Source organism: Carcharodon carcharias, chromosome 6 (assembly GCF_017639515.1).
Source record: "Carcharodon carcharias isolate sCarCar2 chromosome 6, sCarCar2.pri, whole genome shotgun sequence".
Classification (NCBI taxonomy): Eukaryota; Metazoa; Chordata; class Chondrichthyes; order Lamniformes; family Lamnidae; genus Carcharodon; species Carcharodon carcharias.
Genome location: NC_054472.1, coordinates 173,065,620 through 173,131,060, shown reverse-complemented (window position 1 = coordinate 173,131,060; position 65,441 = coordinate 173,065,620). Strand labels below are relative to the sequence as shown.

The window sequence follows — 65,441 nt, the reverse complement described above, 5'->3', positions numbered from 1 at the left end:
TTGCATACGTGCACTGTAACCCTAATTTAAACTTTATTACTTTCCCTCTTATGCTGAACCCACCGATTACCTATTCAGGTACTATCTGTCTGTCCAAATACTCTGTGCACCTTTGTGTTCTTCTGCAATATTACCTCCTGGTTCCCACACCCCTGCCAGGTTAGTTTAAACCTTCCCCAATACACTAGCAAATCGCTCCACAAAAAAATTGGTCCTGGCTCTGTTCAGGTGCAACCCATCTGTCATACACAGGTCCCATCTCCCCCAGAGTTGACCCCAATGTCCCAAGAATCTAAAGCCTTCCCTCCCCCACCATCCTTCCCGCCACACATTCATCTGTTCTATCCTATATTATTTCTGTATTCACAAGCGCATGGTACTGGGAATATTCTGGAGATTACTACTTTTGAGGTCTTGATTGCTAATTTCCTACCTTGTTCCCTAAATTCTGACAACAGGGCCACATTCCTATTTCTACCTATCTGGACTAACACTACTGGCTCTTCACCATCCCCATGCAGGGTGCTCTGCAGTCAGTGACATCCTTGACCAGGGAGGCAATACACTATCCTGGATTCACAACTGCAGTCACAGAAATGTCTGTCTGTTCCCCTAACTATCACTATTGCTTTTCCACTCTTCTTTGTGCCTCCCTGTACATCTGAGCCAGCCGTGGTGCCGTGGACTTAGCTCTGGCTGCATTTCTCAGATGAATTGAATACTGGTTGGAGATTGATTTGCACTCAGGGGACTCTAGAACTACTGTCTATTTCTCCTTGATTGCCTGGTGGTCACCCTTTCCCTCTCCCTGCATACTCTTAAGCAGTGATAACCACATCTATAAATGTGCTATCCACAAAGTTCCCAACCTTGTGGACGTGTCGCAGTGGCTCCAGCTGCTGCTCAACCTCTGAAACCCAAAGCTTGAGCTGCTGCAGCTGATGAACTTCCTGCACATATGGTTATCCAGGACACAGGAAATGATTTGGACTTCTTACATGGAACAGGATGTGCACTTCAGGTGTTCCTCTCAGATTAGATAATAAAACTGACTACTTAAAAAAAATTAAGACTCGCCTCGCTTCTTCTGTTGTCATTTAAATATAGGGAAATTGAAATACTTTACTTAACCCTTATCAAGAAACTGAAATTTAATTTCCCAACTCCTTAGACTAACTCCCGAACTTCAGAGAATGGGAAACAAAGCTGTAATACTCACTAACCAATCAATGAATGGCCTTTTGGTGATGTCAGTTTGATTTTTTTTCTCGCACTTCAGTGATCCTGACCTGCTTCACACTCCTCCTGGTCTGCTTCACAGTGATCCTGACCAGTTTCACACCCCTCCCTGCTGTTTCACAGTAATCCCAACCAGTTTTACACTTTCTCTAGTCTGTTTCAGTGATCCTAACCTGCTTCACATTCATCCTGACCTGCTACACCCTCCTTCCAGTTTGCCTCACAGTGATCCTAACCCACTTGACACTCCTCCCAGTCTGCTTCACAGTGATCTCAACCTGTTTCATACTTCTCCTTGCTGTTTCATAGTGATCCTGACCTGTTTCACACTTCTCCTCGCTGTTTCACAGTGATCCTGACCCACTTCACAGTGATCCCAAACTGTTTCACACTCCTCCTGGTCTGTTTCATGATCCTGACCTGCTTCACACTCGCCCTGATCTGTTTCACACTTCTCCTGGTCTGTTTCAGTGATTCTGATCTGCTTCACATTCATCCTGACCTGCTACACACTCCTTCCAGTCTGCTTCATGGTGATCCAAAACCGCTTCATACTCCTGGTCTGCTTCACAGTGATCCCAACCTGCTTGACACCCTTCCTGGTCTGCTTCAGTGATCTTGACCTCCCTTTGCCTTTCCTTTGATGCATTAAAGTGGCATAATGGCCCGGATTTCACAATCAGTAGTGAACGAACAGCACTTCAATTTCTGTGTTTTTGCAACTTCCTAATTCCTGCATTTAACTGTACATGTGCAGTCACTGGAAGTTGCTGTCCGATTTACTCTGTAATGACAACGTTGATACTCTCATCACTGCAAAACCCGGGTCACTAACGTGCATCCACAATAAAAAAAGTGGATGAAGATAAGAAATTGACCTGTCAGGAAGAAAAATCTATGGAGTACTACCATGGACAGGATGGCCAGATTCTCTTGGCCAAGAACCTAGATTCATCAAGATTATAATCATCACAAATATAATTATTCTGATACATATTAATTAATATGTATCAAAGATACATAGAAGTCTACTAGTTCTCCTTGTTATGTAAGAACTCATTATGTAGCACACCCACAGGTATGTACTTCTATAGGAGCAGCATATTAAGGATGGTGTAAAATGAAGTAAGCTTGTGAGGCTGTATTGAGTTTCTCCTGCTCATTACTAAGTACCCGAGAACAGAAAAATGCGATTGTGAATGTAGCTGAACCGGAAATGAAGATCCAAGTAGAACAGATAACCTTATTGCTAACAAGGGGTTCAATGTTTTAACTTACAGTTGGCCAATGTCTGTGTCCCCAGGAAAGGAAGATTGAGTCAATCACACAGTTCATAAACACAAAGCTATGCAATTTCAAACTTTACTAACCACTAGTATTCAGATGAGATGTTCAATAAAATGGCTGTCAAAAGTTATTCATTTGTCAGTCATCTTGGCGTTTAACCCCAAAATGATTTCACCAATGTAATAATCTCAGACTTGGTTCACTGCTAGAATTAATTAAAAAAAGCATCCACTAATGCTCATTTATAGTGATATACTGATTTGCCCATCTAATTTTGGCTACTCATTTTAATTAACTTTGTCAGTTAACAATTTGCTATTCAGACAGCTAGATAACTCTAGATAATAAAAATGAATATATGTAGTCTAAGTGATTTTATAATCAATAAGAATTCTTATAATTCTCTAAATTTCTAATTTCTTTGATTTAACAAGAGATAATGCACGCAGCTTTTGGATATCATAATGGAAGATTGAACAGAAACTTAACTTTAATCAAAATGAATTGACTTACTCCATAAAACATACAAATATATTTACCACTCATTCAACAGGGTGCCATGTCATTTCAGTCAGCAAGAGGCAAAAACTTGCCAGCGAGGGTAGATGAACTCTGTTCATCTCTAGTAAGTCCCTGGTCTTTATCTCTGGTACGTTCATGACACTCTGAACATTTAGACAATTGCTGCAGAGGCTTGAAACATAGATGATGGACAGACAGATCCATTCTGTTTCCAACTATGTAGTTTCCACATCATAAGAACGTAAGAACATAAGAACTAGGAGCAGGAGTAGGCAATTCAGCCCCTTGAGCCTGCCCCGCCATTCATTACGATCATGGCTGAATTCATTTCGGCCTCAACTCCAATTTTCCACCCTCTCCCCATAGCCTTTCAACTCATTACTAATTAAAAATCTGTCTATCTCCTCCTTAAATTTATTCAGCGTCCCATCATCCACTGCACTCTGAGGTAGTGAATTCCACAGACTCACGACCCTTTGAGAAAAGTAATTCCTCCTCATCTCTGATTTAAATCTACCACCCCTTAGCCTAAAACAATGGCCTCTCATTCTAGAATGCTCCAGAAGGGGAAACATCTGCTCCACATCTACTTTGTCTATCCCCCTTAGCATTTTATATACCTCAATTAGATCTCCTCTCATCCTTCTACTCTAGCAAGTATAGGCTTAAACTGCTCAATCTCTCCTCATAAGACAAGCCCTGCATCTCTGGAATCAATCTAGTGAATCTCCTCTGAACTGCCTCCAATGCAACAACATCCTTCCTCAAGTAAAGGGACCAAAACTGTGCACAGTCCTCCAGGTGCGGTCTCACCAATGCCTTGTACAGTTGCAACAACACTTCCCTATTTTTATACTCTATTCCTTTAGCAATAAATGCCAAAATTCCACTTGCCTTCCTTATTACCTGCTGTACCTGCATACTAGCTTTCAGTGATTCATGCATGAGGACACCCAGATCTCTCTGCACTGAAGCATTCTGAAGTTTCTCTCCATTTAAATAAGTCGCCTTTCTATTCTTCCGACCAAAATGGATAACCTCACACTTATCCAAGTTAAACTCCATCTGCCAAATTTTGGCCCATTCACCTAACCTGTCCATTTTCATTTGTAAATTTCTTATTTCTTCATTGCAACTTACTTTCCCACCTATTTTGGTGTCATCTGCAAATTTAGCTATAGTACCTTCTATCCCTGAATGGAAGTCATTAATATAGATTGTAAATAGTTGGGGCCCAAGGACCGAATCTTGTGGCACCCCACTAGTTACAGCTTGCCATCCAGAAAAAGACCCATTTATCCCGACTCTCTGCTTTCTGTTGGTCAGCCAATCCTCTATCCAAGCTAATATATTACCTCTAATTCCATGTGATCTTATCTTGTGTATTAATCTATTGTGCAGCACCTGATCAAAGGCCTTCTGGAAGTTTGGATACACTACATCTACAGGATCCCCATTATCCACTTTGCTTGTCACATCTTCAAAGAACTCTATCAAATTAGTCAGACACGATTTACTCTTCATAAAACCATGCTGACTCTGATGGATTGTATTTTGACTTTCCAAGTGCCCCATTACTACTTCCTTAATAATGGATTCCAACAATTTCCCAACAATAGACATTAAACTAACTAGTCCATAGTTTCCTACTTTCTGCCACCCCCCCACCCCCCACCCCCCTTTTTGAATAAGGGTGTTATATTAGCATTTTTCCAATCCACTGGAACCTTTCCAGAATCCAGGGAATTTAGGAATATTATAGCCAATGCATCCACTATCCCTGCTGCCACTTCCTTTAAGACCCTGGGATGTGGGCCATCAGGTCCTATGGATTTGTCACCCTTTAATCCCAATAGTTTGCTCAGTACTTTTTCTCTAGTGATGGTGATTGTTCTAAGTTCCTCCTCTATATCCTCTGCACTATCTGTTACTATTGGGGTGGTACTAGTGTCCTCCACTGTGAAAACTGAGGCTAAATATTGATTAAGCATCACTGTCATTTCTGCGTTCCCCAATATTAACTCCCCAGTCTCGTCTGCCAAAGGACCAACATTCACTTTAGCTACTCTCTCCTTTTATAGACTTGTGGAAGCTTTTGCCATCAGTTTTTACATTTTGCGCTAGTTTTCTTTCATAATTTACCTTTGCTCTTATTTTTTTAGTAACTCTTTGATCTTTAAAAGTTTCCCAATCTTCCAGCCTGCCACTGACCTTAGCAATTTGGTATGCCTTAGTTTTTGCCTTTAAGTTATCTTTAACTTCCTTGCTTAGCCATGGATGCTTTCCCAACCCCCCTTACCATTTTTCTTCTTCATTGGGATATATTTTACTTGGGAGGAATTGAATATCTCCTTAAATATCTGCCACTGTTCATCAACTGTGCTACCTTGTAGTGTTCCTACCCTGTCCACTAGGGCCAAAACTGCCCTCATACCAATGTAGTTACCTTTGTTTAACTCCAGAACACTAGCATGGGACTCAAGTTTCTCGCTCTCAAACTGAACTTGAAATTCTATCATGCTATGCTCACTCTTCTCTACAGGATCCTTTAATATGAGTTCATTAATTAATCCCATCTCATTACACAAAACCAAATCCAGAATAGCCTGCTCCCTGGTTGGTTCCACAACATATTGCTCGAATAAACAATCTTTAATACACTCTATGAACTCTTCCTCATGGCTACTCTTGCCAATTTGATTAGTCCAGTCTATATGCATATTAAAATCACCCATGATTATTGCCATGCCTTTCTTACATGCTCCCAGTATTTCCTGGTTTATACTGTGCCCTGCTGCTAAACTACTGTTTGGGGACCTATAGGTTACCTCCACCAGGGACTTCTTTCCCTTGCTATTTCTTATTTCTACCCAAACTGACTCTACGTCTTGCTCTCCAGTGCCTATATCATTCCTCACTATAGCACTGATCTCTTCCTTTACTAACAAAGCTACACCACCTCCTTTTCTTTACTGCCTATCCTTCCAAAACAGAGTACCCTTGAATGTTCAACTCCTAAACCTGTTCTCCCTGTAACGTCTCAGCAATTACCACCAATTCATACTTTATCTTTATTTGCGCTGTTAAGTCATTAGTTTTATTCTGAATGCTACGTGCATTCAGATACAAAGCCTTTAAGTTTGCCCTATTGTCAATTTTCCCTTCTCTTATATGATTCTTTGGTGCAATATGGCATTTTCACACACTGTCCCTTCCTTTCACTTTTTGATAGCAATCAGCCTCATCACTAAACTGCACTCTTACCCTCTCCTTAAACTTTGATTTTTCATATTTCCATGCAACTGAACCCTCCCCCCCACAATTTAGTTTAAAGTCCTATTTATGACCCCAATTATGCAATTTGCCAGGACACTGGTCCCAGCATGATTCAAGTGGAGCCCGTCCGAACAGAATAGCTCCTTCTTTCCCCAGTACTGGTACCAATGTCCCATGAATTTGAACCCACTTCTCCCACACCAAACTTTGTGCCACGTATTTACCTCTTTAATCTTATTGACCCTGTGCCAACTAGCTCGTGGCTCAGGTAGTAATCCGGAGATTATTGCCTTTTTGGTTCTGCTTTTTAATTTAGCCCCTAGCTGCTCGTATTCCCTCAGCTGCTCGTATTCCCTCAGCAGAACCTCTTTCCTTCTTCTACCTATATTGTTGGTACTTACATGCACCACAACAATTAGATCTTTTCCCTCTAATTCCAAGTTCCTCTGCAGCCCAAATGAGATATCCTTAACCCTGGCACCAAGTTGGCAACACAGCCTTCGGGACTCTCGATCCTGGCTATAGAGAACAGTATCTATTCCCTTAACTATACTATCCCCGATTACAACTATATTTCTCTTTTCTCCTACCACTTGAATGGCTCCCTGTACCATGGTACTATGGTCAGTTTGCTCATCCTTCCTACAGTCCCCGCTCTCATCCACACAGGGAGCAAGAATCTTGAACCTGTTGGATAAAGGCAAGGGCTAAGGCTCCTGCAGTGCTACTTCCTGGATCCCTCTACCTGCCTCACTCATAGTCACACCCTCCTGTCCCTGACCATTGGCCGAATCTAAGGTAGTTAATCTAAGGGGTGTGACTGTCTCCTGAAACAGTGTCCAGGTAACTCTTCCCCTCCCTGATGTGTCGCAGTGTCCGAAGCTCAGACTCCAGCTCATCAACTCTGAGCCGGAGTTCCTTGAGCAACCAACATTTGCTACAGAATTGGTCACTAGGAACCACAATGGGGTCCACTACCTTCCACATCATACAGCTACAACACATCACCTGGCCCTGCATCTCTATTTTATTTAATTAGTTTTTAAAATTTGTTTTTAAATTCCTACTGGTCTTTAGTTTATCAATCTGTAAAATATTTCTCCTATTTACCTTTAATCTGATAACATTAATCATAACATTGATTCAAATGTACCTTGGCCAAAATGCATACTGGCTTCTGTTAACTACTTTCCAGTGGGTGTGGGTGTTTGGTTTAAGTAACCGTATAGAATTCTGTTTGGGGATGTAACAACATTAATTTTCTCCAGTGAAAGATTTGAATGACCCAATGGCCTTTTGACCATAGGTAAACATGGATCCTTTGAGGATAATATATTTCTTTTGTAGGTTCCAATCAAGAAGAAATAAAAGCTTGCAAACATAAAAGTCATTCTTAACAGCTGTGCTATACAAAGAAAACTCAGCTTGATATAGGGCAGTGCTTTAATTTGCAATTCAGTCAAATAATAGTGGCTGAATTTAGCAGTAATTGGATATATGAGGCCTGGGCAAGATGAAAAACATTATTAAATCAAGTATGTTCAAGATGCACCATTGTTAATTAAGCCAGGTTCAAAAAAAACCGTGCTTAGAAGCCTCTTTAAATTTTGACAAATATGAGAAGCTACCCATTGCGGCAGGCATGAGTAAATTGCAACAGGTTCAGTAAAACACATCACTCAAAAAAACAATTCAGTTAAGTACAATACTTTACTTTGGACAAATTTCAAAACCTGTATACATAACAAAGCAGCTTTTTCAAGTTCACATTGTGACACCATTAACAAACACAGATAAAGAACATCAATAAGTATTTACTGACCTGCTGGCCTTATTTTCTCAGTGGCAGCAATATCAGGAAATTACAATTTTGTTCCTTTTATGATATTTAAGTTACCATGAAGTCATTTGCATGAACATCTTGAATTACTTTTATAGTGTTGGGTTAAAGTTAAAATTTTAAGATTGAAAATGCACTTACAAAAAGCTTTTTGTAAGTTTGTACTCAAGTCTTATAGGATACATTAACTGACAATTGCCGAAACATGCACATTATCACTTGAATTAGACAACACGTATATACATGATAGATCATAAATACTGAATTCTATTGAACATGTACAAATATTTCAATTTTTAAGCATATGTTCCCACATCATGGCATAAGTGTAAAAGGAACACTTTAATGGTAGCAATATCCAGCCTTAATGATACAGTATCCTTTTGTTAACTGTGTGCAATAGTATTTCAAAGCTACAATGTTGTTTGGTAAATTAATTCTGAACATATTTTTAAATTTCTCCCATTTTATAGTCTTCCCAAAGTTGTCACTATTCAATGTCTTAATAGACGAAAAACAAATCTGTTGTTGCGTTGGTATAATAAATAAACTGCATTAATGACATATAGTATGACATATGTGTGGGAAGCCTATAAAAAGAAAAATATGTTCTCCATAGCAAGATTTCTTTACACCGATTTAAAATAGTCTAGGTAGAACCAGAAGAAATTGCACATTTAAGATTACATTTCCAAAACAAAAAAGCACATTTAAGATTATCTAAATTAAACATAATGCAAAATTAGCCAAATCTAAATGTTGCCACCAAACCTAAATGCTTCACAATGTCATCTGTAAATCAACCTGGTTCTCGAGCCATTCCTATGCAACCCAGAATCTTGCAGGTTAAAGGTTGGCAGCTAAAGACGAGAGTCTGAATTATTTTGAGCTTTGGCCTTCACTTCTAAGCACTCCAATTTGACCTGAAACATGTCAAATAAGAGATGTGTCCATAACTAGCACAATCCAGAGGAGTACTCATCGTCCTCTTCATTAACAGTACCAGCTGCATCTTGTGCGGACTCTCCAGCTTCTTGTTGTGCCTCAGGTGGCTTTTTCTTTGTTCCTCCTCCAGGGACTCTTAAACTGAGAGAGAGTTTGGCATACTAGAAAAATACATTAAGTAATCTTAGATACAGGAAATGTTCAAATGCCTAATTTAGTGACAGTAATTTTTTTCCAATATACATACAATTTAAAATTAGTTTTCATCAGATAATTATTAGTCCTCATCATGCGAACTCATAAAAAACCAAGAATGTCCAAATAATCCTGTGGTAGTTGGCCATATTTTATCCTAGGCCTGTTGTTGGTTGCTTGTTCATCGGATCATAGAATGGTTACAGCACAGAAAGAAGCCATTCGGTCCATGGTGTCCATGCTGGCTCACTTCAACAGGAACTCATTTAGTTCCACTCCCCCACCTTTACCCCGTAGCCCTGCAAATTTTTTCTGTTCAGAGAATTATCAAGTTCTCTTTTGGAAGCCTCAATTGAATCTGCCTCCATCACACACTCATACGAACATACGAACAAGGAGCAGGGGTAGACTATTCGGCCCCTTGAGCCTGCTTCATCATTTAATAAGATCATTATTGATCTGATAGTAACCTCAGATGTGCATCCCAGCTACTTCCAATAACCTCTCACCCCCTTGGGTACCAAGAATCTATCTAGATAAAAACAATCTATCTAGCTCTGTCTTAAAAATATTCAAAGACTGCTTCCACCACCTTTTCAGGAAGGGAGTTCCAAAGATTCATGACCCTAAGAGAAAAAAATTCTCATCTCTGTTTTAAATGGGCAACCCCTTATTTTTAAACAGTGACCCCTAGTTCTAGATTCTCCCATAAGAGGAAACATCCTCTCCACATCCACCCTGTCAAGTCCTCTCAGGGTCTTATATCTTTCAATAGTCACCTAAACTCCAGCGGAAACAAGCCTAGTCTGTCCAACCTTTCCTCATAAGACAACCAAGCCATTCCAGGTTTTAGTTTGATAAACATTCTCTGAACTGCTTCCAAAGTATTTACATCCTTCCTTAAATAAGGTGACCAATATTGTACCCACTACTTTCACTAGTGCTCTGTATAGCTGAAGCATAATCTCCCAATTTTGTATTCAATTCACCTCGCAATAAATGATAACATTCTATCAGCACCCACAGTGCTGTTAGGAAGGGAGTTCCAGGATTTTGAAACAGCGACAGTAAAAGAACGGTGATATATTTCCAAGTCAGGATGGTGAGTGACTTGGAGGGGAACTTTCAGGTTCCCATCTATCTGCTGCCCTTGTCCTTCTAGATGGTAGTGGTCGTGGGTTTGGAAAGTGCTGTCTAAGGAGCCTCGGTGAATTCCTGCAGTGCATCTTGTAGGTGGTACACACTGCTGCTACCCTGTGTTGGTGGTGGAAGGAGCACTGTGGGTGTACTTGCACCACATGGACTGCAGCAGTTCAAGAAGGCAGCTCATCACCACCTTCTCAAGGGCAATAAATAGTGGCCCAGACAGCAAAGCCCACATCTGTGAATGAATAAAAAAGTGAATGTTTGTGGCCGTGATGCCGATCAAGCGGGCTGCTTAGTCCTGGATGGTGTCAAGCTTCTTGAGTGTTGTGGGAGCTGCACTCACCCAGGCAAGTGGGGAGTATTCCATTACACTCTTGACTTGTGCCTTCTAGAAGGTGGGCAGGATTTGGGGAGTCATGAGGTGAGTTACTCGTCACACGATTCCTAGCCTCTGACCTGCTCTTGTAACCACGGTATTTATATGGCTAGTCCAATTCACTTTCTGGCCAATGATAACATCTAGATGTTAATAGTGGAGGATTCAGTGATGGTGATGCCACTGAACATCAAGGGGCTATGGTTAGATTCTCTCTTGCTGGAGATGGTCATTGCCTGACACTTGTGTGGCACGAATGTTACTTGCCACTAGTCAGCCCAAGCCTGGATATTGTCCAGGACTTGCTGCATTTGTACATGGACTGCTTCAGTATCTGAGGAGTCGCAAATGGTGCTGAACATTGTGCAATCATCAGAGAACATCCCCTCTTCTGACCTTATGATGAAAGGAAGGTTATTGATGAAGCAGCTGAAGATGGTTGGGCCGAGGACCCTACCCTGAGGAACTCCTGCAGTGATGTCCTGGAACTGAGATGACTGATCTCCAACAACCACAACCATCTTCCTTTGTGCTAGGTAGAATCCAACCAGCGGAGAGTTTTCCCAGTTTTGACTCCAGTTTTGCTGGAGTCTTAACCTATCTATTGTCGTTCTGTAGCCTCCTTTTGTCCTCTTCACAACTCACTTTCCTACCTAACTTTGTGTCATCAGCAAATTTGGCAACCGTCCCATCCAGCCCTTCATCCAAGTCCTAGCACTGATCACTGTGGCACACCACTCATTACATCCTGCCAACTTGAAAACGACCCATTTATGCCTACTCTCTGCTTCCTGTTATCCATGCCAATGTTACCCCTTATACCATGAGCTTTTATTTTCTGCAATAATCTTTTATGTGGCACTTTAACAAATGCCCTCTGCAAATCTAAATACAGTACATCCTCCGGTTCCCATTTATCCACAGCATATGTTACTTCCTCAAAAAACTTCAATAAGTCAGTTAAACACGATTTCCCTTTCACAAAACCATGCTGAATCTGCCTAATTACCTTGAACTTATCCAAGTGCCCTGCTTTAGCTTCTTTAATAACAGCTTCTAACATTTTCCCTAATGACAGGTGTTAAGCTAACTGGCCTGTAGTTTTCTACTTTCTGTCTCCCTTTTTTAATAAAGTAGTTACATTTGCTAATGGGGCCTTCCCTGAATCTAAGGAGTTTTGGAAAATTAAAACCAATATATCAACTATCTCACTAGCCACTTTTTTTTTTAAGACCCTAGGATGAAATCCATCAGGACCTGGGCACTTGCCAGCCCGCAGCTCCACCAATTCACTCAGTACCAGTTCTCTGGCGATTGCAATTTTCCTGAGTTCCTCCCTCCTTTCTATTTCCTGATTTATAGCTGCTTCTGGGATGTTACTTGTACCCTCTATAGTGAAGACTGATGCAAAATACCTGTTCAAGTTATCTGCCATTTCCTTGTTTTCCATTATCAATTCTCCAGACTCACTTTCTATAGCACCAATGCTCACTTTGTTAACTAGTTTCTTTTTAAAATATTAATAGAAACTCTTACTATCTGTTTTTATATTTCTGGCTAGCTTTCTCTCGTACTCTTAATTTTTCCTTCCTTATTAATCTTCTAGCCATCCTTTTCTGTTCCTTATATTCTTTCCAATCTTCTGGCCTTCCACCTGTCTTTGTACAATTATATACTTTTTCTTCAAGTTTGATACTATCTTTAACCTTTCTAGTTATCCACGGATGGTGTGTCCTTGGACATTTTCTTACTTGTTGGAATGTATCTATTCTGTGAGCTCTGAAATATCCCCGTAAATGTTTGCCCCAGAGCATTCCAGATCCAAACCACGTGCTGCATTTAAAAAATTTCTTCAAGTCACCTTTGCTTCTTTTGTCAATCACATTAAATCAGTGTCCTACGGTTCTCAATCCTTATGTCAATGGGAACAGTTTCTCCCCATCTTCTCTGTCAAGCCCCCTTAAGATTTTGAAAACCTATATCCAATCTTCTCTTCTCCAAGGAGAACAGTCCCAACTTCTCCAATCTCTCTACGTAACTGAAGTTCCTCATCCCTGGAACCATTTTTGTGGATCTTTTATGCACCCTCTCAATTGCCTTCACATCCTTCCTAAAACATAGTGCCCAGAACTGGACTCAATACTCCACTTGAGACCGCACCAGTGTTTTTATATATGTTCATTATAACTCCCTTACTTTTGTACTTGATGCCTCTATTTATAAAACCCAGGATCTCATATGCATTATTAACTGCTTTCTTAACCTACCCTGCCACCTTCAATAATTTATGCACATATACCTGTAGATCCCACTACTCCTGAACCCCTTAGAATTGTACCCTTTATTTTATAATGCCTCTCCTCATCTTCCTATTAAAATGAATCGCACTTCAAACTTCTAAGCACTAAATTTCATCTGTCATTGGTTCATAGAGTTATACAGCACAGAAACAGGTCCTTCGGCCCACCATGTCCATGCCGGCCATCAAGCACCTATATAGTCTAATCCCATTTTCCAGCACTTGGCCTGTAGCCCTGTACGCTATGGCGTTTCAAGTGCTCATCTAAATAGTCATAGTCATAGAGGTCTACAGCACAGAAAAAGGCCCTTTGGCCCATCGAGCCTGCGCTAGTCATATAAGTACCTAACTATTCTAATCCCATTTTCCAGCACTAGGCCCACAGCCTTGTATGCCACGGCATTGCAAGTGCACAACCAAATACTTCTTAAATGTTATGAGGGTTTCTGCCTCTACCACTCTTTCAGGCAGTGAGTTCCAGATTCCCACCACCCTGAAAAAAATCTTCCTCATATCCCTTCTAAACCTCCTGCCCCTTACCTTAAATCTATGCCCCCTGGTTATTGATCCATCCGTCAAGAGGAAAAGTTCCTTCCTGTCTACCCTATCTATGCCCCTCATAATTTTATACACCTCAATCACGTCCCTCCTCAATCTCCTCTGCTCCAAGGAAAATAACCCCAGTCTATCCAATCTCTCCTCATAACTAAAACTCTCCAGCCCAAGAAATTTCCTGGTAAATCTCTTCTGCACTCTCTCTAGTGCAATCACATCTTTCCTATAATGTGGATTCCAGAACTGCACATAATACTTCTTAAATGTTGTGAGTGTTCCAGCCTCTACTCCCTCTCAGGCAGTGTGTTCCAGATTCCAACCACCCTCTAAGTGAAAAAATCTTTCCTCAAATCCCCTCAAAACCTTCTGCCCCTTGCCTTAAATCTACAACCCTGGGTTATTGACATCCCCGCTAAGGGGAAAAGTTTCTTCCTATCTACTCTACCTATGCCCCTCAATTTTGTATACTTCTATCAGGTACCTCCTCAGCCTTCTCTGCTCCAAGGAAAACAAGCCTAGCCTCTCCAGTCTCTCCTCAGCGCTGAAACGCCCCAACCCAGGCAACATCCTGGTGAATTTCCTCTGCACCCTCTAATGCAATCACGTTCTTCCTACAGAGTGGCGACCAGAACTGCACATAGTACGCCAACTGCAGCCTAACTAGCATTTTATAGAGCTCCAACATAACCTCCCTGCTCTTATATTTTAAGCCTCGGCTAATAAAGGCAAGTATCCCATATGCCTTCTTAACCACCTTATCTACCTGTGCTGCTCCCTTCAGGGATCTATGAACATGTACACCAACGTCCCTCTGATCCTCTGTACTTACTAGGGTCCAACCATTCACTGTGTATTCCCTTGCTGTATTAGTCCTCCCAAAATGCATCACCTCTCACTTCTCAGGATTAAATTCCATTTGCCACTGCTCCGCCAATCTTACCAGCCCATCTATATCATCCTGTAATCCAAGACTTTCCTTCTCAATATTTACGACAACTGGATCCCATGGGCTCTTATCTTCTTGAGCATTCTTCCATGAGGGACCTTGTCAAAAGCCTTACTGAAGTCCATCAACCAGTCACCTCCTCAAAAAATTCACTCAAATTTGTTGTACACGATCTCCCCCTGACAAAGCCATGCTGACTATCCCTGATAAATCCCTGCCTCTCCAAGTGGAGATTAATCCTGTCCCTCAGAATTTTTTCCAATGGTTCCGTACTACTGATGTTAAGACTCACTGACCTGTAATTACCTGGTTTATCCTTACTACCCTTCTTGAATAATGGTAATGTCACTTGTCCACTCTTTCCATCAGCCCAATGAAGTCCTCTTGAAGTTTATCACCATCCCCTTCAGTTCACAATACTTTTAAGTTTTGAGTCATCCACAAATTTTGAAATTGTGCCATGAACACCAAATATAGATCATCAAGGCATCGATCATAACACTGACCCCTGGGGAATCCCACTGCCTATCTTCTTCCAGTCCAAAAAACAACTGTTCACCCAATACTCAACCAACTTTTTATTCTTGCTCCCTTTTATTCCATGGGCTTCAACTTTGCTGACAAGCCTGTTATCTAGCAGCTTATCAGGTGTCTTTTGGAAGTCCACGTGCACCACATCAACTGTATGGCCCTCATCAACTCTGTGTTACCTCATCAAAAAACTCAAGTAAGTTAGTTAAACACGATTTGTCTTTAACAAATCCAAGCTGGCTTTGCTTAATTAATCCATATTGTCCATTTGACTGTTAACTTTGTCTCAAATTATTGTTTCTAATAGCTTTCCCAGGAGCAAGGTTAAATTGACTGGCCTGTACTTGCTGGATTCATCCTTACACCCTTTTTTGAACAAGGGTGTAACATTTGCAATTCTCCTATCCCCTGCCACCATCCCTGTATCTAAGGAGGATTGGAAGATTATGGTCAGTGCCACTGCCATTTCTATCCTTACTTTCCTCAGATGTATCTCATCCAGCTCTGGTGACTATCAACTTTTAAGCACAGCCAACCTATCCAATACTTCCTCTTCATCAATTTTTAGAGTACCAAGTTTCTTAACTATCTCTTCTTTCACCATGACTTGCGTCTACTTACTTGGTAAAAGCAGATACAAAGTATTCAGTTAGAACCTCAGCTATGCCCCTGCCTCCATGCGTACATCCCCATTTTGGTCACTAATCATCCCTACTCTTCTCATCAACCTATTACTATTTAGCTGTCTCTGCTTCACGAGGTACTAAACTGTGCAACTGCTAGACAATAATATGCTCAAAGCATCTGAATCAGGGACAGCATTTCCTATAAAAATTAAAGTGACTATTATATGAAGCTTTGAAGTCTTCTCAGAAGATATTTGCTATGCTAGATATTTGGTAGTGCATGCATTAAATCCAAATATTTGCAAAGGGCACAGCTTCATCACTTTTTCTGTAAAAGGAGACATTAGAAGCACAGGATAAACAACAATCTGGCTTCTTTAGAGTGCAAAGACTCACATGTGTTACCCATGTAGACATCAGGTTTCTTCATAACATTCATGAAACAAAAAGTTTCCTTTCAATTGTTATTTCAGATGGTATCTGAACATAGAAATACCATTATGCATGTCAGTGGATATTAGCTGTTAAGCAGCCATGAAACCTTCATTCTACAACAATTTACAGTCGTAACAGTATTTAATGAAACAATACCAGGTGCATGATTTTTAGTAAAAGGCTATCCTTTGGAACAATCCATTCTGGTGAATATACACTGTGCTGCCTCAAAGGTTATTGGGCTGAATTTTCCAAAAAGTGGCGATCACCATTGGATTGCCAATCACTCCTATTTTCTTACCCATTGCTGGAGTTCTGCACTTCTGATCCAAACTTCCGAACCAGGCCTCTTCAGAAATGCACAGCATACCTGATCTTATACTACGAAGCCCACCTTCGTAGTGCAGGATCATTGGGGAAGCCAAGCCACACCCACTTTTTACAGCACTAGCTGCTGTATTCTGGTAAACCTTCATTCACTAACACACTGAAAAGCTTTGGGACATTTAAATAGCAGTGGATGGGTGGCAGGGTAGCTGGGAGGGGTGGGGGTGCGTGCAGGGAGGTAGGGAGTATAGAGTGGAGGGGTTGGGTTGGGGGGCAGAGTCAGAAGGTTGGGGGGAATTGGAGGGTCGGGGAGGCGTCAGAATCGTGAATGGAGTCGGAGGGTCGAGGGGGGCTAATCGGAAGGTCAGGGAGTTGGAAGGTTAGAGGAGTGAATGAAAATATTAGGATTATGGAAATTAAGTTACAGGATTTCTACAGAAGTAAACTATAGTACTTACTGCAGCAATAAAATGCATAAAATTATCAGAGGAATTGAGATCGATAGAGTTTTATCTAAGGGAACAAAGGGATATAGAAATAGGGCAGGAAAGTGAACTTGCGGTAGAAGACCAGCCACAATCTTATTGACTGATGCAGCAGGCTCAAAGGGCTCTATTGCCAACTTCTTCTAATTCTTATGTACATATGTTCTAACATAAAATATTGGCACTCAAGAAAGTAGTGTTAACCAAGCTTACATCATTATCCATGTATTTGAAGAGAGGTGAATTACAGATAGCAGAAACCTGGTCCTGGTCTTGTTGATCAAATCCTTCCAGTAGCTGCTCCAAAGCAGTACAGTCTTCACTGCCATTAAATCCTGGTATACTATGCACAAGAAGAATTACATCAGAAACTGCACCAGTAATTTATATCTTATGAGCTGAACTTTGAGGGGAAAACATATAACCAAGAAGCATGTTTAAGTTTTCTTTGGTTCAAACTTGGATTGAGAAAATAGGTTTGTCCATTTAGTCCACATTTCCTGGATGCCAAATACATAGACATCAGTAGTTCTGGCAGCATCTGTGGTGAGGAGCACAGTTAACGTTTCGAGTCCACATGACTCTTCAACAGAACTAAGGAAAAATAGAAAAGGGGTGAAATATAAGCTGGTGTAAGGAGGGGGTGGGACAAGAAGAGCTGGAGAGAGGGCCAGTGATAGGTGGAGATAACCAAAAGATGTCAGAGACAAAAAGGTGTTGAAGATGGTGATATTATCTAAAGGAATGTACTAATTAAGGGTGGAATACTAAAAAGGCTAAAAGGTAGAGATAAAACAATGGATGGAAATACATTTAAAAATAATGGAAATAGGTGGGAAAAAAAAATCTATATAAATTATTGGAAAAAACAAAAAGGAAGGGGAAAATCGGAAAGGGGGTGAGGATGGAGGAGAGAGTTCATGATCTAAAATTGTTGAACTCAATATTCAGTCTGGAAGGTTGTAAAAGTGCCTAATCAGAAGATGAGGTGCTGTTCCTCCAGTTTGCATTGAGCTTCACAGGAACAATGCAGCAAGCCAAGGACGGACATGTGGGCATGAGAGCAGGGTGCAGTGTTGAAATGGCAACCGACAGGGAGGTCTGGGTAATGCTTGCAGACAGACCAAAGGTGTTCTGCAAAGCGGTCATCCAGTCTGCATTTGGTCTCTCCAATGTAGAGGAAACTGCATTGGGAGCAACGAATGCAGTAGACTAAGTTGAGGGAAGTGCAAGAGAAATGCTGCTTCACTTGAAATGAGTGTTTGGGCCCTTGGACAGTGAGGAGAGTGGAAGTGAAGGGGCAGGTGTTGCATCTTCTGCGGTTGCATGGGAAGATGCCGTGGGAGGGGGTTGAGGTGTAGGGGGTGGTGGAGGAGTGGACCAGGGTGTCATGGAGGGAAGGATCCCTACAGAATGCCACCGGGGGGGCGGGGGGGGGGGGGTGAAGGGAAGATGTGTTTGGTGGTGGCACCATGCTGGAGTTAGCGGAAATGGCGGATGATCCTTTGAATGCGGAGGCTGGTGGGGTGATACGTGAGGACAAGGGGGACCCTATCATGTTTCTGGGAGGGAGAAGAAGGTGTGAGGGTGGGAGGTGGGCACAGACCTCGGGAGGGAGTGTTGGACCTCGGTGGGTGAGGGGAGTCGGGCCTGCAGGTGGGGGGATTCCCATGGGGTATGGGGGGGGGTTGAGGAATACCGAGGGTGTTGGTTAGTCGGGGGTGGCTATCGGTGGTGTGGGATATGTTCTGTAGGGGTGGGGAGTCAGTGTGAGTCTTTACAATAGTTCACCTGAAGTTAGAAGAGGTTTTAATTCTTTACAGTTTATATAAATGACTTGAATGAAGGGTCCGAAGGTATGGTTGCTAAATTTGCTGGGGAGCTTGGAAGTTACAGCCCCATTTTAACCAATTTATTGGAGTTCTTTGAAGAAGTAACATATGCTGTGAATAAAGTAAACCGGTGCATGTACTGTACTTAGATTTTTAGAAGACATTTCATAAGGCGCCATATCAAAGCTTATTGCGGAAAATAAAAGCTCATGGTGAAGTAACATATTGGCATGGTTAAAAGATGAGCTAGCTAACAGGAAACAGAGTAGGCATAAATCGGTCATTTTTTTGGTTGGCAAGATGTGACGAGTGGTGTGCCACAGGGATCAGTGTTGACGCCTCAACTTTTTACAATTTATATAAATGACTTGGATGAAGGGATCGAAGGTATGGTTGCTAATTTGCTGATAACACAAAGGTGGGCAGGAAAGTAAGTTGTATAGAAGACGTGAGGCTACAAAAGGGATACAAATAGGTTAAGTGAGTGGTAAATAGAGTATAATGTCAGAAAATGTGAAATTGTCCGTTTTGGCAGAAAAAATGAAAAAGAAGCATATTATCTAAATGGTGAGAGACTGCAAAGCTCTGAGATGCAGAGGGATCTGGGTGTCCTAGTGCATTAATCACAAAAGGTTAGTATGCAGGTATAGCAAGTAACTAAGAAAGCTAATAGAATGATATAATTTGAGAGGGGAATTGAATACAAAAATAGGGAAGTTAAACAGGTGAGGCCACATCTGGAGTACTATGTACAGTATTGGTATCCTTATTTAAGGAAGGATGTAAATACGTTGGAAGCAGTTCAGAGAAGGTTACTAAACTAATACCTGGATTGGGCAGGTCATCTTATGTGGAAAGGTTGGACAGGCTAGGCTTGGAATTTAGAAGACGTGACTTTACTGAAACATATAAGAATCTGAGGAGTCTCGAGAGGATGGATGTGGAAAGGATGTTTCCTCCTGTGGGAGAATCTGGAACTAGGGGTCAATATTTAAAAATAAGGGGTCGCCCATTTAAGACAGAGGTGAGGAGAATTTTTTTTTCTCTCTGAGGATCCTGAGTCTTTGGAACTCTCTTCTTGAAAAGGCGGTGGAAGCAGAATCTTTGAATATTTTTAAGGCAGAGGTAGATAGAGTTTTGATAAGCAAGGGGGTGAAACATTATGGGGGTATGCAAGAATATGGAGTTGAGGTTACAATCAGATCAGCCATGATCTTATTGAATGGTGGAGCAGGCTCGAGTGGCCTACTCCTGCTCCTACTCGTATGCAAGCTGATGGAAAATAAAACTAGCATGGTGAAAAATCAGTCACCAATTTGCTACAAGCCTGTTTCATGCCACTGAAGTAAAGCAATTTCACCCCCTTTATATCTCAACCAAAATGATGGAAATGAAGGTGCTATTAGGTTTTTACTCTGCTAAAGTACTGTAACTGTGAGTTACTGTCATTGCTACAATTATAATGAAAGTAGGTAGTGTTCTGACTGCATTAAAAGATCACAACATTGTAGCTGAACACAAAATGTGGGTAAAATGAATAATTGGATAAAAACAAGTCTAGCATAACACTTTAAATATGTTTTAAAAAGATCAATTTTTACACAAGTGAATTTTTAAAAGATTAATATTTAAACTTATAGAATATATAGTTGGCTATTTATAAACAGCAAGAGGATTTGATATAGTACGGTCATTTTTTGGGTTAACAAATATGTTTATGTTGACAGATTTCAGCAGCTTTCAGCTGCTGATTTTAAGAGTAAACTTGTTTAGATCTTCAGAATAACACTTATTTTTTACTTCTGTAAGAAATCTTTGGGCCTCAAAATGAAGGATTTTAGTACACCTCCTTATTTCAAACAAAAGAGGCAGGATTTTAGTGTGGGCTTCAGAACTCCAGTGTTGGGACCAAACGGGGCTCGAGCTTGAACCTATCAGCAGCAAGAATGGGACAGCGACAGGGAGGCAACCTCCTAATTGACCATCTCCAAGTTCGCCACTCTTTCAAGGATGATAGGCAAGCTCTGAAGCCTCAGTGGCCCACTGGGAGAGGGGTTAAATGGAGGCACCTTCAGAGGGATTAAATTAAATATAATAATCAGGAAGATAAGCCAGCAGGCCCCTCAGATCGGAGGGGAAACCCCTCAAGATGGTTCGTTGGGGCCACATGAATGCCCTTTCCTTCCCCTATATGGAGCATTGTGCTTCCAACTCCAATGGTCACCCGATCTGCAGTAGATAGGGCGCTAAATTAAGCTGGTGTCCTACGCACGCAACAGCGGCCACTCCGCCACTGGCTTGAACTCGTATCTTTTGATGCACTGTGCTACCAAACTACAACTGAGTTAGTGACAATAGTCATAATTTGGTACAATATGACACTTTATTGCTATGCCCATTAGACTAGATTGAAACCTTTCAGCCAGTGGAAAAAGTCTTTAAGCTATTCTTTCAAGCTGGAGGACAGTGCTAATCCAATAGGCCACCAAGCTTTCACACTAACTTAACCATTTTCAATTAGGTAAAAATAAAGTATTCCCTCCTTTCACCAAAAAAAAGACAAAAGAGACCCAGACATAACATGTTAATGCTTACCTGTAGCTTTCTCGAACACATTTGTCTGCAGCTACATAGTCATTCCTATGTAGTTGGACCAAGACTTGTGCAATTGTTTTCTAAAACAAACAGGCAGTAATATGATTAAAAACTCATTAATGCAATAAACACATGAAGAAATAGTGCTTACAATTTTCCCTTCCTTGAGTAAAATATATTTCAAATGAGTCATCCACAAGTTGAGGCTTTTCAAAAATTTCTACCTCTCAAAGTTGTTGTGCTTTGTTCCCCCTGAAGACTTTCACCATCACGTATATTTATATTGCAAATGTGGCCAGTTGTTGTAACAGAGTACATTCTTTTGCTCTAACAACACAAAGGGCAAAATTTTGCCCATGGCGTGCGGGATCGGTGGGGGCAGTCGGAAAGCCGGCGGGCTCGCTGCCAACTCTAGCGCATGCCCGCCAAACGAAATATCGCTGGACTGTGCAATGATCAGGATGCTCGCCCAACGTCATCGTGTGTCGTTTTACGCTCGCTTGAGTCGGGCGCTGCCCACCCGCTGAGCTTAATATTCTGCTCAGAGTTTCTGAGACCAAAGTTAAAACACATTGTCCCAAATTTTGTGGTAGTAAAGATGGTGGAACAGTCAACACATTACTTCTCTGAAATGGACAACAACTGCTAGAGTCTACATGTGCACAGTTAAACATGGAAATTCAGGAGTTGCCTGTTGGGGTTCTATGCTACCCTGCACTGCAGAAGCCCCCAGACTGCAATCAAGTAAAATCCATTGGATTTAAGAAAACCTCCCTTTTATGCTATTTGTCTCACTGTAAAAATAATGAAGTGTAACTGGGCTTTTAAATGGCATACTGACCTCAATTATTGCTGAACAACCTTATTGGCACTGAAAACTAATGTTAGTAGAAGTTCAAACTTTTCCATGATGATAAAAAAAAGCACAATTAAAATTTTTAAAGTTTATGATGTTTCAGTTTCTACCATAATCCCATGTATATATCTAAGTCATTTATTTCACTTTCTTTAAAATTTGAACTAAGAGTGAAAAATTCAGTGATTTTTATTTTCTGGTTTGGTGTCTGTGAGAATACTTCAGTGTAGTTGGCTGCTTACCTTGCTTGATGATAGCACAGATTCAAACTGAGGTCAGGAAAAGGAAAATCCATACCACAGGGATTACAAGATGTTTGTGGGCAGCTGTGTTGGAGGTCAGCAGTCAGCCACAATTGCTTGGCTGCTGACCACAGGTAGAGCATATTTAATCATTGCTATTGCCAACCATGAGACCTATCAGAAAGACTGTGGGGTTTAAATTTAACTTTGATGGATCTATAAATGGGAAGGTGCAGATTAACAACCTGTTATATATCCCGTCTTACTTTCCTTTCCTTTGAAGTCAACGGCTGATTCGTTATTACCTGTTTTACTCACCTGGCAGAGGTGAATTTTACCTCGATTTTGAATCATTAGATAACAACATTTGCAGACCAATTTGCCTTGATCACTTAAGACCCATTATTGTATAAAGAATCAGGAAGTCATTGTTGCTGTGCAAACTATCTGAAAACTATCTATTTTGTTGCAATCTTCTGTTCTTTCCATTTTATTTTATGTTTTCAAATATTTATCCACTTTTCTCTCCAAAATTTACTATAAATTCTGCATCCGCCAGAGTTTCTGAAAGGGCAGTTTATTTCCTTACCCTCTCTTTTTTTTAATTCATTCATGGGATGTGGGCTTCGCTGTCTGGGCCAGCATTTATTGCCCTACCCTGGTTGCCCTTGAGAAGGTGGTGGTGAGCTGCCTTCTTGAACCGCTGCAGTCCATGTGGTGTAGGTACACCCACAGTGCTGTTAGGGAGTTCCAGGATTTTGACCTAGCGACAGTGAAGGAACGGTGATATATTTGCAAGTCAGGATGGTGAGTAGCTTGGAGGGGAATTTCCAGGTAGTGGTGTTCCCATCTATCTGCTGCCCTTGTCCTTCTAGATGGTAGTGGTCGTGGGTTTGGAAGGTGCTGTCGAAGGAGCCTTGGTGAATTCTTGCAGTGCATCTTGTAGATAGTACACACTGCTGCCACTGTGCGTCAGTGGTGGAGGGAGTGAATGTTTGCGGATGTAGTGCCAATCAAGTGGGCTGCTTTGTCCTGGATAATGTCAAGCTTCTTGAGTGTTGTGGGAGCTTCACTCATTCAGTTAAGTGGGGAGTATTCCATTATACCCCTGACTTGCGCCTTGTAAATGGTGGACAGGTTTTGGGGAGTAAAGAGATGAGTTACTTCTCACACAATTCCTAGCTTCTGACTAGCCACAGTATTTATATGGCTAGTCCAGTTCAGTTTCTGGTCAATGGTAACCCCAGGATGTTGATAGTGGGGGATTCAGTGATGGTAATGCCATTGAACATCAAGGGGCAATGATTGGATTTTCTTTTGCTGGAGATGGTCAACGCCTAACACTTGTGTGGCGCCAATGTTACTTCCCACTTGTCAGCCCAAGCCTGGAAACTGTCCAGGTCTTGCTGCATTTGAACATGGACGGCTTCAGTATCTGAGGAGTCACAAATGGTGAACATTGTGCAATCATCAGCAAACATCCCCACTTCTGACCTTATAATGGAAGGAAGGTCATTAATGAAGTAGCTGAAGATGGTTGGGCCTAGAACACTACCCTGAGGAACTCCCGCAGTGATGTTCTGAAGCTGAGATGACTGACCTCCACCAACCACAAACCATCTTCTTTTGTGCTAGGTATGACTCCAACCAGCAGAGAGTTTTCCCCCTGACTCCCATTGAATCCAGTTTTGCTAGGGCTCCTTGAAGTCATACTAGGTCAAATGCAGCCTCACTGTCAAAGGCAATCACTCTCAATTCAGCTCTTTTGTCCATGTTTGAACCAAGGCTGTAATGGGATCAGGAGCTAAGTAGCCCTGGCAGAACCCAAACTGGCCATCAGTGTGCAAATTATTGCTAAGCAAGTGCCACTTGATAACACTGTTGATGACCCCTTCCATTAACTTACTGATGATCGATAGTAGATTGATGGGGCGATAATTAGCCAGGATAGATTTGTCTTGCATTTTGTGGGCAGGACATAGCTAAGCAATTTTCCACATAGCTGGATAGATGCCAGTGTTGTAGCTGCACTGGAACAGCTTGGCTAGGGGGCGCAGCAAGTTCTGGAGCACAAGTCTTCAGTACTATTGCCGGAATATCGTCAGGGCCCATAGCCTTTGCCGTATCCAGTGCTTTCAGCCGTTTCTTGACATCACATGGAGCGAATCGAATTGGCTGAAGATTGGCACCTGTGATGTTGGGGGCCTCCGGAGGAGGAGGCTGAGATGGATCATCCACTTGGCACTTCTGTCTGAAGATTGTAGCAAATGCTTCAGCCTTATCTTTTGCACTAATGTGCTGGGCTCCTCCATCATTGAGGATGGGGATATTTGTGGAGCCTCCTCCTCCAGTGAGTTGTTTAATTGTCCTCCTGCACTCTTCATTGAACCAGGTTTCATCGCCTGGCTTGATGGTAATGGTAGAGTGGGGGATATGCCGAACCATGAGGGTATCTTCAACGTGGAGGTGGGATTTCTTCTCCACAACAACTGTGTAGTGGTCACTCCTACCGATACTATCATGCATCTGCAGCAGGCAGGTTGGTGAGGACGTGGTCAAGTATCTTTTGCCCTCTTGTTGGTTCCCACACCACCTGCCACAGACCCAGTCTAGCAGCTATGTCCTTTAGGACTCGGCCAGCAGTGGTGCTACCGAGCCACTCTTAGTGATGGACATTGAAATCCCTCACCCAGAGTACATTCTGCGCCCTTGCCACCCTCAGTGCTTCCTTCAAGTGGTGTTCGACATGGAGGAGCACTGATTCATCAGCTGAGGGAGGGTAATCCGCAGAAGGTTTCCTTGCCCATGTTTGACCTGATGCCTTGAAACTTCATGGGGTCCAGAGTTGATATTGAGGACTCCCAGGGCAATTCCCTCTCGACTGTATCGCACTGTGCCGGTGGGACAGGACGTACCCAGGGATGGTGATGATGATGTCTGGGACATTATCTGTAAGTTATGATTCCGTGAGCATGACTATGTTAGGCTCTTGCTTGACTAGTCTATGAGACAGCTTTCCCAATTTTGGCACTAGCCCCCAGATGTTAGTAAGGAGGACTTTGCAGGGTCGACAGGGCTGAGATTGCTGTTGTCATTTCCGGTACCTAGACTGATGCCTAGGTACCAGTCCATTTGGTTTCATTCCTTTTTTGAGAGACTTTGTAGCAGTTTGATACAACTGAGTGGCTTGCTCAGCCATTTCAGAGGCACTTAAGAGTCAACCAGATTGATGTGGGTCTGGAGTCACATGTAGGCCAGACCAGGTAAGGCAGACAGATTTGATTCACTCCACATGACATCAAGAAATGGCTGAAAGGACTGGATACTGTAAAGGCTATGGGCCCTGACAATATTCCAGCAGTAGTACTGAAGACTTGTGCTCCAGAACTTGCCGCACCCCTAGCTAAGCTGTTCCAGTACAGATACAACACTGACATCTACCCGGCAATGTGGAAAATTGCCCAGGTATGTCCTGCACACCAAAAAGAGGACAAATCCAACCTGGCCAATTACTGCCCCATCAGTCTACTCTCCATCATCAGTAAAGCAAAGGAAGGAGTCATCAACAGTGCTATCAAGCAGTACTTGCTTAGCAATAGCCTGCTCACTGATGCCCAGTTTGGGTTGCACCAGGGCCACTCAGCTCCTGACCTCATTACAGCCTTGACCTCATTACAGCCTTGGTTCAAACATGGACATAAGAACTGAATTCCAGAGGCGAGGTGAGAGTGAATGCCCTTGACATCAAGGCAGCATTTGACCAAGCGTGGCATCAAGGAACCCAAGCAAATTGGGGTTATTGGGAATCGGAGGGGGGGGCGGGGGGGGAAGACTCTCCGCTGGTTGGAGTCATACCTATACAAATAAAGATGGTTGTGGTAGATCAATCATCTGAATTCCGGGACATCGCTGCAGGAGTTCCTCAGGGTAGTGTCTTAGGCTCAACCATCTTCAGCTGCTTCATCAATGACCTTCCCTCCATCATAGGGTCAGAAGTAGGAATGTTTGCAGATGATTGCACAATGTTCAGCACCATTTGCGGCTCCTTAGAAACCGAAGCATTCCATGTCCAAATGCAGCAAGATCTGGACAACATCCAGGCTTGGGCTGACAAGTAACAAGTAACAGGCAATGACCATCTCCAACATGAGAGAATCTAACCATCACCCCTTGACATTCAATAGCATTACCATTGCTGAATCCCCCACTATCAACATCCTGAGGTGTTACCATTGACCAGAAACTAAACTGGACTAGCCATATAAATACTCTGGCTAAAAGAGGTCAGAGGCTAGGAATCCTGCGGCGAGTAACTCAGCTCCCGACTTCCCAAGGCCTGTCCACCATCTACAAGGCACAAGTCAGGAGTGTGATGGAATATTCTCCACTTGCCTGGATAAGTGGAGCTCCAACAACACTCAAAAGAGGCTTGACGCCATCCAGGACAAAGCAGCCCGCTTGATTAGCACCCATCCACAAACACTCCCTTCATAATCTCAGAGTAAGGGGGCGCCCATTTAAAACAAAGTTGAGGAGGAATTTTTTTCTCTCAGAGGGTAGTCAATCTGTGGAATTCTTTACCACAGGGGGCTGTAGAGGCTGGGTTGTTACGTATATTCAAGGCTGAGATAGACACATTTTTAATCAGTAAGGGAATCAAGGGTTATGGGAAAAAGGCAGGAAGGAAAGGAGTTGAGGATTATCAGATCAGCCATGATCTCATTGAATAGTGGAGCAGACTCGACAGGCCAAATGGCCTACTTCTGCTCCTATATCTTATGGTCTCCAGAATCAACGCACAGTGGCAGCAGTGTGTACCATCTACATTTTGCACTGCAGGAATTCAACAAGGCTCCTTCCGACAGTACCTTCCAAACCCACGGCCACTACCATCTAGAAGGACCAGGGCAGCAGACAGATGTGAGCACCACCACCTGGAAGTTCCCCGCCAAGCCACTCACCATCCTAACTTGGAAATATATTGCCTTCCTTCACTGTCGCTGGGTCAAAATCCTGGGACTCCCTCCCTACACCTGCAGTGGTTCAAGAAGGCAGCTCACAACCAACTTTTCAAGGGCAATTAGGGATGGGCAACAAATGCTGCATAGTCAGCAATGCTCACATTCCATGAATGCAAAAAAGTGAACATTTAGAATTGTACCCAAAAATAAAAGGAGCATAATACCACATGTATAGAAGAATTTTCCTAGAACAACAGTATGCAAATTGTAACAAAAACTTTAATGGGAAACATATTTAACCACATTATGATTATGTTTTTGATACTCAAATTTTTGTGCTCAGTCTTGTGGAACGAAACAATACTTCAAAGTGAGTGCTGGATACTCTTGTCAAATATTGCACAAAGTCAAACTCCTTCCTACTGTATCCCAAGCACAATTTCAGAGGTTCACTTTTTACTGTATTGATATGAATCTAATTTCTGACAGAAAATGTTAAGGCATCTGAGCAAGATTATCAATTAACTTTAATTCTTGTCGGTTTATGAGCAATTTTGCTTTCTGGGTCATTACTCAACTCAGCAGGAATTGGGTAAAGACTCCCTAAACTAATTTTACACTGAACAAAATGTGTATAACCTATCAGCGTATTTTTGAAAGATAAACCAGTTCTGCTATATAAAGGATTGTTCACTAAATGCTAATCAATTAGCTAACCAATTTATTTTAATTGCATTTGATAAGGCAGCGCAGCGGGCGTTACAGATTTTTCTTTCAATTTATTATATAATGAATTACATGCTTTCAAGTTAGTATCTAAACGTGGATCAAGTGGAAAACATACTAGAGGACTTAACTTTAGAATTTTATATGAATTCCTGATTACACTGTTCATCAGAAAGTAGAATTGTTGACAGTCAGATAGAAATTTAAAGAAAAATCTCCAAATGTCAATGCAAGGAAATCTTCTTTGTCTACCTTAAAACATGTTGGGTAATTCTCAATCTCCTTATACATGTTTTTTTCCTTCAGAAGAGATGTTGCAGCTTCATCAAGTCTTAAAAACAGGAAAAATGATTTATTAAAGCATTTAATAAAAATGACAATATCTTTAAAAAAACTCTTAACAAATATTTGTTCCATACATAAATAGAACCTTAAACATATCTACTATGGCCAATTACTTTTGCATTTGAAAAGATAATGCTAGTCAAGCAGAAAGATATTTTAGAACATATCAATGGCTATTTGTTAAATTGTTTACATTTACAATTTCAAAATGAAAACACCAACAGCAGTAGAGAAACACATACAATTCAGAATGGTGTACCATAAAATGGTTGCCTCCAAGAAAAAGATTCCATTTACAGTAAGTTCAAGATCACAGCTAGGGTGCTGCAGTTAGGACAGCAGAGAAAAAACACACTAATGGCACAGCCAAAGCTGAAGGAGATCATTTTCCAGGCAACCTGAGGTGCTGAACTTAGTTTTAAAAAGTGAACCTAATTGCTCTGGGACACAGTTGGTTGGTTCTTCACTAACGGAAGTTACCAGAGTCACTGGGTTAAAAGGTTAATCTGATATTGTGCTGCAATATCAGATTAAAAATTACATGGGATATACAGCATAGAAACAGGCCATTTGGCCCAACACATCCCAGTGTTAAGCTCCACTCGAGCTTCCCCTCATTCTTCCTCCTCTATCAGCAAAAACCTCTATTCCCTTCTCCCTCGTATCCTTAGAAACAATATGCATATTTACAGCTACATTTTTTTTAAACAACTGATTGAAGTGGAGAAAACTTTATAAATAGAAAGCACTATTCCATATATTTATCTTCATTTTAAATCTTGTTAGCCAAATCCAGTTTGTGGAAAGGCCCTTACCTGCGAGCCCTAACTAGCAGCCGTGAAACTTTTCCAAGCAATTCAGCAGACTGGCGTAAACGCTCTTCATTCTATCAAATGAAAAATCCATTGTTACAAAGTAAAGTCAACATTTTATAATCAACTACACAGCATACTTAATCACAACATGCAGTTCACATTCTAAATAAGATATCTGCAGAGACTTCTAAACTCTTCTTTAAAAATAATTTCCATTGATAAACTCCTGAATTTTTTCTGGTTATTGGCAACATCTCTAACCTCCTTTTTCTCTCTTATATGTGTTGTTGCCTCCCAGATCCATATCTGCCACTCTTACTTACCCTTATTTGAATCTATCCAATCGAATTTCTACTGTTAGGCTCAAAAACAGCCCACTAAAGTCACCATTGACATTGGGTGACTGTGACCTTGGTGCATTATCTTTACTCAACTGCTGCAAAGCATTCACACAATCCTCCCCCATGCCACCTCTCCACTATGCAGCTCAATGTATGCCCTTGTTTGGTTTCACTCTCACCTGTTCAATCACTGCAAGGACATCTTAAGCAACAGCATCTGTTCCCAATCCCACTAAACTATTTTAAGTCTACCAATGATAGACTTCATCTACATACATGGAGTCAGCTTCCACTCTGCTCCACCTCTACAATATTTCCCTGCAGTCCTCCACTGCCTCAGTGTTGTCAGCCTACAATTTCCTCCAGTGAAAAATAGGTACTGCTAGATTAAAGGAAGATCAAGGCCCATTAAGTTTGCATCCTGGTGGTTGCATGATACCAATAATAGTTTTTCCTTAATCGTAGCAATTAGTTTACAACAGACCCAGAGACAACGCAAGGAAAGACTCAGTGGTGGAGGGCTTTGGGAATCAAGGTCCAAAGTTACCTGTTTCTCCCAAGCATGCTACACTCATCACACATCAAATGTAAACCAAAATGAAAGAAATCCACCTAAGTGTATTTGAATGAATCAATACAAACTTCTATATTAGGTGCCTATTCCATTGAAAGATTGGCCTCGATTTTAACCTTCCCCTATCCCCCTTCAGGCAGGAGGGGTTTAACATATCAGACAACCTAACCCAATCTGACCCTCATTTCCTTAAATGCAGAAACTAGGAAATGAATGAAACTCTAAACTCCCACAAGAGTCAAGTGTGGACCAAATATACATATTAAAATCATGCCCTGGTGACATCAAGGCACCACGCAAATGCAATTGTTGTTTATTCCTGCCCAATTCTGGTTGCAACCAATGGAAATCTGATCCTAGTGGGTCCTAAGATGTGCATGTCTTGCTAGTCACAATTATGTGATGACGCACATATGTAATGCGGATAACAACATCTCTAGCATGATAATTGCACAACTCCCAACCCAACTTTCAGCACCAAATTCAGGAAGAGAAGCAGCTTGAGGCAAGTTCACTTGGTCATATTGTTCATAGACTGTTCAAAACTTAAAAAAAAGGTTTTGATCTTTCCGATCCTAAGCAATATTGGGAATTTCAGACATCCAAAGTGGAAGATAATTTAGTGAGGATATGAGGGGGGGAAGGAAACCAACTGAGTACTTTGTTTTTCTGTTAACCATGTAATTGACCCTGTATGCAACTGCTATGAATTTAATCCTGAACAGTTATGTAGTAAAATCCTACACGGTATTGAATTCTACAATCAATTAATATAGGGAGCCTCACAGGATGATGCTGGATTATTGGCTGCAAGCAAAAACATTTTATTCACTTCTCACATCCTTAGTCTTCAATTTGACTCAGCTGACTCTAAGTGAATGTTTTTCAGACTAGGCTACATTCAAGTTTCCAGTGGAATCAACCTTGGCAAACTTATTTTGGCACAACTGTTGTGAGCACACACTTACCAGGACTTTTAGAACTGCCACCGAGTCCCAGAAAAGTAGTCTATGTGAACTGAATAAATAATTGAGTTATCAACTGTGCCTTATTAATCTGTTCTTTATTTTTTGAGGCTCGTTAGTGTTCAAAATAAAAACTGAGCTGTTACTGATTTTCTCTGGCTTTATACTTTTATTGAAATAAAAACAGGAAGCTCTGGAAAAACTCATCAGGTCTGGCAGCATCTGTGGAGAAAAAAACAGAGTTAACGTTACAAGTCAAATATGACTCCTGAGTACAACAGTCAAGTATGGGTCATATTTGACTTAAAACATTAATTCTGTTTCTCCCTCCGCAGATGCTGCAGGACTGCTGAGTTCTTCCAGCTTTTTCTATTTTCATTTCAGATTTCCAGCATCCACAGTATTTTGATTTTATTACACTTCTATTGGGTTATTTCTACATCTGATTTCTCCTGGTTTTGATGCTATGAATATAAACTGAAAAAAACAGCCAAACAACTGAGTTTTTAAATTAGCAATTTAAAAATTGAATTTAAAGGTCCATGGGTATCCACAACTTACCTCAAACACTGAAGCAGCCTGTTGGTAAAGAGCTACAGCTTTTTCCAAGTTTACATTTTCTATCAGCCTGAAACAGAACAAAAACATTTTTTCCCCATTAATAATATTGTGAAACATACAACACAGTTACCACCCAAGTGGCAGAATAGGATTGTGTCAGTTGTGGAAGATTCTACAATCAGCTTTTTTTGAATAGCTTTTATTTTGCAGTCATGGCTAGCAGTGATGATGATGGTGCCTGGGACGTTGTATGAGGATGACTATGTCAGGCTCTTGTTTGACTAGTCTTTGAGACAGCTCTCCCAATTTTGGCACGAGACACCAGATATTAGTAAGGAGGACTTTGCAGGGTCGACAGGGCTAAGTTTGCTGTTGTCGTTTCCGGTGCCTAGGTCGATGCGGGGTAGCGCATTCAGTTCCATTCCTTTTACACTTTTTAGTGGTTTGCTAGGCCATTTCAACCACATTACTGTGGATCTGGAGTCACATGTAGGGCAGACCAGGTAAGGACAGCAGACTTCCTTCCTTAAAGGACATTAGTGAACCAGATGGGTTTTTACGACAATTGACAATAGCTTCATGGTCATCATAAGACTTTTAATTCCAGATATTTATTGAATTCAAATTTCACCATCTGCAATGGTCGGATTCGAACCCGGATTACACTGGTCTTTGGATTACTAGTCCGATGACAATATCACTGCACCACCAGCTCCCCCTTCAACAATTCTTCAAATCTATCTGAAAGGGCAAATGAGCCCTCGGTTTTTCATCACATTCAAAATACAGAAAATCAAATAGTGAAGCATTCTTTCAATACTGAAGTGAAATGTCAGTCTAGGTTTTTGTACAAGTTTATGGAATGGCCATGAAGCCATAACCTTCTGGATCAAAGCAGGAGTGCTTCCATTGATCCAAGTGGAAATGCAGAGTTCAGTTGGGATGATATAGATTTGGCAGAGATATTAAATAAATATTCTAAATCAGTTTTGTGCAAAAAGTGATGCAATTGAGAACACACTTATTCAGCAAGAGAATTTCATTTTTTATCCATTATGAGACTGCTCCATATTTACAGCAGTATTTGCAATTACACTTACAGATGTGTGAATGTTTTATACATTGGTAATAGGACTGAACAGTAAAAGAAGATTATGTAGAAGTAAAATGTGCACACTGCACTGGTGTTGACCATTTTTCCCATTATCCTTCAAAATGATAGTTGCAGGCTTTTTCATACATTTAACCACAAAGATCTGAAATTTGTAATCTTTCACCAAATACCATTACCTATATGCCATCATATTTGTGTACTATAAACATATATATGGATAGTTCAATTATTGTTTTAAATTTCTTACTTTCCAGCACGGTCCAGTGCCATGGCAGCAGTGTCAGGCGTACCGCTCTCTATGAACATCATGCTGGCTTTCTCAATGAGATGAACTGCTTCTGGCAACCTTTGCATTTCCTATTTTAAAACATTCTATTATACACAAATACTTCTTTAGATCTTCACATTAATGCAGGACATGCAGGATATTTAACATATAGCTTATAGTTGAATTTAAATATCAGTGAGTACCACACTCATTAGAAATTGGAGGGTAAGATATGGAGAAAATAGCGAAACATTATGCATCCAATAATTGCAAGGGGTGTGCTATTCTCCATGAACACTTAAATATTGCTGGTAAATATTTATTAAAACAAAATAATTTTTATTAAGCATTCCCATGGTATCTGTTCTTCTAAAATCATGGCATCTAATTATTTCCCTAGCTAAAACAATCATATTCAAATTAATCAGCGTCAAAATGTGCATCATTAACCAGTTGTCAAATAAACTGTTCCATAATAAGGATTAATGGACCTTTATTGATATTTGACCAGCATTCTCACATAAAATAATTCATTTGAGGTGAGGAAATATACATTTCTACCGTGAGCACCAACTAACACCAGAGAAAATGATCACAAAAGCTACCACTTGTCATTACAAATTCAACTGGTTCACAGATGTCTCTCAAGCCTACATATGATTACTGTCCCACACTATAACAATTGCTCGGAGGATGATCACATTCAGGCCAAATAGGGATGGACAATAAATATGACTTTGCAATGATCCTGTGAACATTTTCTTTTTTTAAAAAAATTGTTTTTAAATGTGTTTTGTTGGATAATCAGAATAATAAAAAACACATGGAGATGGCACTAAAAGTTATGATTAACTTGTATATTAATGGGGAGGACGGTGGAATTAAAGCCATGAGATCAGCCATTGAATGGCGGAGCAGACTCGATGGGCTGAATGGCCTACTGCTGCTCTTACTTCTTATGATTTTGTTAGGCCATTCGACCCCTTAAATCTGCACCGCTATTCAATAAAACCATGGCTGATCTGATTGTGGTCTTAATTCCACTTTCCTACCTGTGCCCCCCCTTGTCAATCAAAAATCTGTCTAACTCAGCCTTGAATGTATCCAAAGACCCAGCGTCCACTGCTTTCTGGGGAAGAGAATTCCAAATACTAGCATACCTCTGAGAAAAGAAATTCCTCCTCATCTCCATCTTAAATGGGAGAGCCCTTATTTGAAACTGTCACCCCCTAGTTCCAGATTTTCCCACGAGAGCAAACTTCCTCGCAGCTAATGGGAGGAGAAGTTAAGAAGCAACTGACTCTGAAACTAAAGAGGCAGCCACTTCACTTCCTGCTCTTCAGAGCTGAAATACCAAATGGAAATATAAATTGTTGATGAATAAATGAATGATCAACAATGCCTGGCTGCTTCTCATCAGGGCTGGGTGGAGCCAGAGCCTTATGTGCAAATTATTTGATCCGTCTGGTCAGATGGACTCCACAACACTGCATAACCATAGACATATATTCACAAATAACACACTAATTTTAATTAAATATCTCTAAAAGTTTCCAGTAATCAACTAAAGGTTATATTTTAATAAACCTGTAGTGTAATACCACTTTTGTTAAGATTGTGGGTTAAGAAATAAAAATATCAACAACAGTTTTCACATGGACAAAGTTATCTGAAACTTAGGGAGGGAAAACAATGGGAGAGGGGTGGAACCATAGACTGAGGAGGGAAGGTGGAGTGCCCATCACCTTCCTGACTCTCCACCCCGATTAAGTCAGGAGCAGGAAAAGTGACGACAGCATTCCCACCCTGGGGCCAAGTGAGACTTTAAAATGGATAATTAACGGCCACTTAAGATCCTCATGCCGCTACCCCTGGGGAAGACGCCCAGTACGAGCTGGCAGCCTTCCTGTGGGCTCGGTGGGGGTTGCCTCATAATTGGGCAACCCATAACCTACAGTGGGACTCCTCAGTGGGTCTGAAGAACTGCCTGTCATCTGATTGGCCGGCAGCTCAAGGGTGGGTTCTTCGCCCTTAAAAGCACAAAAGCCTTAGCAGCAGGCAGTTATCTGCTGGATTAATGTTTTCAGGGGTTTGGAAAACTGCCATGGCGGGGTTGCCAACTGCCAGAGCCACTAAAATTCAGTCCTTAGAAAGCAAGAATCCTCTCAATAATAGCATGAACGAATACTAATTTTCTTCCAAAAGTATGCACTAACGAGATTGCATTCGTAATCAAAATTAACTTTATTTTTAAAAATTTAATCACAGATTTTAGAAGTGAAAAAAAGGCCAAGGAACCAACCTTAAGCATCATTCCAGCCTGTTCATAGGCCCTGCAGGGAACAAAGAAATCAAAGCATGGAAATACATTGTATCATGAGTCTACAGTACAAAACTGCTTGTAATTCATTAATTTAACATAAGAGAGTTAATTAAGATAGCTGATATAGTCCTAAGCAGAGTATAGGATGTTCCAGTCCATGTTATACTTGACTAAAAAATGCACAATATCAATATTCGGAGGCAAAAATAGAGAAATGTTCCAGCATAGATTTTTTTTTTTTAATTTGTTCTTGGGACGTAAGCATTACTGGCAAAGCCAGCATTTACTGCCTATTCCTAATTGCCCTTGAGCAGGTGGTGATGGGTTACCTTCTTGATCTGCTGCAGTCCACATAGTGTAGTTACGCACACAAGGCTGATAGGGAGTTTGAGTATTTTGGCCCAGCAACAGTGATATAGTTCCAAGTTAAGATGATGTGAGACTTGGAGGGGAACTTGCATGCATCTGCTGCCTTTGTTCTTCTAGATGGTAGGCGATCATGGGTTTGGAAGGTGTTGTCGAAGGAGCATTGATGAGTTGCTGTAGATGGTGCACACTCTTGCCAGTGTGCACTGGTGGTGAAGCGAGTGAATGTTTAATGTGGATAGGGTGTCAATCAAGTGGACTGCTTTGTCTTAGACGGTGTCAAGCTTCTTGAGTGTTGTTGGAACTGCACTCATACAGGCAAGCGAAGAGTATTCCATCACACTCCTGACTTGTGCCTTATAGATGGTAAACTGGCTTTGGTAAGTCAAGAGCATGCTATTTCCAGCCTCTGACCTGCTCTTGTAGCCACAGTGGCTGGTGCAGTTCAGTTTCTGGTCAATGATATGCTGATGGTGGTGGATTCAGTGATGGTGATGCCATTGAATGTCAATGGGAAATCATTAGATTCCATCTTGCTCAAGATGGTCGTTGTATTCTACTTCTGTGGCTTGACTGTTACTAGCCACTTATTAGTGCAAGTCTGAATGATATCTAAGTCTTGTTTCATGTAGGAATGGACTGCTTCAGAATCTGAGTATTTGAGAATGGTACTGAACATTGTGCAATCATCCCCATTTTTGACCTTAAGAAAGAGGGAAGCAGTTGAAGAGGGTTGTGCCTAGCACAGTATCCTGAGGAACTTCTGCAGCGATGTGCTTGGGCTGAGATGAGGACCTTGAACGATCATAATCATCTCTGTGCTAAGTATGACTCAGCTAGTGGAAAGTTTTCACTCTTATTCCCATTGACTTTAATTTTGCTAAGGAGCCTTAATGCCACACCCAATCAAATACTGCATTGATGTCTGGTGCTGTTCCTGGCAAGCTGTCCTACACTTCTCATTGAACCAGGGTTTGTCACCTGAATCTAACAATAAAGGAGGAATATGCCAGTCTATGAGGTTACAAATTGTGACTGAATATAATTCTTCTGTTGCTCACCTCTGGAGTTCAGCTCTTTTATCCATGTTTAGACCAAAGCAGTAATGAACACTACAGCAGACTGGCCTTGGCAGAACCCAAAGTGAGCAAGTTGTTGCTGAGTAAATTACACTTCATAGCACCTTCCATCAGTTAGCTGATAACTGAGAGAAGGCTGATGGGGTGATCATTAGCCGGATTGGATTTCTCTTGCTTTTTGTGGACAGGGCATGCCTGGGGAATTTTCCCAGTGTGGTAGATGTCAGTATTGCAGTTATACTGGGGCAGCTTGGCTAGGGGTGCAGCTAGCTCTGTAATTCAGATCTTCAGTGCCACAGCTTGGATATTATGAAGGCTTATAACTGTTGCTGTATCCAGTGCCTTCAACCGTTTCTCGATATTACCTAAAGTGAATCAAATTGTCTGAAGAGTGGCATTTTTACTGGTGGGGACCTCAGGGGAGGCTGAGATGGATCATTCACTCAGCATTTCTGACTGAAGATATTGCAAATGTTTCAACCTTGCCTTTTGAACTAACATGTTGGGCTCCATATCATTGGAGGACGGGAATGTGTTTGCAGCCTCCTCCTCCAGTTAGTTGTTTCATTAGCCACTGCAATTCACAACTTGCTGTGGCAGGACTGCAGAGCTTTGTTTTGATCTGTTGGTGTGAGATTGCTTAGATTTGTCTATAGAATGTTGGTTCTGCTGTTCAGCCTGCATGTAGTCCTGTTTTTAGGTATGTCTGGTGCTGTTCCTGGCAAGCTGTCCTACACTTCTCATTGAACCAGGGTTTGTCACCTGAATCTAACAGTGGAGGAGGAATATGCCAGTCTATGAGGTTACAAATTGTGGCTGAATATAATTCTTCTGTTGCTGACAGCCCACAGAACCTCACAGATGCCCAGTTTTGAGCTGCTGAATTTATCTTAAGTTGTCACCCCATTTTGCACAGTGGTAGTACCACCAATATGACAGTGTCCTCAATGTGAAGGTGAGACTTCATCTCCACAAGGACTCTGCAGTGGTCGCTCCTGATAACAACATTTCCCACCTGGAGTAAATTCTGTGCCTGCCCATGCCACCCTAACTGCTTCTTCCAAGTGGTGTTTGAAAGTAGTTGGTAATCAGCAGACTTCTTTGCCCATGTTCAACCTGAATACGTGAGGTACAGAGGCAATATTGAGAACTCCCAGGGTCACTCTCACCTGATTGTGTACAACAGTGCCACCATTTTCATTGGCACATGACACACCCAGAGATGATAACAGAGGAATCTGGGACATCAACTGTAAAGTATGTTTCAGTGAGGATGACTATGTAAAGTTGTTGCTTAATGAGTCTATGGAACAGTTCCCCAAATTTTGGCACAAGTTTCCAGATGTCAGCGAGGAAGACTTTGCGGGGTTGACTGGGCTGGGCGTGCCTCTGTTGTTTTCTGTGCCTAAGTCGATGCCTGATGGTCCGTCTGTTTTTTATTTCTTTTTGTCTTTTCTGTAGCGGTTTGATAAAACTAACTGGCTTGTTAGGTCATTTCTGAGGGCAGTTAAGAGTCAAACACTTTGCTCTGGGTCTGGAGTACATGTATGCCACACTGGGTAAGAACAACATATTTCCTCACTTGAAAGATATTAGTGAACCAGGCGAGTTTTTATAATAATCCAGTAGTTTCATGATCATTATTATTGAAACATCATTTTATTCCAGATTTATTAATTAATTGAATTTAAAATCCTCCAGCTAACGTGGTGAGATTTGAACATGTGTCTGGGAGTATTAGTCTGGGCCTTTAGATTACCAGTCCAGTAACATTACCACTATGCTATCACCCCACCTTTAGCACAAAAACTGAGTAAAATCCAAACAAAAAAAGAGCTCTTTAAGAACAAATCTAGCCTGAAGTTTGGCAGAAAATGGAGCTCCTAACACACATATTGTATCGAGAAAGTTGCAAAATCATTTGTATGATAACTTCAACTACCAACTTTGATTGAACTCTCCAATATCACCAGAGTTAGTCACTTTACGACAGATTTCTTAATTATGTTATCAGCATTTCTTATTAAAGAAAAATATTTCCAAATAACTGGAATAAAGAAAATTTAAAACAAGTTCCTCATAACAATTTTATTTTTGAATTTTAACTTGAGGGAAAGACGCTTATTACAACATCAATGCAATGTAGAAATGGAGTTAAAAAGGTTTTAAAGAAGTCATCAGTGCTGGAGAGAAACCTGTATTTGAGAAAGCCCATTGATAATGGTTCAGTAGCAACAAGACAAGTGGAAGGATCATGACTCGAGTGATTTACACTAGAAATCCTACAATTTCCTTTTTGCCTCAAATTACCTGAAAAGGCAAGGTATCTCAAAAATTTGAACAGGTTAAGCAAGCTGTTTCATATTGCTACTATGTAGTAGCTAGCAACTGCTATTTTCCACTAACAGGGTGCTGCTGTCTGTTCAAAAAGATGTTCTGCCTACCACACAATTAAGTAACATTGTATATGAATTTCAGTACCCTTGTGATGCCAGGTAGGTAGGATGTATGGGCCAGTGATTGGCTGTTCCTTTGGTTGTTCGTGATAGGCGGAATACAGGCAGTACTCAACCAGCCCACGCTTGCAAAACCCACAACAAAATGTCTATGTTAGATGTGATTCCGTTATCGGGCAGCACTTGTTGAATAATCCTGATTGTGCTGACAGCTACACTAACAACCAATTTATGATATCATTTGAGCTCGTGATTCATTTACACTTGCTAGAAGTGACATGCATTCATACCCAGTCACCCACTACATATGAACATACGAACAAAGAACAGTAGGCCATTCAGCCCCTCTGATAGTAACATCAAATGTGCATCCCACCTACCCTCAATAACCTATCACCACCTTGTTTATCCACCTCTGCCTTAAAAATATTCAAAGACTTTGCTTCCACCACCTTTACAGGAAGAGAGTTCTAAAGACTTATGACCCTCAGGAGAAAAAATGTTGACTATTCTGTTTTAAATGGGCGACCCCTTATTTTTAAATAGTGACCCCTAGCTCTAGATTCTCCCACAAGAGGAAACATCCTCTCCACATCCAACCTGTCAAGACCCTTCAGGATCTTATATGTTTCAATCAAGTCACCTCTTCTAAACCCCAGTGGATACAAGCCTAGTCTGTCCAACTTTTCCTCATAAGACAACCCACCCATTCCAGGTATTAGTCTGGCAAACCTTCTCTGAACTACTTCCAACGTATTTACATCCTTCCTTAAATAAGGTGACCAGTACAGTACGCAGTACTCCAGATGTTGTCTCACCAATGCCCTGTATAACTGAAGCATAACCTCCCAATTTTGTATTCAATTCCCCTCCCAATAAATGCTAACATTCTATTAGCTTTCCTAATTACTTGCTGTACTTGCATATTAACCTTTTGTGATCCATGCACTAGGACACCAGATCCTTCTGAATCTCAAAGCTCTACAAACCCTCACCATTTAGATAATATGCTTCTCTTTTATTCTTCCAGCCAAAATGGACAATTTCACATTTTCCTATGTTAAACTCCGTCTGCCAGATATTTGCCCACTCACTTACCCTTTCCATATCTGTTTGTAGCCTCATGTCCTCTTCACAACTTACTTTCCTACCATCTTTGTGTAATCAGTAAATGTGGCAACCATCCCTTCAACCAAGTCATTTATATAAATTGTAAACAGTTGAGGTGCCAGCACTATTCCTCGTGCCACGCTATTCGTTACATCTTGCCAACCTGAAAAAGATCCATTTATGCCTACTGTCTGCTTCCTGGTAGCCAGCCAATTTTCTATCCATGCCAATATGTTACCCCTTATACAATGAGTTTTTATTTTCTGCAATAACCTTTGATGTGGCACTTCATCAAATGTCTTCTGGAAATCTAAATACAATACATCCACCAGTTCCCCTTTATCCACAGCAAACAAAAGTTTGTTCATGCTTTACGCCTCTTTTGAATTACACGGGAGCTCGGGGAGCCTATAGTTCCCCGTTGCTTTCTCCATGGCAACATCTCAGCCAGAGTCAACTTGCCAAGCAATCTGCATCCTTTTCTCCTTTAGTACAAATTGTTGTGATTGTTTGAAAATTTGGCATTCTTGCATTTGTCCTGATGAGTGCAAGATGAAAAGCTTTGGCAACATGTCTCTCTTTTCAGCAATGTTCAAGTTCTCTACTACCAAGTAACAATTCCCCCTTTAACTGCTCACTTGTCAACTTCTCGCTCTCACCTCATACTCTGAGGCTACCACTTACTTCAACTAAAATCTTATGAGATGCAAGTAATATGAATCTGCATGGTTAGAGCAATCACTGAGTCCCCATTTGCATAAAATCTGGAATGAGAAATCAGTGAATTAGGGCTGGTAAGAAACTGAGATAAAAGTCCATGTCACTGAAAGTTATGCGCAGCTTGTGAAAAAGATCAAGTGCAAAAGGAGGTCACCAAACCTTTCTGGTTCTATACAATCTAACAGCAAGAAAATTGATGAGAAACTGCATGAGGGCAAAAAACAGATATCAATTTTAGCAAGGTACTGTAGAATGACAGTACTGTGTATAAGGCATGAACAAACAATACATTTTTCTTACTATTGTCACAGACAAAAGCACAACTTTGAAGAAGCTGCTGCAGGACAAGAAAAAAAACAGTTCACCTTCAAAAATTGAACAAAATGGATCATTGCCACCTAACAGTATAACAAAGGCATAATTGAAGTACAAGGAATAAAGTGCATGGGATTGACATTATGTGAAATTTGATGTTTAATGCACACAAAGGCAATCCTTTCTGTAGATTTGAATTAACCCAGCAAGCAAAAAAATAAAGCAATCTTGTTTTGCTCATCTTGCATAATCAAAATGAAAAAAAATCAGATTTGAACCTCCCTGACAGACACAAGCTCCTGGTATCTTCTGAGATGAACCTACATGTAGTTAAACTTTCCACTTTTATTTAGAAAATTATTAAACCAAAATGATCTCATTTAGGAATTTTGATTCCTCCATCCTGACTTTTTCTGCATCTTTCAATGCCTTTGTCATCATTACTAAATTTCAGGGATTCTGAAAATTGAACTGATCAGATTTACAAAAGACATGTTCTGTCCTAGATGGCTGCAACCCATTAGAAGAGCACTAGTTCAGCCCCTAACTTCACCATTTACAGTAGGTTTCATTTAATTCTGTATGCAATGAAAATAAGAACAGTAGGAATTTACAGTACTTACTTAGCAGCATGGAAGAAGCTAGAGTAAACAGACTGTTAAGGAAGACAAACAGAAGTATCAACAACAAAGACATCATTACAGATTACTAATTCAACTATTCAGTTTGATCTCATCAGACAGACCCGTGTCTCATCTGGATCTTTTCGATGTTTGAAATACGCCAGTGAGAAGTCATTAGTTCTTTTCACGGTTCACCGAGTTTAGAAAATTTCATTATTGTGCTGATTTCAGGATCTTATAGAATAATAGATTCACTGCTCTTTTTTAAGTTCCAGTCTACAAATCGATTTTTTCCCCCCATTTATTTCACAGCAATTTTTCACACCATATTTCAGTTCTGAAAAACAAGCAATTCCTATATTCTGACTTGATGGCGGATATAAGAGGCAAGTGCTAGAAGTACTTAGGAAGTTGTTCTGCTAACAATAGGAGTGAATTTACATGGTATTTGCATGTTTTTGTAGCTTTCCGCTGACTTTCAAGAGACTCCCTGTGGAAATTCACCTCCGTTTTATTTAGCCGAATTATTCTGAATTTTTTAAAAAATTGAGAGTTCCACCACCAAAGACGAAGCATGAGCTTTGAGTTGAAACTGATTCAAAGATAACGCAAGAGCGCAGGACTCAGCACTGACTTAATTCCAAGACATGCATGGTTAAAGATTTAGCTACCACTATATCCTACATTTTTTTTGTAGGTGCTAGTTGAGATATGAATGACCAGCTTATCAGGGAGATTTCCCCTGCTCTACTTTGAGTAGTTCTGTGGGAGTTCTTTAGCATCGACCGAAGAGGGCAGACAGAGCCCCAATCCAAAAAGGCTGCACCTCAGACAATGCAACAATCCCTCAGTAATGCAATGAAGATTATATATTAAAATCTCTGGAATGGGACTTGAACATATAACCCTCTGATTCAGAGGTCAAAGTACTATCATTGATCCAAGTCTGACAATTTCAACAGACACTCAAGGAAAGGCAATGGCTCTGCCTACTGGCTCCAAAAGCTATCAGTAATGTTGAGATGGTTCTTGGAGCAGGAGGTTGCAAGGATGGCCAGTTTAAAACCAAATCTGCAATCTTTTTAAAAGCAGCTGAGCAATGAGTAACAGGCAACGTGAAAGGACACTGGGTGTGAATTTTCCTGGGGACTCACCCACTCATCCATTATAACTTTAATGAAATAACAGCGTTTGGTGAAAGCAGCATTTAAATAGTTTTCCTAGAGTTTTCAAAAGGGCATAAAAAAATAGCAGTAATAGGCCGTACAGCCCCTCAAGGCTGCTCTCCATTTAATAAAACTAATTTTCTACCTCAATTGCACTTTCTTCACTTATCCCCAAACCGCTCAATTCCCTTAGTGTCCAAAAATCTGTTGATATGTCTAGAATATACTCAACAACTGAAATTTTGGAGTACAGAATTCCAAACATTCCCAATACTCAGATGAATAAGTTTCTCCTCAGCTCAGTCCTAGATGGCTGATCCCTGATCCTGATAATATAACCACTAGCTCTAGACTCTGCAGCCAGGAAAAACAGCCGCGCGGCATCTAACCTTCAGCCTACAGAACAATGGTCAAGCAGGAGAAGCCCCACAGTAATTACCCCTCCTTATAATTCTTATTTAGCAGTTATGTACAGAACTGAACAAATTAAAACCTTAACTGTCTTACTTCCTTGAAAACTAAAAACTCTGATCAGTATTTTTTGAAAATATTACTATGTAAAATCAAGAAAAGGACTTCCTTTCAACATAAAAGGATACGCTCTATTGTTCTGATGTGACTCGGCTTCTCTTAGGTAGGCATCCTTTGCTTGGTCATATTGTTTCGCATTTTTGAATGCAACAGCTATAAAGTAACAAAGCAAAAGTGAATTTATATGTTTAGAGTGATATAACCTCTTATAATAAAAAGGAACCATCTTTAATCTAGTTCCTGATGGAGAAGGGATATGCTAAAATCCATATTGGCTACACCAAACACACTACCCTCATCAAACCTCCTTGCTATCTCCTTAAAAAATGCAATCAGTTAGACAGGTACAATCTTCCCTTAAGAAATTCAAGCTAACTGTTGTTGATTAACCTAAGCCTTTCTAAATGAGGGTTTTTGATGTTCCTTAGAACTTGCATGACATTAATAGAAGCCTGGATATCCTGCTATTGTAGAATCCCAAGGCACCTTTGTTAGGGCAAGAATTTCAACTAAAAAAATGAATTAGCAGAACTGGCGCAATTGGCAACCTTGACGCCAGCCGATTTACTAGGGTTAGGTCACTTTGCTGGTTTTAAACAAGCTCCCGAGCTCTGCCAGGAAATCTGTAGGAGAGGCTGCTTGCAGCTTCTGTGCTCCCTGAAATTATAAAAATGCACAATTTTAAATTTTCAAAATAATCTAACCATCTCTCCTAGACATTCAATAGCAGTACAGTCAGAAACTCCCACACCATCAACTCCTAGGAGGAGTTACCATTGACCAGGTGCTTAACTGGACTAGCCATATAAATATTCTTTTACCAGAGCAGCTCAGAGGCTGGGAGTTCTGTGGCGAATAACTTACCTCCTGATTTCCCAAAGCCTGTCCACCATCTCTAAGGCAAAATTCAGAAGTGTGATGGAAAACTCTCCACTTGCCTGGATGAACGTGGCTCCAACAACACTCAAGAAGCTTGAGACCATCATGGACAAAGCAGCCCTATCGATCAGCCCCACACCACCCAGCCACCACCAACCACCTTAAACATTCACATTCACCTGCTCTGCCACTGGCACACAGTAATGTGTACCAAGTACAAGATGCAATGCAGCAATTCACCAATGTTCCTTCGACGACATCTTCCAAACCCACCTAGAAGAACAACAGCAGCAGATACGTGGGAATACCACCACTGTCAAGTTCCACGCTAAGCCAAATACCAGACCGAATTGGAATTGTAACATTGCTCTTTCCTCGTTGCTGGGTCAAAGCTTGTCTTCCTAACAGCACTGTAGATGTATCTACACCACATGGACTACAGCGGTTTGAGAAGGCGGCTCATTACCACCTTCACAGGGGCAATTAGGGACAGCAACAAATTCTGGCCCTGGCAGCGATGCTGAAAAATTAAACTAACTGAATGGGAGGGTACAAACGAATTCTGTGGTTTACAAAATGTCTGTGGTTCAATAGAGCTATTTTCAATAATTGTTCCCTTTCTTATGAACCATTCTGCTTCAAGTTATAGCTGCTACAATTCCAAAACCTTACACAGTACCTGACAAGACACCCTTATAAATTTACATATATTTATTGCTATGAATCATTATCATAACGAATAGCTTTTACTACAGTGCTCAGTATAAGTTACACACTACAGAGGAAACAGATATGTTTGAAGATGAGGTCAGGTTGAATTGTGATTGATACTCCACAACATAACTTCATATGTTAAGATTTTCTGTCTCTTACCTGCCTTTGCATATTCAGATGCTGCACTGTCATAATCAGGTTTCCACTTTAGAAAGCCTGTTTTCAGACTGAAAAATAAAAGATAATTGCATGAATCTTATTCCATGGATTTAAAAACTGCATTAACATATTTTCACAGCTACAAAAACAGGTTTACATTAGATTGTAGTAAAATACACATACACTGATTCTTTTTGATAGATATCAACGATCTGGACTTGGGTATACAGTGCATAATTTGAAAGTTTGCAGATGAAAGTAGCTGAGGCCAAAACATTATCTGTTTTCAAGAAGGAGTTAGACATAGCTCTTGGGGCAAACATCAAAGGATATGGGGAGAAAGCAGGAGCAGGCTTTTGAGTTGGATGATCAGCCATGATCATAATGAATGGCGGAGCAGGCTCGAAGGGCCGAATGGCCTACTCCTGCTCCTATTTTCTATATTTCTATGATACGAAGCTCGGAAATATAGCAACCAACGAGGAGGAGATAAATAAACTTCAGGGGGACATAGACAGACTGGTGAATTCGGTAGAAGCATGGCAGATCAAATTTAATACAGAGAAGCATGAAGTGACATGTTTTGATAGAAATAACGAGGCAATATGAACTACATAATTCAATTTTAAAGGGGGTGCAGGAACCGAGAGACCTGGGGTTGTACGTTCACAAATCTTTGAAGGTGGCAGGACACGGTGAGAAGGCTATTAAAATGCATTTGGGATCCCTGGCTTTATTAATAGGGAAATAGAGTCCAAGAGCAAGGAAGTTATGCCAAACCTTTACAAAATACTGGCTAGGCTACATTTGGAGTATTGTGTTCAATTGCGGGCACTGCACTTTAGGGAAGGATGTCAAGGCCTTAGAGAGGGCGGAGAAGGGATTCACTAGAATGGTAATGTGAGACTTCAGTTATGTGGAGAGACTGGAGAAGCTGGGGTTGTTCACCTTAAAGCAGGGAAGGTTAATAGGAGATGTTCAAAGTCTTGAATGGCTTTCATAAGGTAAATAAGGAGACAGCGGCGGAAGGGTCAGTAACCAGGTAACATAGATTTAAAGTGAATGGCAAAAGAACCAAAGGTGATATAAAAAACATTTTTTTGTTTTTACACAGCGAGTGATCTGGAATACACTGACTGAGAGTGGAGGAAGGAGATTCGACAATAACATTCAAAAGAGAACAAACACTGGAAGGAGTGAAAAAAAATTACAAGGCTCTGGTGAAAGAGTAGGGAAGTGGGATTAATTGGACAGTTCTACTACAGGCACAATGAGCTGAAAGGCCCTTCATTCCACCATTGGTGGCCGTGCCTTCAGTCAAATAGGCCCCAAGATGTGTACACTAAACCTCTCCACCTCTCTCTTTCTGGCATAGTGTCAATTTGGGTTCTGTCACACTCCTGTGAAGCACCTTGGAACGCATCTCCGTATTAAAAAATGGCACTATATAAAATAGAAACTTTTTTTAAAAAAAAGGTTAAGGTTGGGATTTTCCAACCTCAAGTTGGCAGGGCCCACGGCAGGAGATTCAGCAGTTCAGCCAAAAGTCCATTGACTTACGGCGGGGCTGGACGACCCCAATGATGGGTGGAGCCAGAAAATTCCAAACTACTCTCATAGGGACTCAACTTTAATCCATGCCATTTTTGGAAGTTTGGCTGCATTAGCATGTGTTAAACCTACAGTATAATTGGATCACAAATCAGCATCTGCAAAAATGCTGCTCATCTAGCCCAATAGCTATTAGCAATCTTTGACAATTCGGTGCTTGAAGCTGAGACAATTCAGCTATTTTCTCACTTTTTACTTGCAGGTGTATCCTGCTTCAATTTTCAGGCTTGGAGAATGGGAAAGGATTGTTCAAGTGGTGTCATGTTACTTGTGAATCAGGACACCCTGTATGAACAACTTGGGATGTATGAATATTTTAAAATATGGATTTAAACTTCAGAAGTGGCCAGAGGCTACACTGCACTATAAAAACAGGATATGCTGGAAACACTCAGCAGGTTAGGCAGCATCTGTGAAGAGAAGCAATTAACGTTTCAGGTCAACGACCATTCACCAGAACCAGCCTGATCTGCAGAGTGTTTCCAGCATGTCCTGTTTTTATTTCAGATTTCCAGCATCTGCAGTAATTTGCTTTTGTAGTAGGCTCCACAGTGCACACCTATTTGGCCCACAAAGACAAAAAGTTGAGCCACTCAACATGGAATCACATATATGTTTTGAAGCAAAAGGTGCTAATTGAAAATATGAATTAATATAGGTAACTATATACGTACACGGCCTTCTGTAAATTAATGTCAATTAGCACATGAACATGCATTTATAGAGAATTTTTATCTTGTCCTCAGGATGACTCAGCACCTTACAACCAATTTTGCTTTTTAAAGTACAGACATGTTTGTTCTTTTGGCAAGCAAGCAGCCAACTGCACATGGCAAGATTCCCAAAAGAGATGAATTCCCAGAGATTCTATCAGGAAGGTTGGCCAGGACAGAGAGAGAGCTCTGTGCTCCTCAAAAAGCGATTGGACAGTTTTACATCCACCCGAACACAGGAACATAGCCTCGACTTACGTAGCATCTGAAAGGAAATCATAGTAAGCGGTCATCCACCTCAAATTCCTAAAAGCTTCTGATGAAGTTCCCTATAAGAGGCAAATCAATTAAACTCAAAACTATTGATATTGAGGATAATGTCTGAATGTGAGTAAGAAATTGGTTGAAGGGTAGGAAACAATAAGGACTTATGAGAGGAATTATAATGGAGATGACAGATGGAACCTCGGGGCTCGGTACTAACACCACCTTTCTCTTATTTACATAGATATCTTAAACTTATGGTAAAAGGGCAAAATTTGTAGATGACATTAAACCAAGAGGTATCAGGGAAGCCTTAGGCTTTTCTGCCTGGAAAGGAAATGTGTGAAAGGTAAGAGCTACATAAAATTGTTACGGGTATAGAAAAAAGTTAACTCAGAATATTACCTTAAATTACAGAACTAGGGAATGTGGGTTCAATCCAGTTTAAGTACTGTTATTCGGAAAATCTACTGCACCCAAAATGATCAAAGTGTAGGACAGTATAGAACCCTGAATCATTTAAGAAATAATTAGATGCAACAAACAGTACATTAGATCTTTCTAGATGGATGAATTAAAACAGACCAAAAGGCCTTCCTCATCCATAATTGTCTTGTAACCTTGAGAAAGGTAGCACTTCCAACAATGCAGCACTGCTTCAGTACTGCACTTGTCATCCTAGATTATGATTTTAGGTCATGAAGTTAAACTTAACCATCACCCAACTCAGAAACAAAAGTCTGTCAATTGAATCAAGGTGGCAGAGATTTTATGCCAAAAATAGAAGACATATTTTCATGCATACTTTTCTACATTTCACCCAAACCTATCCAATATCCTTCTGCAATTGGAACCTGAAGTAATGACGATACTTATGCTGGAAAAACTCAGCAGGTCAGGCAGCATCTGTGGAGAGAGAAACAGAGTTAATGTTTCGAGTTCAGAGCTGGAAGAAGTCATATGGACTCAAAACATTAACCCTGTCTCTCTTTCAGGGGAAGTTGTCTCTTTTTTCAACAATACTCAAGTTCTTTATTACCAAACAACTATATTTGAGATCTACTACAAAGTATCATACAGCACAATATATTAATACATTTACTGTATCTATATTAGATAATGACTGTTTAGAGATGCAATATTTTTATAAACCTGTTTCCTATTGTCACATTTTTGGAATTTATAATAGGATAATGTTGACAATGGCCATATTCATCATGAAATCGGCCCTTCTAAAGCTGTCACTATAATTACACTCTTCCCCCAATGGAAGAGCTACAGTGCCTCAGTTTAACATCTCCCTCCACCTCTCTCCTTTTTGCCTATTTTGCTATTTAACTATTAATAATCAAATATATGAAAAGAAGAAGATTACTGACTTTTTAAAGGAATGAATCAAATCCATTTTGCCCTCTGTCCTCAAACACCATTGAGCCTTAAGATTATGCTTGGACTTGAGGCTCCATGTGTAACAACACCAGAGATCACAGAAAGCAGAGAAGGTGGCCATTCAGCAACAATGCTTGTGCTGGTGCTTTGGAAGCGCTTTCTAATTCATCCCACAACCCTGCCATTTCCCTTCAAGTATTGATCCAATTCCAAAGTGCACATCATACATGTAAAGATGATCAAAATCTCAAACAATCCACTGCATTTATTTCTCAGAGTATCTTGAATATTGACATCTGGGTACTAAAGCATAAAAGTAAACATTAAGCCCCAAAATGTGGTAAGAGCCCTGAAGTTGACCTCCACTGAGAAGAGGACTGAATCATGAGAAAATACATCTTTTCCAAGCCCACATATTTCGACATACATATGGAACCGGAGAATGGTTATAGCACAGAAGGAGGCCATTTGGCTTGTCGTGTCTGTGCCAGCTGCGCAGAAGAGAAACTCACCTGGTCCCACTAACCTGCCTTTTTCCAGTGGTCTTACAAACTGTTTCACTTCAGATAATTAGCCAATTCTCTTTCTAGGCCCTGATTCTGCCTCCACCACATTCTCAGGCAGAGCATCCCAGATCCTAACCATGCTCTGCCTGAGCAGGTTTGTACTCATGTCACCTTTGTTTTTTTTAGCATGTCACTTTAAATTGGTGCCCCTTGGTTCTTATAAGATCAGAAGAAATAGGAGTAGGCTATTTAGCCCCTCAAGCCTGCTCCTCCATTCAGTAAGATCATGGCTGATCTGATTGTGGCCTTAACTCCACTTTCTTACCTGTCCCCATAACCCTCAATCCCCTTGTCAATCAAAAATCTGTCTAACTCAGCCGAATATATTCAATTACCTCCTGCCTCCACTGTTCTCTGGGAAAGAGAATTCCACAGACTAATGACCCCTTGTGAGAAGGAATTCATCCTCATCTCCACCTTAATTGGGAGACTCCTTTTCTTTAAATTGTGCCCCCTAGCTCTAAAGTCCCCCATGAGGGGAAACATTTGCTCAGCATCTACTCTGTCCAAACCCCTCATAATTTTGAAAACCTCTATCAAATTGCCTCTTAAGCTTTTCTCTAAAGAGAACAGCCCTGGCTTCACCATCTATCCAGCTGAAGTTCCTCATCCCTGTATTTAACACTTCTATACTTATAAATAGCTCATAAAAATACAATTAAGATATGCTGCTGGTTTAAAATGATAAAAGATGAATTTAAGAACTTATGCCAGTAAGTTATCACTTAGCATGGGCATCAGGTGATGTTAAAAATGGTTGAAAACATTCAAGGATATATTTGCAACGTAATTGCACAAGTTCTATAAAACGCCCGCGACAAATGGAAGGTGTAACGGTGGCAAAGACAAGGGCCGCAGGTTTGTAGCTGAACTAGTAAATTTTGACTCCCCTGTACTGATCTTATTAGAGAAAAACCAGGAAACATGCCAGCTCGCAAAGGTTCCCGGGAGTTGCAGTGCGTCAACGGGTACAGATCAGCGGCAGCCAATGGGAAGAGGACTACAACTCCCAGAATGTTCGCGTGACCTCCCTCCCCGGCGGTCAGCCTGGCCGGCGGCCGCGAGCCACTTTGGTTGAAGCGACGGAGCCCAAAAGGCCAGGAATCGTCAAACCGAACATCGCAGGAGAGAAGGAAAGATAATAATTCCCCGCGGCAGTTCAGTTGTTTACCATTTTTCAGCTGCCGCTATATGTTCCAATGCCTCGTTGATTTTCTGAGCCATCCGCCTCTGTCGTCACTAAACCTCGCACTTTCTTCTCCGTTTGAAAATGTGGTGGTGGGGGAAGCGGACACAAAACAACTTCCCTACGTACGGTCAGACCCTGATAAGTGACAGGCGTACAGCGAAATTCCTGGTCTGCAGGACCAGACCTTCTACTCCGCCCCCTCCCGCTTAGCGCTATCACGGAATCTCTGACGCAATCCGCCGGTTGGACGCGCTCAACGCCACAAGATGAGTAAGAACGGCCCTATGGTTACAATGCGCAGGCGCGTCAGCTACTGTTTTTTTCCGTCCCCTCCTCGCACAGACGCGCCTCCGTCTGCCTCGTTTCGCAGGCGCTTCGGCCCCAACTGTGCTGGGACAGGGCCCTTTCCTATAGATAAAAGCAAAATAACTGCGGATGCTGCAAATCCAAAACAAAACCAGAATTACCTGGAAAAACTCAGCAGGTCTGGCAGCATCGGCGAAGAAGAAAAGAGCTGACGTTTCGAGTCCTCATGACCCTTTGACAGAACTGATTGAATATTAGGAAAGGAGTGAAATATAAGCTGGTTTAAGGTGTGGGGGGAGAGAAGGTTGGGGGGGGGTGTGGTTGTAGGGACAAGCAAGCAGTGATAGGAGCAGATAATCAAAAGATGTCACAAAGGAACAAAGAGGTGTTGAAGGTGGTGATATTATATAAACAAATGTGCTAATTAAGAATGGATGGCAGGGCCCTCAAGGTACAGCTCTAGTACCATGAAACAATGTAACTTCATCTGAAACAGATGGAAATGGGTTTGTACTCGAAAGAGGTACAGCTCTAGTGGGGCTGGGGTGGAAAAAGTAGCAGGGCATACAAGATTTAAAAATAATGGAAATAGGTGGGAAAAGAAAAATCTATATAAATTATTGGAAAAAACAAAGGGAAGGGGGAAGAAATGGAAAGGGGTGGGGATGGAGGAGGGAGTTCAAGATCTAAAGTTGTTGGCTTCAATATTCAGTCCGGAAGGCTGTAAAGTGCCTAGTCGGAAGATGAGGTGCTGTTCCTCCACTTTGCGTTGGGCTTCACTGGAACAATGCAGCAAGCCAAGGACAGACATGTGGGCAAGAGAGCAGGGTGGACTGTTAAAATGGCAAGCGACAGGGAGGTTTGGGTCTTTCTTGCGGACAGACCGCAGGTGTTCTGCAAAGCGGTTGCCCAGTTTACGTTTGGTCTCTCCAATGTAGAGGAGACCGCATTGGGTGCAATGAATGCAGTAGACTAAGTTGGGGGAAATGCAAGTGAAATGCTGCTTCACTTGAAAGGAGTGTTTGGGCCCTTGGATGGTGAGGAGAGAGGAAGTGAGGGGGCAGGTGTTACATCTTTTGCGTGGGCATGGTGAGGTTCCATAGGTAGGGGTTGAGTAGGAGGTGATGGAGGAGTGGACCAGGGTGTCCCGGAGGGAATGATCCCTACGGAATGCTGCCAGGGGGGTGAAGGGAAGATGTATTTGGTGATGGCATCATGCTGGAGTTGGCGGAAGATGATCCTTTGAATGCGGAGGCTGGTGGGGTGATGTGAGGACAAGGGGGACCCTATCATGTTTCTGGGAGGGAGGAGAAGGTGTGAGGGTGTTTGCGCGGGAGTTGGGCTGGACACGGTTGAGGGCCCTATCAACGACCATGGGTGGAAAACCTCGGTTAAGAAAGGAGGAGGACATGTCAGAGGATCTGTTTTTGAAGGTAGCATCATCAGAACAGATGCGACGGAGGCGAAGGAACTGAGAGAATGGGATGGAGACCTTACCGGAAGCGGGGTGTGAGGAGCTGTAGTCGAGGTAGCTGTGGGAGTCGGTAGGCTTGTAATGGATATTGGTGGACAGTCTATCACCAGAAATTGAGACAGAGAGGTCAAGGAAGGGAAGAGAAGTGTCAGAGATGGACCATGTGAAAATGATGGAGGGGTGGAGATTGGAAGCAAAATTAATAAATTTTTCCAGGTCCCAACGAGAGCATGAAGCAGCACTGAAGTAATCATAGATGTACCAGAGAGAGAGTTGTGGGAGGGGTCCGGCTCTCCACCCCTCCATCATTTTCACATGGTCCATCTCTGACACTTCCCTTCCCTTCCTTGACCTCTCTGTCTCAATTTCTGGTGATAGACTGTCCACCAATATCCATTACAAGCCTACCAACTCCCACAGCTACCTCGACTACAGCTCCTCACCACCCCCCCCCCCGCTTCCTGTAAGGACTCCATCCCATTCTCCCAGTTCCTTCGCCTCCGTCGCATCTGTTCTGATTATGCTACCTTCAAAAACAGTTCCTCTGACATGTCCTCCTCCTTCCTTAACCGAGGTTTTCCACCCATGGTCGTTGATAGGGCCCTCAACCGTGCCCATCTCCCGCGCATCCGCCCTCACGCCTTCTCCCTCCCAGAAACATGATAGGGTCCCCCTTGTCCTCACCTATCACCCCACCAGCCTCCGCATTCAAAGGATCATCCTCCGCCAACTCCAGCATGATGCCACCACCAAACACATCTTCCCTTCACCCCCCCCCGGTGGTATTCCGTAGGGATCGTTCCCTCCGGGACACCCTGGTCCACTCCTCCATCACCCCCTACTCCTCAACCCCCACCTATGGCTCCTCCCCATGCCCACGCAAAAGATCCAACACCTGCCCCTTCACTTCCTCTCTCCTCACCATCCAAGGGCCCAAACACTCCTTTCAAGTGAAGCAGCATTTCACTTGCATTTCCCCCAACTTAGTCTACTGCATTCGTTGCTCCCAATGCGGTCTCCTCTATATTGGAGAGACCAAACGTAAACTGGGCGACCGCTTTGCAGAACACCTGCAGTCTGTCCGCAAAAAAGACCCAAACCTCCCTGTTGTTTGCCATTTTAACAGTCCACCCTGCTCTCTTGACCACATGTCTGTCCTTGGCTTGCTGCATTGTTCCAGTGAAGCCCAACGCAAAGTGGAGGAAAAGCACCTCATCTTCCGACTAGGCACTTTACAGCCTTCCGGAATGAATATTGAAGCCAACAACTTTAGATCTTGAACTCCCTCCTCCATCTCCACCCCCTTTCCATTTCTTCCCCCTTCCTATTGTTTTTTCCAATAATTTATATAGATTTTTCTTTTCCCACTTATTTCCATTATTTTTAAATCTTGTATGCCCTGCCACTCTTTCCACCCCAGCCCCCACTAGAGCTGTACCTTGAGTGCCCTGCCATCCATTCTTAATTAGCACATTCGTTTAGATAATATCACCACCTTCAATACTTCTCTGTCCCTTTGTCTGTGACATCTTTTGATTATCTGCTCCTATCACTGCTTGCTTGTCCCTACAACCACACCCCCCACTTCTCTCCCCCCACCCCCCCCCAACCTTAAACCAGCTTATATTTCACCCCTTTCCTAATATTTAATCAGTTCTGTTGAAGGGTCATGAGGACTCGAAACGTCAACTCTTTTCTTCTCCGCCGATGCTGCCAGACCTGCTGAGTTTTTCCAGGTAATTCTGTTTCTGCAGTGCCCTTTCCTGTCTGCCAATTATAGATTCGATAGCGAGGAAAGATTAATAGGCAAAACTGTAACTGAACAATGGGCTGCTTCTTAAAGAGGGCAAAGCAGAGTCAAGGTATACTCCCATGAAGGGGAACAGTAGGGGAAACCAACCTAGAGTCCCTGGATGTTGAAAGTGATGTAGATTAAGATCAAGAAGAAAAACTGCACTTTACATGTCAGGTGGTTAATAGGATTGAGAAGCAGGCTGAATATAGAAGGTTCAGAGCGGTATTGAAAAAGCAACTAAGGGAAGCAAAGACAGAGTATGAGAAGAGACTGGCAGCTAACATAAAAGGGAATCCAAAAGTTTCCTATAAGCATATAAATAGTAAAAGGGTAGTAAAAAGAAGAGTGGGGCCAATTATGAACCAAAAATGGGATTTACACATAGAGGCAGAGGCCATGGTTGAGGCATTTGCCTTCACAAAGGAAGAGAAAATACTGCCCTGATCATGGTGAAAGAGGAAGTAATTCAGACATTTGAAGAGTTTAAAATTGATAAGGAGGTGGTATAGGATAGACTGTACTTAAAGTTGATAAGGAACCAGGATACTGAAAGAAGTAAGAGTGGAAATTACAGAGGCAGAAGCAAAATACTGCAGATCACAGAATCTCAGTGCAGAAGAGGACCTTTGGCCTATCAAGTCTGCACCGACATGTGAGAAACACCTGACCTACCTACCTAATCCCATTTACCAGCACTTGGCCTATAGCCTTGAATTGTGTGACGTGCCAAGTGCTCATCCAGGTACTTTTTAAAGGATGTGAGGCAACCTGCCTCCACCACCCTCCCAGGCAGTGCATTCCAGACCGTCACCTCCCTCTGGGTAAAAAAGCTTTTCCTCACATCCCCCCTAAACCTCCTGCCCCTCAACTTGAACTTATGTCCCTTCAACTAAGGGGAACAGCTGCTCCCTATCCACCCTGTCCATGCCCCTCATAATCTTGTACACCTTGATCAGGTCGCCCCTCAGTCTTCTCTGCTCCAACAAAAACAACCCAAGTCTATCCAACCTGTCTTCATAACTTAAATGTTTCATTCCAGGCAACATACTGGTGAATCTCCACTGCACCCCCTCCAGTGCAATCACATCCTTCCTATATTGTGGCAACCAGAACTGCACACATTATTCCAGCTGTGATGTTGGAAGTCTGAAATAAAAACAAAAACCTTTTGATGAAGGATCATTGACCTGAAATATTAACTCTGGTTCTCTCCACAGTTGCTACCTGAGCTGCTGAGTATTCCAATATTTTGGCCCTGATCTTCCACAGAGTGGCAATCAGAGTCTGAAGCCAGTCTGCTCCTAGTTAGTTAGCTGGAAATCCACCGACCCTTTCTCACCCAACTTTCTGATTCAGACCTGACGAGAAACGTGTAGGGCCGCATGTCCCTGAGGTCTTCTGTCAAGGGCTGCAGAGTCAGAGGAAAGGAAGCCACGCCCCCTTTTATACGGCACTGGCATGAAGTAGGTAAATTTAAAGCCTATCCACTTTAGAAGCCATGTAAGTGTGTATGATTGGGTGGGCAGGGGATTAGGGAATGTTTGGTTGATTGGGGTCAGTCGGTGGTGTCAACTGGTTGGGGGCAGTCAGTTGCTCAGTGTGGGGGGTGGGGGTCATTCGGGGCAAGGGGGAAGGTTAGGTGGCATTGGTTGTTTGGGAGGTTGTCAGTGGCGGGGGGTTCGGTTGATCATTGGGGTTTCGGGGGGGGGGTGTTGGGTGATCAGTTGGGTGGTCAGCGGGGGAAGTGGAGGGGGGAGGGTTCCGTGGTAGTCCTGTTGGTGGTCAGTACTATAGTTACCTAGGAGTTAGAAGGTTTAAACTACCTGGGTAATTATTACGTAGGACAGTTGGAACCATCCGAAGTTTACGATTTAAATTGTATTTTCGGATGGTTCCAATTTCCAGCGCAATTAGCCAACGGAAGTTTGAACTTTTTTTTATATTCATTCACAGGATGTCAGCTTTGCTGGCTGGGGAAGCATTTATTGCCCATCCCTAGTTACCCTTGAGAAGCTGGTGATGGTGAGCTGCCTTCTTGAACCGCTGCAATCCATGTGGTGCAGGTACACCCACAGTGCTGTTAGGAAGGGAGTTCCAGGATTTTGACCCAGTGACAGTAAAGAAACGGCGATATATTTCCAAGCCAGGATGGTGAGTGACTTGGAGAAGAACTCCCAGGTGGCGGTGTTCCCATCTACCTGCTGCCCTTGTTCTAAATGATAGTGGTCATGGGCTTGGAAGGTGTTGTCTAAGGAGCCTTGGTGAATTCCTGCAGTGCATCTCATAGATGGTACACACTTCTGTTAGTGTGCATCGATGGTGGATGGAGTGAAAGTTTGTGGATGTGGTACCAATCAAGTTGGCTGCTTTGTCCTGGATGGTGTCAAGTTTCTTGAGTGTTGTGGGAGCTACACTCATCCAGGCAAGTGGGGAGTATTCCATCACATTCCTGACTTGTGCCTTGTAAATGATGGACAGGCTTTGAGTGGGGGGTCAGGAGGTGAGTTACTCATCACGGGATTCCTAGCCTCTGACCTCTTATGGCTAGTCTATTTCAGTTTCTGGTCAATGGTAACGCCCAGGATGTTGATACTGGGTATTCAGTAATGGTAATGCCATTGAATGTCAAGGGGCGATGGTTAGATTCTCTCTTGTTGGAGATGGTCATTGCCTGGCACTTGTGTGGTGTAAATATTACTTTCCACTTGTCAGCCCAAGCCTAGATATTGTCCAGGACTTTCTGCATTTGCACTTGTACTGCTTCAGTATCTGAGGAGTTGCAAATGCTGTTGAACATTGTGCATCATCAGCGAACATCCCCACTTCTGACCTTATGATGGAAGGGAGGTCATGGATGAAGCAGCTGAAGATGGTTGGGCTGAGTACACTACATTGAGGAACTCCTGCAGCGATATCCTGGAGCAGAGATGACTGACATCCAACAACCACAACCATCTTCCCAGGCAATTGCTGGGAAATCCTTGCCTGGAGACTACCGGGAGGTGGGAAGATTCCTCAGCGCATCTTTGAGGTACCCCCTATTATAACGCCCCAGTGCCTGAAGCTTACAGGGCTTTGTTTTTATTAAAAGATTATATCCGATAGATTGAAATACTTTATATTGCTAAATTTCTACATTTGTAAATGAAATAACTTTTAAAATAAAATCAATTGGAAAATATAAAAGAAATATCCTGACTCTTTCTAATAACCTCCAGCTTACCAACTCTGTCACTCACCGGCCCTCCCAGTTGCCAAAGATCGTGCTCTCTGAACTTCCCTCTTGCTGATGCTCCCTCTCACCGATACTCCCGCTCATGCCTTCTTCTTCCAAACCCTCACTGTGAACAAGGGCTCACAAGATGAGTGGCACGAGGCAGGGAGAGCATCTTTGAGTTGACAGTTTGCAGCAGTAAGCTGCAAGCTAGAGAAGCAGCAAGAGGGAAGGTCGGCATCGAACGAGAGGATTGACGACAGGGAAGGTCAGCAGTAACAGGGATGAACCGCAAGAGGAAAGCCGACTGCGAGTGGGACAGTCACCAGTGACGGGGAGAGTCGGTGAGTAAGAAGATTGGCAGTGACTGGGAAGGATGGCAGCGACAGGGAGGGTTGGCAAGTGGGAAGGACAGCAGCAACCGAGAGGGTCAGCGAGTGCAAAGGTTGGCAGTGACTGGGAGGGCCAGCGAGTGGGAAGGCCGGCGGCGAATGGGAGGATCGGTGAGTGGGAAGGTTGGCGGTAACCAGGAGGATCAGTGACTGGGAAGGTCAGTGAGTGCAAAGGTTGGCAGCGAGTGCGAAGTTCGGCTACAACCATAAGGGTTGGCGAGTGGGAAGGTTGATAAGTGGGTGTCGTGAAAGTACAATAGTTCTCATACTTTTACAATAATTCACAATAATATTAGGTTAATAGTAGGGCTTGGATAGTTTCTGTGTGTGGGATTTAATTGAATTGGAGACAGCTGGTCTGGAGGTTTTTGAGTTAGCAAAAAGAAGCTAGTTTGAAATGCTAAATATGTAAACATGGCTGAAGTTTTAGAATGTGAGGTATGAAGAAAATTTGCATTTACAGATAAATTAGGGTAGTTTGAATTCTAAAGAGATGGGAGGATGTTACATCTAGCCAGAAGAAGTGTTTATTTTTCCCAAAGGTTACTGATAAAATGAGCATTATAAAAAGATTTATATTTTGAGAAAGGTCAAGTTCCAAAGACATATCGGAACAATGAAATTTGCTTTAAAAAGGGAGAAACATGTATAAAGGAGATGAGGTTATGTGTCAGGGAGAAGGCATTCTAAGATCTAACAAGTGTGGAAAGCCTCCAGCCTCTGTGCATCAAGTTGCTGTCAATACAGGAGCCGAAGCTGAGACAACTCACTTTGAATTCTACTGTCCAGGGTATTGTGTGGCTTTGCCTAGATCTGTTTAAATCTATTTGTTTTTATTGTTACCTTAACGGGAGTATAACTGGAAACCAGATTAATTAGGAATTTTAGGAGCTATTGTAGTAATTTGTAGACCTATGTAGGTGTTTGAAATTTTTTTTTGTTAATAAATGTTTAGTTTTCTAAAAACCCCTGAAGTCGTGGTAGTGTTATTACTTCTGAATTAGGGCACACATCTCAAAATAGTATACAAATTGCAAAACAGTTGTGACCGCATGATCAGGTTTCCTTCATGGATTTGATCCACCTGACACACATCATCTGCCACGTTATAGCAGTGGGAAGGTTGGCAAGTGGGATGGTCGGAGGTGAGTGGGAGGGTCGGCGGCATGTGGGAGGGTTGGCGGCCAGCGGGAGAGTCAGCAAGTGCAAAGTTCGGCAGCGATCAGAAAGGTGGTGGGAGCAAAGGTCGGCAGCGACTGGGTGTGTTGGTAACAGGGAACGCTGGCAGTGACAGTGAGGGTCAGCAAGAGGGAAGGTCACTGGTGAGAGGGAAGGTCAGCAGTGACCAGGAAGGTTGGCAACTGCTCAGATGCTGAAGCTGTCAGTGCCTGCATGCAGCAAGACCTGGACAACATTCAGGCTTGGGTTCTTAAGTGGAAAGTAATATTTGTGATGCACAAGTGCCTGGCAATGACCATCTCCAACAAGAGAGAATCCACCCATCTCCTCTTGCCATTAATGGCACAACCATAACAATCCCTCACCAATGACATCCTATGGGTTACCATTGACCAGAAGTTTAACTTGACCAGGCACGAAAATACAATGGCTAAAAGAGCAGGTCAGAGGCTGGGCATTTTGCAGTGAGTAACTCAACCCCTGACTCTGAAAGCCTATCTACCATCTATAAAGTAAAAGTCAGAAGTCTGATGGAATACTTTCCACTTGCCTGGATGTGTGCAGCTCCGATAATGCTCAAGAAGTGTGGTACCCATCAAAACAATGCAACCCGCTTGATTAGCACCAACTCAAACAGCCCGCACTGTGTCAGCAGTGTGTAATCACCTACAAGATGCACTGAATGAACTCACCAAAGCTGCAAGATGCACCTGTCCATGACAGGGTAGGAGGGATCACAGTCCTCGTGGAGATGAAATCCCATCTTCACAGTGAGGATACCCTCCATCATGTTGTGTGGCACTACCACCATGCTAATTTGGATCAATTTCGAACAGTTCTAGCAACTCAAGATTGGGCAACCATGATGCTCTGTGGGCCATCAGCAGCATCAGAATTGTACACAACCACAATCTGTAACCTCATGGCTCGGCATATCCCCTACTCTACCATTACCGCCAAGCCAGGGGATCAAACCTGGTTCGATGAAGAGTGCAGGAGGGCACGCCAGGAGCAGCACCAGGCATACCTAAAAATGAGGTATCAACCTGGTGAAGCTACAACACAGGGCTACTTTATTCACCAAACAGCACAAGCAGCAAGCAACAGACAGAGCTAAACGATTTCACAACCAATGGATCAGATTTAAGCCCTGCAGTCAGTCCTGTCACATCCAATTGTGAATGGTTGTATACAACTAAAAACTCACTGGAGGAAGACGCTCCACAAACATCCCCATCCTCAATGAACAGTCTTCAGCTAGAAGTGCAGTAGGATCGGAATCCCCTCCAACTGGACCATTAAATATAAAAAACCCCAAAGACCTCGTTTCATGGACATAAACAATGCAAAACAAAATAGGCCAAACCTCAAGACAGAGGCAGGCTGTACCGCGAGGGTTTAATCATCAAACATGTCAATATCGAAACCAAATCAATACTGTATAAAGATACTGGGACATTATCATCTCAAAGAGTCAAAGCAGGCGTCACCAGACAATCCAATTAAAGAAACTAGGATAAAAGCAAAATACTGCGGAAATCTGAAGCAAAAACAAAAATTGTTGGAAAAACTCAGCAGGTCTGACAGCATCTGTGGAGAGAAAGACAGAGTTAACATTTTGAGTCCATATGACTTCTTCAGAACTAAAGAGAAGTAGAAATATGGTGAAATGTATACTGTTTAAGGGGGGTGGGATAGGTGAAGTTGGATAGAAGGCCAGCGATAGGTGGAGGCAAAGGAGAGATTGCAAAAGATGTCATAAACAAAAGGTTGAATGGGTTTTGATGATGGTGATACTGGCTAAAGGAGGTGCTAATGGTGACAGAGTAGAAAGAAGGATGAGCAAGTGACCGATGGCCCTAGTGGGGCTGGAGACGGTGTGGGAGAAAAGATCAATAAAGGCTAAAAGGTGGGGATAAAAAAATGAATGGAAATAAATTTTAAAAATAAAATTGAAATAGGCAGGAAAAAAAATATATAAAAATTTTAAAATAAATATTTGAAAAAAGGGGATTAAAAAGGGGTAAGGATGGAGGAGAGAGTTCATGATCTGAAGTTGTTGAACTGGATGTTAAGTCCAGAAGGCTGTAAAGTGCCTAATCGGAACTTGAGGTGCTGTTCCTCCAGTTTGCATTGAGCTTCACTGGAACATTGCAGCAGGCTAAGGATGGATATGTGGGCATGAGAGCAGGGTGGTGTGTTGAAATGGCAAGTGACAGGAAGGTCTGGGTCATGCTTGTGGACAGACCGAAGGTGTTCCTTGGACGGTGAGGAGGGGGGAAGTAAAGGGGCAGGAGTTGCACCTTCTGCGATTGCATGGGAAGGTGCCGTGGGAAGGGGTTGAGGTGGAGGGGGTGATGGAGGAGTGGACCAGGGTTCCCCGGAAGGAGCAGTCCCTACGGAATGCCGACTGGTGGGGTGGGGGGGGGGAGCGTTGGGTGGAGAGGGGGTAAGGATGTGAAGGGAAAATGTGTTTGGTGGTGGCATCACACTGGAGTTGGCGGAAATGGCAGAGGATGATACTTTGAATACAGAGGCTGGTTGGGGTGAAAAGTGAGGACATGGGGGACCCTATCATGGTTCTGGGAGGGAGAGGAAGGTGTGAGGGCAGAGGCGCGGGAGATGGGCCAGACACGGTTGAGGGCCCTGTCAACCATCTTGGGAGGGAAACTTTGGTTAAGGAAGAAGGAAGACATGTCAAAAGCACTGTTTTGGAAAGTGGCATCATCGGAACGGCGGCGAAAGAACTGAGAGAATGGGATGGAATCCTTACAGGAAGCAGGGTGTGTGGAGTTGTAGTCGAGGTAGCTGTGGGAGTCAGTGGGCTTGTAGTGAATATTGGTGGACTGTCTAAAACCAGAAATTGTGGAAGAGAGGTCAAGGAAGGGAAGGGAAGTATCAGAGATGGACCATGTGAAAGTGATAGAGGGATGGAAATTGGAAGCAAAATTAATACATTTTTCCAGGTCCAGACGAGAGCATGAAGCAGCACTGAAACGGCCATTGATGTATTGGAGAAAGAGTTGTGGGAGGGGGCCTGAGTAGGACTGGAACAAGGAATGTTCCACATACCCCATAAAGAGACAAGCATAACTGGGGCCCATGCAAGTACCCATAGCCACACTTTTTATTTGGAGCAAGTGAGACGAGTTTAAGGAGAAACTGTTCAGTGAGAGAACAAGTTCAGCCAGATGGAGGAGAGTGGTGGTGGATGGGGATTGTTCAGACTGGGAAACCATCACAGCAAATGACCTTAGGCAACAGCCGTCACACAAACAAACATCAACAACAGCTAAGGAGAAATGAATCTTGCCACATGCACCTTAATTTGAAATCCAGAGACATCAACTGGGATGGGGCCAACTGTTTCGGCCGTAGAAACAACTTCGCAACAACAACAATGGGTTGTCTGAACCAAGGCAGGAACCAGACTAAAGAGATTAAGGGGCGCTAAGCACCGAACATCCAAACAGAATTGTGCTCGAGGAAATGTACTTTGATACTATAAACAAGATAATAAAAAGACCAATGTCATGGAGTTTGGCACTGCAGTCACAGAGGACAATCAGGAACAGTCAATCTGATTCATGGACCTACAGCTCGGACTGGAACGACCAGCCATGTGGGGAGTTGTAAGCGTCAGCCAGATCCATTGATTTTGGGGCTGAGAATTAAGGATAGCTTTAAGGGTAGTAATTAAATCCTGAAAGGGGGTTTGAGTTGGGGCATGTAAGTTTTCGGGCAGAAACGTGGGGTTTTGCCTGTGGTTCTACTTTTAAGTGGAGTTTTATAAATTAGTTTGTAGTTTAGAGTGTTGTGCAGCATCATTGCATTAGTTTAGAGCTCTTGTATTAGGGACAATGGAGGCATTCTGTCAATAAATAGGTTTGTGATTGAGCCTAAACTCCTGTCTCCTTGTGAGTTTGTCCTTTATAAAATCCTAAAGTCAAGAACCAACAGTAAGGGAAAACAAGCACTGATTGAACCCCTAACAGTGCCAAGTGGATGTCCATCTCAGCCTCCTCCAGAGGCCCCCAGCATCACAGATGCCAGTCTTCAGCCAATTCAGTTCACTCCACATGATACAGAGAAATGGCTGAAGGCATTGGATACTGCAAAGGCTATGGGCCTGACAATAATATGGCAACAGTAGTGAAGACTTGTGCTCCAGAACTTGCCGCATCCCTAGTACAGCTCTTCCAGTACAGCTATAATACTGGCATCTACGTGGCAATGTGGAAAACTGCCCAGGTATGTCCTGTACGCAAAAAGCAGGACAAATCTAACCCTTCAGTTACTGCCCCATCAGTCTACTCTTCAATATCAGTAAAGTGATAGAGGGAGTCATCAACAGCGCTATCAAACAGCACTTGCTTAGCAATAAGCTGCTCATTGACACTCAGTTTGGCTTCCGCCAGGGTCACTCAGCTCCTGACCTCATTACAGTCTTGGTTCAAACATGGATAAAAGAACTGAACTCCAGAGATAAGGTGAGAGTGACTACCAGTGACATCAAGGTAGCGTTTGACCGTGTGTGGCATCAAGGAGCCCTAGCAAAACTGGAGTCAGTGGCAATCAGGAGAAAACTCACCGCTGGTTGGAGCTGTACCTAGCACAAAGTTTGTGGTTGTTGGAGGTCAGTCATCTCAGTTCCAGGACATCACTGCAGGAGTTCCTCAGGGTATTGTCCTAGGCCCAACTGTCTGCTGCATCATCAGTGTCCTTCCTTGCATCACAAGGTCAGAAGTGGGATGTTCGTTGAAGGTCTGTAACTCTTTGCAATGGGCACACGAAGCATGTACTGTTAACAGCTGAGTCAGTGAGAGTGCATGGAAAGAAGCTTGAATGCATGTGGTGACCCAGGGGAGAGAAATATCGGAAGGAGAATTCGAAAACCTGGAGGTGAACCCTTGCACTAGGCTCCTGAGAGGAAGCATTGGCTTGGGAGAAGATTCCAAAGCGAATTCTTCAAGAGTGGAGATTGGAAACCCTCATGTGAATGACAGAGTTCAGTGAGACTAGTTGGCTCATGGTGTGTCAACCATCTTTGTGGGGGTAGTTGAGGAGAGATCCACAGCATCTGTCTGGGGTGGCATCTATCACTTGCTTTCAGAGTGTGGTGTGTCTGACCACAGGTTGCCTATTGGTTTACATGGACTGTACTTACTGTGAACATTAGCTTTTTTAACTTGTGCTATCCTTACAAATCTGTACATATCTGTAAAGTTATAGTTGTAGGTGACAGAGTATTGTAATGTAGTTTATTAGAACAAGAAAACAAGAAAAATCAAGAGTGGCTCGGTAGCGCAACTATAGGCCAAGCTGGCCGAGTCCTAAAGGACATAACTGTTAGACCATCTGCAGCTGGTGGTGAGGGAACTAACAAGATGGGAAAATATACTGAACCTCATGCTAATCAACCGGCCTGCCGCAGGTTTCTTGTTTAATAAATGTCTTACGCTTTTGTTAAAAGTTTATTAGCTGACTCTGTTCAGTAGCCCCTCTCCACATGTCTAAACAAACAAATAAAAGTTAGGACGTATCAAGCTGGGCTCCACCCTGTTATCAGGCTTGTCTGTGATAACTTCAGCTGGAGATCATAACAACACCCAACATAGCCTTCCCTCCCTCATTATATATGTTTACTCTCTCTTTAATCTGTAAATTCCATTGTTCAACAGGA

The 65,441-nt window shown here is 42.2% G+C and overlaps 1 protein-coding gene and 1 long non-coding RNA gene across 2 annotated transcripts; one reads left to right on the top strand and one right to left on the bottom strand.

Annotated features, from left to right (window-relative positions):
* Positions 1 to 8,015: 8,015 nt before the first annotated feature.
* napgb (N-ethylmaleimide-sensitive factor attachment protein, gamma b) lies at positions 8,016 to 51,624 on the bottom strand. Its single transcript, XM_041189769.1, has 12 exons — positions 51,381 to 51,624; positions 45,667 to 45,734; positions 43,983 to 44,067; positions 42,218 to 42,235; positions 35,528 to 35,558; positions 33,205 to 33,314; positions 31,844 to 31,910; positions 29,403 to 29,473; positions 28,495 to 28,573; positions 21,458 to 21,537; positions 17,244 to 17,373; positions 8,016 to 9,270 (listed from the first exon to the last, which is right to left on the bottom strand). Exons 1-12 carry the CDS (start codon positions 51,431 to 51,433, stop codon positions 9,121 to 9,123), a joined length of 942 nt encoding a protein of 313 aa, XP_041045703.1. The 5' UTR covers positions 51,434 to 51,624; the 3' UTR covers positions 8,016 to 9,120.
* Positions 51,532 to 56,985, top strand: LOC121279020. Its single transcript, XR_005943313.1, has 3 exons — positions 51,532 to 51,668; positions 56,191 to 56,436; positions 56,927 to 56,985. It is a non-coding gene; the product is annotated as an uncharacterized LOC121279020 (long non-coding RNA).
* Positions 56,986 to 65,441: the final 8,456 nt, after the last annotated feature.

Bases quoted from the DNA above. Each gene is read 5' to 3' on its own strand.
- napgb (XM_041189769.1), bottom strand. From the start codon at position 51,433: ATGGCTCAGAAAATCAACGAGGCATTGGAACATATAGCGGCAGCTGAA. The intron at 33,315-35,527 runs GTTGGTTCCTTG...GTTTTAAAATAG, and splicing joins AGGCTGGAATGATGCTTAAG to GAAATGCAAAGGTTGCCAGA. The intron at 31,911-33,204 runs GTAAGAAATTTA...GTTCTGTTTCAG, and splicing joins GCACTGGACCGTGCTGGAAA to GCTGATAGAAAATGTAAACT.